We start from the raw sequence: 72,089 nt of genomic DNA, 5'->3' as shown, positions 1-72,089 counted from the left end.
GTCCACTTCACGATCTGCCTGATCTCGGAAGTATTCGACCGCATCGACAGCGCTCGCTGCCAAGTCCATATATGCGTCTGCCGAACTCCACAGCCGATCCAGAGGGGCATACCGCGGATCTCCGAACTTCCTTTGCAGCAGAAAGGGCTTCCCAGCCGCAATATCCCCGGCTTCACGCAGCTCCTCCTTCTTCGCCCTCATAGCAGAGCGGGTGTCTTTGGTCGCCATCGTGGCCTTTTTAAGGTCCGCTGCCTTCACTCGGTTCTCTTCTTCAAGGAACTGGCAATGGTCGGCAGTGTCTTTTAATTTTACGACCATCCTGGCCATCTTCTCTTTGCTTTCGCAATGCGCAGCCTTCTCGGCTCTTAACTCTTTGGCCGCCTTCAAAGCAGCCGCATTACTAACTCTTGCTTGTTCCTTGGCTCGGGCAAGTTCCGCCCGAAGGGTCTCCATGGTGGCAGCTCCCTCTGCAGTCACAACATATTAAAGATACTGGCATCATGTTGCTCTTATTATGTGACATTCACCAGAAAACATTACTTACCCTGTGACTCGTCAAGCCGCTTGTTAACAAGCTCGATGTCGGCGTCTGCTCCATCCAGTTGCCGCTTTAGTTCGGCAAACTCATTAGTCCGGCTAGCCACCGGAGCTTCCACCACCTGCACATAAAGGCAGTCTGGTTATTACCTGGACTATGATCCTCTGTTCGCCGCCGTTCTCGACGACAACCAGAGTCTCAGGGGCTACTATCTACACAGGGCACACCTAACATGTGCGGTACTATCAAAAAGTATATCATTTCACGTACCTCAAAGCCCGTCAGTAGACTCATAAAGGCTTCATGTAATCCGCTTTCGGCGGACGAAATTCTTTCCATCACCGTACCCATCAACGTACGATGTTCTTCTGAGATGGCCGCTCGCTCCAGCAGCTCCCTCAGAATGTCCGACCGCATAACAGACGGTGCCAGACTCTTTTGTTTGCTCTCTTTGAGAGCCGGATGCTGGGGACTTCGGGTGACTATGGGATTATCTTCTGGCCTCACTAGATCCGGAGAGGCCCTCCGTGAAGACACTTCAAGGTCGCCCGCTTCTTGAGCGGGGGAGTCTGGGGGAGGCGTTTCGCTCTCCATCATCTCCGGAAGAAGATCCCCCGAAGACGAGCTCAGCTGAGAAGGGCTAAGATCCGAACTGCAAGATATATGCTTCGGTTATTTTCCTCAGAGGAAAGGTAGTATATCTTCACTATTAAAGTATTTTTGATCACTTACGGCTCGTTAGAGGGCTGATCCCCGCGGGACTTTGTGCGGCAAGAGCACCCCCCGAGGCAGGACCCTCTGTTGGAGACTTCTTCTCCCGTTTGGAAGCTTCGGTTTCCGGATCCTCAGAGGCAGTCCTCTTCCTCCCCCGTAGCGAGAGAAGGTCAGAATCTTCTCCATGTTTATCCTCCCTTATGGAGGCGCTCATTCCCTCAGTTGGAACTGGCAGCGATGGGGGGCCCGCTTTCGCCCACATTATTCCCCCCTGTATCTTCCTTCGAGGGCTCCGGGCAAGGTGCGAGCTCGAGCATCTTTTCCAGTACCGGATTTTCCAAACCCTCAGGGAGGGGGGCCGAACACCGAATCATCTTCGCCTTTGTTAGCCAGTCCTGGTCAAAGGGCGATTTCTCAGAAATGACGTCATGGTAAATAAAAGACGGTGTGTTCGGCTAGAGGATTACTTACTTGGTCGGTGGCGCGGTTGCTACTCAGGCCCACGTCCTCGGTAGTATCCGGACACTCTGCTTGAGGTCCGAAGAATGACTTGTACATCTCCTCATGCGTCAGGCCGAGGAAACTTTGAATAGCGCGCGGTCCTTCTTGGTTGAATTCCCATAAGCGAAGGGGCCGGCATTTGCAAGGCTGGACTCGACGAACCAGCATGACTTGCATTACCATAACCAAATTAAAATCTCCCTCGAAGAGATCTTGAATACGGATTTGCAGTATAGGCACGTCCTTGGCTGGACCCCAGCTCAGCCCTCTGCTAATCCATGTCATCAGTTGTGGTGGGGGGCCCGAGCGGAAAGCAGGGGCGGCCACCCAGTTGGCACTTCTGGGGGCTGTGATGTAAAACCACTCCCGCTGCCATAATCCGGACACCTCTGGAAAGGAACCTTTTGGCCACGGAGCTCCTGCAATCTTGCTTATTAATGCTCCTCCGCACGCTGCGTGCCATCCCTCGATTGTCTTCGGCTTCACATCAAAGGTCTTGAGCCACAAGCCGAAGTGAGGGGTAGTGCGGAGGGAGGCCTCACACACGACAATAAATGCCGAGATAGGGAGAAAGGAGTCCGGGGCTAGATCGTGGAAGTCTAGCCCGTAATAGAACATCAAACCCCTTACGAAGGGATCCAGAGCGAGGCCTAGACCTCGGAGGAAGTGGGAGATGAACACGACGTCTTCGTTGGGTTCAGGAGTAGGGACGACCTGCCCTCGGGCAGGCAGCCGATGCGAAACCTCGGCGGTCAGGTATCTGGCCTCCCTCAACTTCTTGATGTCTTCTTCTGTAATGGAGGAGGGCATCCATCGTCCTTGAAGGCTGGATCCGGACATGATTGAAGGTCCGGAGCCCTGACCTGGGCTTTGGGTGTTAGAACTCGAGGCGGGGGAAGGATTCGATTGAGCACGGGAGGGAAAAAAAGTAAAAGCCTTGGCCCTTTATAAAGAGGGTGAATATCAAGCGTCCTCTCCATGGCCGTTTGGGACTTGCCTATAATCTAGGAGTCCTAGACACGGTTGGGTTACCCACGCCCGTATTGATGAGAATCCCGTGATAAGGGGACACAATCTTTGGTTTGACGAGACATGTCAAAAAACTGCCTTGCGTTATGTGCGGGGCTAGTTAAGGAAACGGTTCGAATAATCGCCGGGCCATGGCATAATGTCGTGTTGCAAAACAAGTCAGCAAATTGGATTTGTGGAAATATTATTCTCTCTATGGTGGTATGTGGAACCTATTTTGCAGGTTCGAGCACTATCCTTGTATTCAAATTCTTCCGTGGTGTATTCGGAGGAGGAACCCGCCTTGCAATGCCGAAGACAATACTGCGCGCCGGACTCATCGTCATTGAAAGCCTGGTTCAGGGGCTACTGAGGGAGTCCTGGATTAGGGAGTCTCCGGACAGCCGGACTATATCCTTTGGCCGGACTGTTGGACTATGAAGATACAAGATTGAAGACTTCGTCTCGTGTCCGGATGGGACTCTACTTGGCATGGAAGGCAAGCTAGGCAGTACGGATATATGCATCTCCTCCTTTGTAACCGACCTTGTGTAACCCTAACCCTCTCCGGTGTCTATATAAACCGGAGGGTTTTAGTCCATAGGACAACATACAATCATACCATAGGCTAGCTTCTAGGGTTTAGCCTCTCCGATCTCATGGTAGATCTACTCTTGTACTACCCATATCATCAATATTACTCAAGCAGGACGTAGGGTTTTACCTCCATCAAGAGGGCCCGAACCTGGGTAAAACATCGTGTCCCCTGCCTCCTGTTACCATCCGCCTTAGACGCACAGTTCGAGACCCCCTACCCGAGATCTGCCGGTTTTGACACCGACAGTTATGTTCTGGATGAAGAATCTGCTAGAGCTATTCTTGCTTGTAATAATAGAAGTGATCTTAAGAAATTATTAGCTAAATGGAAGCAGCAATCTCTTAATGCTAGAATGAAACCTGACCCTACTTTTGCTACTTCACCTATCTGTGTTACTGATAAGGATTATGAATTCTCTGTTGATCCTGATATAATTACTTTGGTTGAATCTGATCCTTTTCATGGCTATGAATCTGAAACTGTTGTGGCACATCTTACTAAATTAAATGATATAGCCACCCTGTTCACTAATGATGAGATGACTTGCTACTTTTATATCCTTAAAATATTTCCATTCTCATTAAAGGGTGATGCTAAGATATGGTTTAATTCTCTTGATCCTAGTTGTGTGCATAGTCCCCAGGATATGCTTTATTACTTCTCTGCTAAATATTTCCCTGCTCATAAGAAACAAGCTGCTTTAAGGGATATATATAATTTTGTGCAACTTGAAGAAGAGAGTCTCCCACAAGCTTGGGGGAGGCTTCTCCAATTACTTAATGCTTTGCCTGATCATCCTCTTAAGAAAAATGAAATACTTGATATCTTTTATAATGGACTAACCGATGCTTCTAGAGATTGCCCGGATAGTTGTGCTGGTTCTGTTTTCAGGGAAAGAACACCGGATGAAGCTGAAATTCTATTGAATAATATGTTGACAAATGAAAATAATTGGACACTTCCCGAGCCTATTCCTAAACCAACTCCGAAGAAGAGAGGTGTTCTATTTCTCAGTCCTGAAGATATGCAAGAGGCAAAGAAATCTATGAAGGAAAAAGGTATTAAAGCTGAAGATGTTAAGAATTTACCTCCTATTGAAGAAATACACGGTCTTAATTTACCGCCTGTTGAAGAAACATATGATCTTAATACATTACCTATTTAAGAAATTCATGGTCTTGATAACCCGACACAGGTAGTAAAGGTAAATTCTCTCTATAGATATGATAAAGCTGAAATCCCATTTACTAAGTTTGCTAGCCCATGCTTAGATGAGTTTGATAAATTTATGGTTAACCAAGAAGACTTCAATGCTTATTTTGGTAGACAATTGAGATACAATTCAAATATGCTTGAACACTTGGGTGATTATATGGATAATGTTAAAGGTGAACTTAAACTTATTAGTAAACATGCTTCTATGGTTACTGAGGGAGTCCTGGATTAGGGGGTCTCCGGACAGCCGGACTATATCCTTTGGCCGGACTGTTGGACTATGAAGATACAAGATTGAAGACTTCGTCCCGTGTCCGGATGGGACTCTCCTTGGCATGGAAGGCAAGCTTGGCAATATGGATATGTAGATCTCCTCCCTTGTAACCGACTCTGTGTAACCCTAGCCCCCTCCGGTGTCTATATAAACCGGAGGGCTTAGTCCGTAGGACAACATACAATCATACCATAGGCTAGCTTCTAGGGTTTAGCCTCTACGATCTCGTGGTAGATCAACTCTTGTAATACTCATATCATCAAGATCAATCAAGCAGGAAGTAGGGTATTACCTCCTTCGAGAGGGCCCGAACCTGGGTAAACATCGTGTCCCCCGCCTCCTGTTACCATCCGCCTTAGACACACAGTTCGGGACCCCCTACCCGAGATCCGCCGGTTTTGACACTGACATTGGTGCTTTCATTGAGAGTTCCACTTTGTCGTCATCATAAGGAGGGATGGCTCGTCTCGTTGTCAAGAACAACATCATCTCTGGGGAAGCCCTGGCTGTAGGCCAAACTCTCCGACTAGGCGGCTTCGTCATGACTGCCCGCTCGGCCGCTGCGCCGATGATGACTTCTCGGGTCATCGAAAATAGCCTCCACATCGGCTCGTAATTCACCGAGTAGATAGATCCAATGGAGCTCTCCTCTTTGAATGAGCTCTTGGATCGCATCGCCGCTCTGGGAGTCGCTACGAACTACGATCGGATTGGGCTTAAACCCGACCACAGGGAGATTAACTCTCCACCGGTCACCCATCAGATAGCGGTGGTGGAGGAGCAATGCGGCGATTCTTCCTCTATCTTGAGGACGAACTATGTCCGGATTCCCGAGCTCTCCGAGCCGGATACCCGTCCACGAGAGGACATCACCGTAACCCTAAACCTAGAATCAGGCAGCATGCCGAACCTGCGGGGCAACATCCTGGAGCCCGAACTTCCAAGATCGGAAACTCCCCCGCCCCTGGGTCTCAGATTGGGTCAAGGTCTGGACTTAAATCCACCCACCCACCCAGATATAAACGATATTTCCCACATTAGGTAAGAGCCCCAAGAGACAATACATCACTATTGGTCCAGATTCCTCCTTGTAATGAACAAGGTCAAGGACTGTCGCGAGGAAGACGCAATTTCGTTCTTTTGCAACAATTGCACGAACAAGGGAATCCTCAACGCCATAAGTCGCCGTGACATAGCACACTTCACTGACTTGGCGGCCATAGTACGGAAGTACTGTGCGATGGAAAGCGCCTGGAAAACCCAAACAAAATTTTGGGTAATCTGGCTCTGACAAAACCCCCAGTCCGAACTAAAAGGGTGCACTCTCATAAGTCACCCGACTCAAGTACAAAGAAGCAAAAGCCCACTATTGGGAGTGGAACCGTATTGGAGGGATGGCTTAACGGGCCCTGCAAAATTCATTGTACAGCGGATACCATACCAACACACAACCTTAGAGCATGTTGGGTACTCCGGCAGGTGGCCAAGAGCGGTGAGGATCTCCTCATTCAAAACACCGCAGAGCACCATCCCGTGGATAACAATATAGTATTGACAGTCTTCAAGACCTTCGCCTCAAATAATAGGCGTAAGCGAGAACTCCGTAGCCTTGTCGAAGTCTGCCACGTGGCAACAATAAATCCATGGAGCGACACGGCTATCACCTTCAATGCCAATGACGAACCTAAATTCCGAACAGCCCGAGCACTAGCCGCCTTGGTCCTCAGTCCAATTGTGGACGGCTTTCGGCTTACTAAAGTGCTGATGGATGGCGGCATCGGATTAAACCTCATTTATGAGGAGACTCTTCAAAAAATGGAAATAGACAGAAACCGTATTGAGCAAAGCAGCACGACCTTCTGAGGAATCATCCCCAGTCGAGAGGCACATTGCACTGGGAAAATCACACTAGATGTGGTATTCAGCACTCAGGAGAATTACAGGTCCGAAGAAATTACATTCCAAGTGGCCCCATTCAGTAGCGGATATCGCGCCCTTCTAGGACGGGAGGCATTCACGATCTTCCAAGCCATACCCCATTACGGGTACATGAAGCTCAAAATGCCCGGGCCCAATGGAATCATCACTCTAGCTAGTGATCCGGACATAGCACTCCGCACCGAGAACAAAACAGCCGCACTGGCCCTCGAGGCATTATCCGAAGCCCTTGCGACGGAGGAATTAACTGCGCTGCGCTCCACAGTGGACAGGGACGACGTGATACTTGACAAAAGATCCAAGTCCACCTCCTTCAAACCAGCGGATGAAATAGTCAAATACCAAGTCCATCCAATAGACCCCACAAAAACAACATCCATCAGGGCACAGTTAAACCCCGCTGTAGATGCTGCACTATGGGGGTTCCTGTGCGAGAATTGGGACATATTCGCCTGGCATCCTTTAGACATGCCAGGAATCCCACGCAGGCTGGCCGAGCATAGCCTTAACATTCTAAAGGGATTCAAGCCGGTCAAGCAGACTCTTCGGCGTTTCTCCGAACCTAAGTGACAAGCCATGGGAGAGGAGCTAGCCAAGTTACTGGAGGCCGGATTCATTAGAGAAATAAAACATCCGGACTGGCTAGCAAACCTGGTAATGGTACCAAAGAAGGACAAATCCTGGCGCCTATGCATCGACTTCAAGGACCTTAATAAGGTTTACCCAAAGGATCCCTTCCCCACTCCCTCGCATCGATCAAATCATCGACGCCACCGTAGGACACGACTCATTGTGCTTCCTCGACGCATACTCCGGTTACCACCAAATTAAGATGGTGGAGTCCGATCAAGCCGCAACGACCCCTTCTGTTAAGGCACGGCCCCTTCTGTTTTAACACAATGCCCTTCGGGCTCAAAAGCACCGGCGCAACGTATCAACGCATGATTCAGACATGTCTGGAAAAGCAGATCGGCAAAATAGTGGAGGCATACGTAGACGATGTGGTCGTTAAAACCAGACACATCGACTCCTTAATAGATGACTTGAGGCTCATGTTCGACAATCTCCGAACATACGACATTAAGCTCAATCCGGAAAAATGCGTTTTCGGCGTACCCACCGGAAAGCTCCTGGGCTTCATCGTCTCCAGTAGAGGAATTGAAGCAAATCCGGCTAAAATCCGAGCTCTGTCGCAGTTGGCTATCCCAACTGACCTCAAGCAAATCCAGAAGTTAACTGGATGTGTGGCGGCCTTAAGCCACTTTATCTCCCGATTAGGAGAAAAGGCACCCCCCTTTATCGCCTTCTTCGGCGCACCGAACACTTCGAGTGGACGGTCGCAACCATGACCGGATTGGAAGAAATAAAAGCCATCCTGGCCACCAACCCAATCTTGGCCGCACCAAATGTCGGCGAGCCAATGCTGTTATATATAGCGGCAACTCACCAAGTTGTAAGCGCAGTGCTCGTCGTCGAACGAGAGACGGACGGACATAAATTCCCACTTCAAAAGCTGGTATATTATGTATCCACTGTCCTCACTCCATGCAAATCACGTTACCTACATTATCAAAAGATAGCATACGCGGTATTCATGGCATCCCGGAAATTACGACACTACTTTCAAGAGTGTTCAATTACGGTGGCCTCAGAAGTACCACTCAACGACATAATAAACAACCGCGATGCCACGGGCCGGATTGCCAAATGGGCTATCGAGCTCCTCCCGTTCGACATAACATGTACACCACGGCGAGCCATTAAGTCGCAAGTACTGGCCGATTTCGTCGCCGAGTGGACAGAAGCCGAACTCCCTAAAGAGTACGATGCGTACTCCAATTGGATCATGCACTTTGACGGCTCTAAAATGCTGGCTGGTCTGGGGGCTGGTGTCGTCCTGACGTCCCCCATCGGATATACAGTCCAATACGTACTCCAAATACTATACACAGACTCCAACAACGCAGCCGAATACGAGGCCCTATTACATGGTCTCCGAATGGCAGTTTCCATGGGCATTCAACACCTCCAGGTGCGTGGGGACTCGAACCTCGCAATATCTCAAATAAATGGAGACTTCGATGCCAAGGATCCGAAAATGGCGGCATATCGCAACGCCATCCTCAAAATGTCAGCTCGGTTCGTGGGGCTTGAATTCCACCATGTGGCTCGGGAAAACAATCGGGCGACGGATATCCTCACCCGTATCGGCGCTAAGCGCAATCCTGTCCCACCTAACTTCTTCTTGGAAAGGTTGTTTAAGCCATCCATACTATGGGAAGGGAACACCGATAAACATAGTCCGGACCCGGCCACAACACCAGATACCGAACACTCTGACACAATCGGAGGCTCTGCCATCAAAATAACACCTTCAGCCCACGTGATAATGGCCGTCATCGCCCCGTGGATAGAACCATTCCTGGCCTACCTAACCAGGCAGGATCTACCCAAGGACCAAAACGAGGCACGCTGCATAGTGGGGCGATCTAAAGCCTACAAGGTCCACGAGGGAGAGCTTTATATGAAAAGCACTACCAGAGTCCTTCAAAGGTGCATCTCTGAAGAGGAAGGGCGGAAGCTTTTGGAAGAAATCCATGCTGGACTCGGTGGCCACCACGCCGCAGCCCGGGCCCTTGTAATCAAGGCCTTCCGTATAGGTTTCTATTGGCCGACGGCCCGAGCAGATGCACATGATCTGGTCCAACGTTGCGTCGGTTGCCAGCTTTTTGCAAACCAAAGCCATATGCCGCCTACCGCTCTCCAAACAATCCCCATTACTTGGCCCTTTGCGGTCTGGGGGCTTGATATGGTCGGACCCCTCAAAGGGGGAACCCATAAGAAAAAAAATACTTACTGGTCATGGTGGATAAATTCACCAAATGGATAGAAGCCAAACCCGTTAAAACGGCTGAATCCGGACCGGTGATAGACTTCATATATGGGGTTGTACACTGTTATGGCATCCCCCACAGCATCACCACTGACAACGGCACGAACTTTACAGCTGTCGAGGTAAAACTTTGGTGTAGCAACATGGGCATCAAGCTCGATTATGCTTTTGTCTATCACCTGGAAACTAACGGTCAAGTCGAGCGAGCAAATGGTCTTATCATGAGCGGCATCAAACCCAGATTAGTGCGGTCCTTAAATAAATCAAACACACACTGGGTAGAGGAGCTTGACTCCGTACTATGGGGGCTGCGGACCACGCCGAATCGCACTACCGGATACACACTGTTTTTTATGGTGTAGGGCACAGAGGTGGTTCTGCTTTGCGACATAATTCATGACTCACCTCGAGTGCGCATGTACGAAGAAAAAGAGGCCGAGCTCAATCTGTAGGATAGTTTGGACGCCCTGGAGGAGGAGCGTGATGTGGCAAAAGCCCGTTCCGCATTCTATCAGCAATAGGCGCGAAAGTATCAAAGCAGAGAAGTACGGGCCAAAACCTATAATGTTGGCGAACTAGTTCTACGCCTGCCGGAGAAGAAAAAGAATAAGCTCAAGCCCAAATGGGAAGGTCCCTTCATTATTGACCAGGTTCTGACTGGTGGAGCGTACCGTCTGCGGGATGCATCGGACAATCGACTCGAGCCAAACTCATGGAACGTAGCCAGACTCCAAAGATTCTACGCCTAGTGCCGGACTCTATGTTCGTCTCCTTACCCCCGTCAATTTTTTGCATATCCATTATCTGTCTTTTCTCTCTTTCTCTTCTTTTTTCTTCTCCCCAAGGTCTTAAAAGGCTAACTTGTGTCTTGACTACACAATCTTGATGCGCTAACCGCGCTCATTATACCTGGGGGCTTCTTATACAGAAGCTTAATATAACTATTTTTCTGGGCTTTATGCCCCACACATGTGTTATTCTTCCACATGTACCTTTTTTCGCCATTATATGCATCGATATGACTTAAGTTTTGTCCAAGCTAGGTTGCCTGGATCTTGTATTTATGCCCTACGTTCCCGTTAATTCGACTAGGGCATAAGGGGAGCACCTCTACGATTGTTATTGCCGGGTCAGCCGGATGTGTACCTCAGACTAGGTGAAGCCGAAAGCTAGCGTTCTTAAGGGAATATTCGGTCGGTGAACAAAAGATGATTTTTATTTATTTTGATACATGCCCCCAGATGTTTATAGTCCGCGTCTCTTTTCGCAGTTCGGACATGCACATTAGGGCATGCGTACCCAGGTAAAGGAACCCTTAACAGAACTATTCTCCCTGGAAGATGTTTCTTACTATCCATGTAATATAACATAGCTAGTTGGGTACTTGTCTGTTCAAGCACTTATGACCCCTACGCCTGGTTTCCACGCATACCCTGGTTTTTTACATAACCGAGCGGGTATTCGGATACACTCCGGACTGTCGGGTCCAGAGGTCGAAGCGAAAAGGTCCGCCATGACAAATGATTTACAATCCGGCTAGGGACATTATATATGTCACTTAAAGTACACAGTCACTAAGACTGACTAAATTCTTCTTCTATACCATCCAACAGGCTGTCTAGTCTACAATCCTGTTGGGAATACTTTGCTGCTAATTCTACTTGGTCATACACCATACTGACAGGGATCTCTTTCCCATCGGGCCCCACAGGTCTGACCTCGGCCATGTGGTTTGGGTCAGCTTTGGTATATCGCGTCTTCACCATGGCCCAGGCTTCCCTTGCACCTTTTCAGCAGGCTGATATCTTCCATAATCGGAAGCGCCGCCGCGCTCCCTTGAGCTTCTCTATAAGCTCCCCCATGCCTCCTGGCGGGGAGGCGGATGGCCATAAGGCTTGGGCAATACCCTGCATCACCTGCCGAACTTGTTCGTGCAGTTGTGAGAGCTCTGGTAGTAGATCACCCGCAGACCCGGGCATCTCCTCTGCGGGATGACCCGTCAACATACCTGCAGACATAACTCTGTTAGCCAGCTTCTTCGCCAAACTCTCTCAAAAGTTTGTTCAAGCACTTACTGAAAATGCCGCGTCGAAGCCGCTTATTCTCCTGCACGGAGTCCGCAAGCTGGGCTCAGACATCTTTCAGTTCCACGCCCAACTAGATATTGGCGTCCTGGAGATTATTTTTCTCCTGCCTGACCCGCATAAGCACACACTCGCTAGCATTTAGCCCTCGATTACCACGTTGCGCATTCTCCGGCACGGCCTCCGGATTCACTCCGGAGTCATCTGCAACATCTATTATTAGATTTGCATGCGTGCCACATACTATCTGGTGCCTGTCATTCTTTGCAATGGAAACAAGTGTTACCAGAGGGGGCCTTCTCGAACTCCTTGAACGCGGCAATCGCGGCCCGTAGCTGGGCTTTGCACTCTTTCAGCTCTTGAGACAATTCGGTATTCTTCTCTGTAAGAACCTACACAAATAATGATCCTTAAATCAGTTGTGTCAACTGTTTCAAGTCTCAGGGGCTACTGATATATATATAATCATGAGATTTTCTTACCCGTATATCCTTTACATACTGGTCCATGGCTCTGGCAAGACCGTTTTGAGCAGCACAGATGTACGCGTCTCCTGAGTTGAAAGCATCGAACGCCTCTTGGGAGAAACAAGCGTCACAGAGTACGGCCCAGTGACGCCTGTGATTCATGGTGCTCTCCACTTTGGAATTTGTCGCAGATAGTCTATCCGCATCCTCTGTAGGAGGAGCATCCGATGTTCGCCACGTGTTAGCTTCCGCCTCTATGTCCGGCCCTCGAGCCCGACTGGTGGAGGCATGATCGGCAACCTCTTCAGATATAGTCCGGCGAGCGTTTTTCCTACTAGGAAACATGGATGTCATTACCTCTACGCCGGCGTTTTTCCACGGAGCGAGGTTCTATATCATACCTCTACGCCGACATTTTTCCATGGAGCGAGGTTCTGTATCATACCTCTGCGGCGGCATCTCAGTCCTGACCGCCTTCCTTTTTAGCCTACCCGGCTTGGGTGTCCCTTATTGGCGAGTCACTGCAGTTTCGGCATGGCATCCCGAGGGCCTTACCTATAAAACACCATACATGTACCGTAGGTGAAGTGCATAAAAGGGGATCCTTCTCGGAAGTTCGGACTCCGATTTTTCTTACATGCGATGCAGGGAGTACCCCAGGATAGTCGGCTATGATGGACACCATGGCATCATCGCAGCTCAATTGATAGAATGTCCTGTCGATCAGCTCCACAAATATGTCTGGATCCTCTTCGAGTTTGGGATCAAGGGCCCGGTCAGGGTCCTCCGGTTGTGGAGGTGGGCTGTTGACCTCCCTTATAGCTTTTCACAGTTCCTACCATGAAATGACAAGGTGAGTATTTATGACGAAGAATGTGGGAAGGTTGGGAGTAAAAAGTGACAGCTCACCCAGCTTGGAGGGTTGTACATGGAGAATCCATCCCGTGGCTTAATACGGATGAACTCCTCTTCCTCTCCCTTGAACAAATCAGACATAATTTTTGCTAGAGCAGCAGTTGAGTCCAGTCCCTTACGCCCGCAGCGGGTGGCATCATCTTCCCCGTTAAAGCGCCACATGGGGTGCCCTCGATATTGAAGTGGCTGCACCCCCCGCATTATACATATTGACATAACCTCGATTATTGTCAGCCCTGATTGAGCCAGCACTTTTATCCGGCCCATCAGGTAAAGGACTTCTCCGTTATCTTCTTCCTGAGGGCTCCGTGGGCGCCAGCTTTGGCGTTTCTTCAAAGGGGCATTGTCGAACTCGGGAAGACCCATCCGAATAGGATCTGGAAGGGGGACGTCCTCCATGTAAAACCACTCCGAAGGCCAGTCTTCGAACGTCTTCTTCGGGGTATCGGACATGTATCCGGTCCCGGCGATGCGCCATATTTCGGCTCCGCCCACTTGATATATTGACCCCTTCTATGTACGAGGCACCAGGCAGAATAGCCTCTTCCACAGCTTGAAATGAGCTTCACAGCCCAGAAACAGCTCACAAAGGGCAACATAACCAGCGATGTGTAATATGGAAGCGAGGGTGAAATTATGCAACTGGAGGCCAAAAAACTCCAGGAGCCCGCGGAGGAACGGATGGATTGGAAATCCAAGTCCCCTTAGTAAATAAGGGACAAGGCATACCCGCTCCCCCTTGGAGGGATTGGGGAAGCTCTCCACTTGCTCCTCGCCATTATAGGGGGCGAGCCCGACTCGAACGGGGACCATATACGCTGGAGGGAGAAATCCCTGGGTCTGTAACTCTACTAATTGGCTGTGCGGGACGAAACACTTCTCCCAATCACCGGGCTTAGGGCTATGGGAGCGGGAGGAGGAGTTGCGATGGCCGGCCATGTTGGAATGGATTTTTCCGAGTGCGCTCCGATGGATACTCTCCATGGGAGGATGGTGTGGTCTGGATCTAAGAATCCCTGTCTCTTTAATAGACAGTTTACTTACATGGCTAGGGTGGCGAATGTAAAAATGCCCTGGATCCTCGCATTCGCTCGACACGTGGAAGATAGCCCTTATTGGGCGTGGAAGCCAAGAAGTGCAACATTTATGGGGAGCCGAACACTACTCAGCAGATATTCAGAATTTGGAGAAGAACTCGCCTTGGAATGCCGAAGACAATCTGCGCGCCGGACTCATCATCATTGAAGCCCGGTTCGGGGGCTACTGAGGGAGTCTTGGATTAGGGGGTCTTCGGACAACCGGACTATATCCTTTGGCCGGACTATTTGACTATGAAGATACAAGATTGAAGACTTCGTCCCGTGTCCGGATGGGACTCTCCTTGGCGTGGAAGGCAAGCTTGGCAATACAGATATGTAGATGTCCTCCCTTGTAACCGACTCTGTGTAACCCTAGCCCCCTCCGGTGTCTATATAAACCGGAGGGTTTAGTCCGTAGGACAACATACAATCATACCATAGGCTAGCATCTAGGGTTTAGCCTCTACGATCTCGTGGTAGATCAACTCTTGTAATACTCATATCATCAAGATCAATCAAGCAGGAAGTAGGGTATTACCTCCATCGAGAGGGCCCGGACCTGGGTAAACATCGTGTCCCCCGCCTCCTGTTACCATCCGCCTTAGACGCACAGTTCGGGACCCCCTACCCGTGATCCGCCGGTTTTGACGCCGACAGTTACCACTGAAGTAGAACAAGTACTTAAAGCTCAAAATGATTTGCTCACTGAATTGAATTGTAAGAATAATGATTATGCTGTTAGAGTGGGTACTAGAACTGGTAGAATGACTCAGGAACCTTTGTATCCTAAAGGCCACCCTAAGAGAATCGAGCAAGATTCTCAGAGAAATAATATAGATGCACCTAGTCCTTCTAAAAGGAAGAAAAAGAAAAATGATAGGACTTTGCATGCTTCTAGTGAACCTATTACTGAAACACCTGAGAATCCAAATGATATTTCTATTTTTGATGTTGAAACACAATCTGGCAATGAACCTGGAACTAGTGATAATGTTAATAAAAATGTTCATGATGATGCTCAACCTAGTAATGATAATGATGTAGAAATTGAACCTGCTATTGATCTTGATAACCCACAATCAAAGAATCAACATTATGATAAGAAAGACTTTGTTGCTAGGAAACACGCAAAGGAAAGAGAGCCTTGGGTTCAGAAACCCATGCCTTTTCCTCCAAAACCATCCAAGAAAAAGGATGATGAGGATTTTGAGCGCTTTGCTGAAATGATTAGACCTATCTTTTTGCGCATGCGATTAACTGATATGCTCAAAATGAATCCTTATGCTAAGTACATGCAAGAAATTGTCACTAATAAAAGAAAGACACCGGAAGCTGAAATTTCCACCATGCTTGCTAATTATACTTTTAAGGGTGGAATACCAAAGAAACTTGGAGATCCAGGAGTACCCACTATACCATGCTCCATTAAAAGAAACTATGTTAAAACTGCTTTATGTGATCTTGGAGCCGGTGTTAGTGTTATGCCTCTCTCTTTATATCGTAGACTTGATTTGAATAAGTTGACACCTACTGAAATATCTTTGCAAATGGCTGATAAATCAACTGCTATACCTGTCGGTATTTGTGAGGATGTGTCCATTGTGGTTGCAAACGTCACTATTTTAACAGACTTTGTTATTCTTGATATCCCCGAGGACGATAATATGCCTATTATTCTTGGAAGACCCTTTTTGAGTACTGCAGGGGCTGTTATTGATTGCACCAAAGGCAATGTCACTTTTCATGTTAGTGGTAATGAGCATACGGTACACTTTCCAACGAAACAACCTCAAGCTCATAGTATCAACTCTATTGGAAAAATTCCATCGATTATATTTGGAGGTTTTGAATTTCCTCTTCCTACTTTCAAGAAGAAATATGATATTCTTATTATTGGGGATGTGCATATCCCCGTTGAGGTAACATAGTGTTATTCGAAATTTCTCCGGCTCCATGTTATTCGGAATGAGTTCGTTAACAAGACTTGATCAACCTTGTTAGTGGATTCCTTTTGATGAGCATGAGATGGATGAAACTAGAAGGCACAACCTTCTATACCCTACTTTTACTTTCTGTTATTTATTTTAAATAAAATAAAAATAGTATTTTCTGTCTGTTATCTGAATTATCCGTGCAATATAAAAATACACCGAAAATAAAAGTTCTCCAAATGCCCTGAAATTTAAATATGTTTTTTATGGAATATTTGAGAATATTTGGCACTGAGAACACAGCAGGAGGAGCTGGCACCTGGCCACGAGGGTCAGGGGCGCGCCCTACCCCCCTAGGCGCGCCCCCTGCCTCGTGGGCCCATGGTGGCCCTCCTCCACTTATCCTTGCACCCACATACTCCTTCTTCCTCCCACAAACACGAATATCTAGCTCAAACCCAAGTACAAGCTAATTTTGCTGCCATTTTCGATCTCCTTGCTCAAAGCACCTCTCACAAAACTGCTTGGGGAGATTGTTCCTTGGTATGCGACTCCTCCATTGGTACAATTAGTTTTTGTTCTAGTGCTTTATTCATTGCAAATTTGTGCTGCCTAGGTGACCATGTTCTTGAGCTTGCATGTCAAATTTATATGGTTCCAAGTAGTTTTGATGCCTGATATAGGCTCTATGCACTTGTAGGAGTAGTTGCTATCAATATTACTGAGTTTGGTTCACTTTTATTTTGAAGTTACTAAAAATTTCAGAATTTTTCGGAGGAAGAAATATGCTTAGGAAAATGTACCAAGGTGGTTCTTCAAGGAAGCAAGGGCCCAGGCTTGCAATGCGTGATGCTGATGAAGAGCCACCAAGAGACGCTACAGTGCGTCCTTGTGAATGGCCTTCGGAAAACTTTATGGATCGAGCGGGAATTAAGGAAGAATTTAACCATATTTGCGTAACGCTGATCTTGTGAGCTTCGAGGAAGAAAAGTGCTGCCAGTATCACTATCTCACCAGTACCTTTGTGAGGAGGTTTGAATTTTCATCTTCATGTAATTCTCCAACTGTCCTATTTGATCTCTATGAGAAATCTTATACTATGGACTTGGAGGATTTTACCACTACATGCAAACTTCCACAATGGGGTAGTGCTAGTGAACCCCGCAAATCTGAATTTGAAGATTTTCTTGCTAGCATAACTGTGGGGGAATCTAGAGATATAACACAAGCTACCATAGGGAGCATTCACTTTCCTGCTATACATTATTTTGCTCTCTTCATAGGTAGGTGCATAAATGGTAAAGATGAAGCATGTCACATGTGTGCCCCTAACCTTAGTATTCTTAGGAGTGCTGTGTTAGGAGATAAATCTTATAATTTGGGAGCCATTGTTGCACGTAGGTTGCATAATAATAGATTTAATGGAGATTTCTTCGGTGGAATTTATGCAACCCGCTTAGCTGATTTTCTCGGTGTAACCATACGTGAGGATGATATTGAATTTCCTCCTGCTTACCCAGATTTTAATGCTATGGTTCACCACCAGTTTGTTGAGAGGAGTGAATCACCTCTCCAGTATCGACTAATCTTTGACAGACGGCGTGCTGTCCGTATTACTCTCCCTGCTCCTGCCATCTTTGATTATCTGGCAAAAGGAAGATATGTTATTACCAGAGAGGAGGCAGATGAGTACGAGAGGAGGGCGGAGGCCGCTCGTCGCCACGCTGCAGCTCAGGAGGCGATAGCCGCTGCATCTCGGTACGACCCCAACTATTATTATGGATATCCGCCAGGCCGGCCGTGGCCATAAACCAACTTAGGCCAAAAGCCTAAGCTTGGGGGAGTACGTATTTCTCACCGACATTACATTTATGTTCACACACTCATTGCTAGATGTCGGTGCTCATACTTTTTCATTGTATCATCCATGGTAGTTTATTTTCTTTTTATGCTTTCTTCTTGTGTGTTTAATAAACCTTAAGAAAAACCAAAAAAATAGTTGTAGCTTTTAGCTAGTTTTAATTTCCATGCTTGTAGTAGTAATTAAAAAGAAAACCCAAAAAGATTTCCTATTCTTCTTTTGCTTGTTGGGAGCTTTCCCGTGTAAATAGTTTTATTTATTTTCTTTTCTTTGGGGGTCGATAGGATAAGACCATGATTAAATTGTTGAAGTGACTCTTATATGCATTATTGTTGATCTGACAAAAGAGCCCATATTGCCTTGTCTTCTCCTGTTTATTGAATGCTTGCAGATTCCAGCTTAGTCCAATGCACGCGCACGATTATTATTATTCACATCATTCGGTCATGCAAGTGAAAGGCAATTATGACGATATATGATGGACTGACTGAGATGAGAAAAGCTGGTATGAACTCGACCTCTCTTGTTTTTGTAAATATGATTAGTTCATCGCTCCTGATTCAGCCTATTATGAATAAACATGTTTGCAATGACAACTAGAGATCATAGTTTCTTGTGCCAAGCTTGATTAGCTAGGAGCTTATAATGGTTTACCTTGCATGCCAACATGCTATTAAAATGGTTGTGATGTGGTATGATAGGGTGGTATCCTCCTCTGAATGATTTAAGTGACTTGACTTGGCGCATGTTCACGCATGTAGTTGAAACAAAATCAACATAGCCTTCACGATATTTATGTTCATGGTGGATTATATCCTACTCATGCTTGCATTCGGTGTTGATTAATTTTAATGCATGTTCATGACTATTGTCGCTCTCTAGCTGGTCGCTTCCCAGTCTTTTTCTAGCCTTCACCTGTACTAAGCGGGAATACTGCTTGTGCATCCAACTCCATAAACCCCAAAGTTATTCCATATGAGTCCACCATACCTACCTATATACGGTATCTACCTACCGTTCCAAGTAAATTTGCATGTGCCAAACTCTAAACCTTGAAATAAATATCCTGTTTTGTATGCTCTAATAACTCATGTATCAACTAGGGCTGTCCGTATCTTCCATGTTAGGTAGGTTATTCTCAAGAGAAGTGGACTCCGCTCCTCACTCACGAGAAAAGGGCTGGTCACCGGGATGCCCAGTCCCATGCTTTATGCAAATCAAATCAAAATAATTGCAAACAAAACTCACCTGAGACTCTTGTTAGTTGGAGGCACTCGTTGTTTCGAGCAAGCCATGGATTGATGCTTGTTGGTGGAGGGGGAGTATAAACTTTACCATTCTGTTTGGGAACCGCCTATAATGTGTGTAGCATGGAAGATATCGCCATCTCTTGGTTGTTATGTTGACAATGAAAGTATACCGCTCTAAATATAATTCACCTCTATTTCAAAACTGAGCTCTGGCACCTCTACAAATCCTTGCTTCCCTCTACGAAGGTCCTATCTATTTACTTTCATGTTGAGCCATCATCCTCTTATTAAAAAGCACCAGTTGGAGAGCACCGCTGTCATTTGCATTCATTACTGTTAGTCTACATTGAGTATGACTTGACTGGATCTCTTTTACCATGAATTACAATGTCTAGTCAGTCCTTGATCTTTAAAGGTGCTCTGAATTTATATTTTGCGGTCTCAGAAAGGGCTAGCGAGATACCATCTTGTTATATCATATTATGATTGTTTTGAGAAAGTGTTGTCATCCGAGATTTATTATTATTGCTCGCTAGTTGATTATGCCATTGATATGAGTAAACATGAGACCTATGGGTTATTGTGAATATGGTTAGTTCATAATCTTTGCTGAAAACTTGAATGCTGGCTTTACATATTTACAACAACAAGAGCAAACAGAGTTTGTAAAAGTTTTTCTTTATCATTTTCAGTTTGTCAACTGAATTGCTTGAGGACAAGCAAAGGTTTAAGCTTGGGGGAGTTGATACGTCTCCGTCGTATCTACTTTTCCAAACACTTTTGCCCTTGTTTTGGACTCTAACTTGCATGATTTGTATGGAACTAACCCGGACTGACGCTGTTTTCAGCAGAATTACCATGGTGTTATTTATGTGCAGAAACAAAAGTTCTCGGAATGACCTGAAACTTCACGGAACATCTTTTCGGAAATAACAAAAAAATACTTTGTTGCAGATATTGTTACAATCACTACCAAATACCAAAAACATTGTTCTTCGCTTATTTACTTTTCCGTTGCTATTGTTACAATCACTACCAAATACCAAAAACATTACTTTTGCTATCATTACCTTTTTAATATCGTGAACACTACTATCATATTACTTTGCTACTAAATACTTTGTTGCATATATTAAGTTTCCAGGTGTGGTTGAATTGTCAACTTAGCTGCTAATACTTGAGAATATTCTTTGGCTCCCCTTGTGTCGAATCAATAAATTTGGGTTGAATACTCTACCCTCGAAAACTGTTGCGATCCCCTATACTTGTGGGTTATCATCTAGCGTACCAGAAAACAGAGGAAACGAACCTCCTACAGTCGAAATAGGGCCCCGTTGATTGGGAGGGGTGTGGCGTACCGCAAAATGGAGGAAACGGACTTGTGTTGGAGCGCTACGGTCGAAATGGGGGTCCTGTTCATCGGGAGAGGTGTGGCGTACCGCAAAACGGGACTCCACGGGATACTGTTCATTTCCACCGTCAACTGCCTCCATGGGCTACTGTTCATCCACCGTCGAATGCCTCCACGGGCTCCTGTTCATCCACCGTTGACCTCCTCCAGCCTCCACCTGCGACTGTTCATCCACGGACTCCTGTTCATCCAGCCTCCACTGCTCCTCCACCGGCTACTGTTCAGCCAGCCCTCTCCACGGGGTCCTGTTCAACCAGCCCTCCACGGGCTACTGTTCAACCAGCCCTCCACCGGCTACTGTTCAACCAGCCCTCCACCGGCTACTGTTCAACCAGCCCTCCACGGGGTCTTGTTCATCCACCAGCTCGATCGATCGAGGTACTGTTCATCTAGCGGCAACGTCCTCTACTACCACGGGGGCCTGTTCATCCAACCTCCCACCGGGAACTGTTCATCCAAACCTCCTCAACAACGCTCACTGTTCATCCAGGGAAGGAGGCAGCAGTGTTCAATCAGCTTTAGTTAGCAGCAGTAGCGAAGGAATCACTCGGGTTCAGTTAACAGCAAGGGATCGATCGATCACTCGGGTTCAGTAATGCATAGCCTGCAGTGCAATTGCTCGGTTCAGTTAGAGCCCAGCGCCTCGGTCGGGTTCAGTTAGAGCCCAACGCCTCGCACACACGCGCGTACATATGAGAGAAATGGGCATCGCTCGGCCCCCGACCACCCACCGTAACCGGGAACTCCCCGATATTTTCCTCGCCCTCGCTTCTACCAAGGTTTTTTCCGTCATGGACAGCCCAAAGAATGTCATGCAGCTGCGTCTTCAGCCCGCCCAGGACGAAAAGCCCATTTTCTGCCATGATTTTTTGTCATAGAAGTAGGACCCCACCACATCTATGATACTAGGTTTTGTCACAATTATTGTCATAGAAGTGTCATAAGTATGACATAATTTTTTTCCGTTCGGCCCAAAATGTCACGGATGTGTCTTTTTTTATAGTGCAAGTAGGCAACGTAACATCAAGCTAGTTGGAATGACCTATCATCTTGTAAAATATGCATCAATGAATTCTAGTAACCATGGGAACATGTTACAAATATCAATGGAATAGAGTTTGGGTCAATGCTAGCTCATTCCACATGTCAAGTCAATTGCCTTGACTCCAATGGTTCTCAATCACACACACACACATGTACCAAGTTCGTAAAATTTCTGGACATAGTTTAAGTACCACCACCCAACTTTCCATCACCATGGACACGGCTATTTGAATAGTTTGACACTCTGCAGAGGTTGCGCACTTTACCCACAAGATCCGGGAAGCTTTCGTGCCATCCACGATCCCGCAGTACCTCAAGTACTCAGGAGAAGCACCCGATCATTATCTTTCCCTAGACGACACTAGCATAGGGTCCATTCATTGGCACACGACCCTCGTGTATAAGCAAAAGATCGTGGGACTCTGCCCTTTCACATTATCACCCATACATGAAGGGACCAACGGTGTGTCCGGTGCCCTGTGAAAACAGTCATGGCCGCCTATCCGAGCACGACCCCGTCCCGAGAGTGACCTCATGTCACCCCCATCAATAGTAATGTGGGCACCATGCTAGTATCGACCTAGGTAATGAATAACGCCCCATCCCATAAGGGGTAGAGTGGTTGCGATGTTTGGTTGGGACGGTAATCACACCTAAATCTAATCCATCATTTTACTCTCACACAAAAAATGCTTTCTCGGGTACACCACTTCTTCCTCAAGTGGTGACCTTAGTTCATCATCACCCACGGGCATTAGGGGCAGCCAATGGGGTTTTCAAAAGAATGCAACCACGAGGTGATCATGGCATACATGCAACATTATGCATCAAGGATTAATCTTTTGACATAGTTCCTCCATGCACAAGGTAGATCTATGAGTATAGGCATGCATCATTTAGTGGTTCGTAACAAGTTCATCACCATCACTTTTTATTATAATGCAATCGAAAAGAGGGTACCGATGAATAAGAGGGGTGTCATGGTCAAAGGGCTGCTTGCCTGGCCCAGCAAAGTCTTCAATCCTTCTGGTTCATCTCCGAGTATCGTCTACTTCGTCAACTAATGTCGGAAACAATCACAATAAGCAACACAACAAGACAAAAATAAAAGTGCTCTAAAAATATGAAGTTGACTTTTCTGGGACTTCTCTAGTTATATGAAAAATAACCAACGTGGTTTCATTGGAATTGGATTAGTGGATATTTTTGAACATTTCAATCTGATGGAATCAAGGGATTAATGGATTTACAAGAAGTGTACAGAAACATTATTTTCAAAAATGATAAAAGGCACTCATTGCACTAGGCATAATTTTGGAAACATCTAGGATTTTGTTTCACTGGATTTAGAGTTCAAATGATTATCCTATGAATTTGCACGGTTGTCAAATATGAAGAAATAGCTCATTATTTTGTATGGCATAGAGAGTATTAAGAAAAATGTTCATAATCTAAGTTATGAACTCATATGTACCTTCAAATTTGGATCATGGCATTTGTATCAAATTTGAGCCCTATGGGATTTTCCAAAGTTTGGCTTAGAAATGAAAAGTAGGGCTTAATTAGTTATGTGTGAAGGAAACTTTTCTTGAAAAATGTGCAGGATGCACCATGAGCTAGATCAGGATTTATGGATTCACTAGGAATTTGAATCACCAAATTTTGTGTTCATTTGAATATTCTATAGATTTTACAAGTCTACAAAAAAAAGAAAAATATAAAGGATTTATCGAAATGGGCCGGATCTGGGTGGCGGCAGCGCGCACTAGGCGAGGTTTAGTGGCAGGCCGCCACTGGGCCGGCCCGGCGGCTCGGCCGCACGCGCGTAGGAGGCCACGTCGGAGGCGGCTTCCCAGAAATACGCCTTCGGGCGGGGGAGGCGGTTACAGCCGAAGCCGTCTCCACTTAAACGGGCGGGCCCGCCCACTGGGTCGCTAACGCACAGGGCCCAGCGGCAGGTTGCCTTCAACCTCCCGCGTGGCGTGACGGGAGACAGAGGTGGCAGGGCCGAGCAGCGCCGATGCTCTCCCCGGCGGCACCGACCAACTCCGTTGGCGCGCAACACACCAGCGTGCTCAGAAGAGCGTGCCGCACCTTCCGAGGTGCGCCACGATCGCAAGGGCGGTCGGACGCGAGCGCTCCATCGGCCGTGGCGGCGAGGCCGGCGGTGGTGATGGAGCTCGATGGCGCGGCCATAGGGAGGAGAGAAAGAAGTGCGGGAGGGGCTTGCGATGATGGTGGAGGTGCTCTGGTGCAGTCTAGAGGGGAGGAGGAGGAGTGGTGGGTGCGAATTTAGGCGGAGGCCGACGGCATGGCTCCGACCTTGCTGGTGGATGGAGGGCACAAGAGGAATAATGGGTTGGCCTAGGTGGTGTACGGGAGAGAGAGGGAGCAAATGGAGCAGGGAGAAGGGCCTGGAATGGTCTTAAGTAGCCGACCCATGGCTCACCGTGGACGCGGCGCACGGTGGCCGTGGCAACGGCTCAGGCGGCTAGGAGAGAGAGCGAGGGGCTATCTATGGCGTTCGTGGGAGTTTAGTGGGGCGCCAGGAAGAGAGAGGAGGAGCGGGGTGAGCTGCACACGGCCATAGGAGCTGTGCGAGCATTGGCCGAGCCGGGCGGCTCTGGGCACGTGCCGCAGGAGGTGAGAGAGAGGAAGAGACGAGGGGGACAACACGGTGGTGTGTTGCGGCCGTCGGGGCACCTCGACTGGCGTGAGGGGGAGGCCCGAGGCAGTCGGGGGACGCGACATCAACGGTCGAACGCCCTGCCAGGCGCTCCAGAGCGCCATTTTGGCCGGCACCCGCGGCTTTTCGCGCGCGCTCACGTGTCCACTTGCGTCTAGTGGCTATAAGGGGTGTGGGCAAAGGCAGTGGGGAGCCTCGGATGCCTTGAAAAGCTGAGAGGAGAGAGAGGGGCTGAGAAAGAGAGAGAGAGAGAGGGAGAATCTCTCTGTCCAGGGAAGAAAAATGGGGTTCTGGCCCCCTTCATCATTGCCCCTCTGGCAGGGAAAGATGCAGGTGGTAGAGGGTGACTATAACATGCTGTGTGAAAAATTTGGGCTCAAGGAGATTAGTGGAAATGGCCAAAACATGCATTTTAAGTTTCTACCAGAAGGTGTTTGATGTAGGTTTGGGAAAGTAAATGGACTTCCCTTGTCATGATACTTAACAGGAGCGACTGTCACCACAAAATAGCAATGTCCACAAAATTTGAGACCAAAAATATAAAGTGGACAATGCAACTTTTGTAAACCCTAGAAATGGGCAGAAATAGTTTTGGCTAGGTTTGATCATGCTGTATTGTTCTCCTTGATGCACCACTTGGTGTAGTGTCATCATTTGGGGATTACAACATTCTCACAAAAATTGGGGTCAAAAGGAGATAGTTGACAATGTAGAGTTGTTCGAATTTGGTTCTGGACAAAAAGGGTTTTGAGGCACTTTGATCAAGTTATCCTATTCTCCAACTTATGCCACTTGGCCTAGGTGAAGGATTAGGCCATCTAAGCATGTGTACAAAATTTTAGATCATTTGTACATGTTTGGTAGTGCAAAGTTGTTCAAACTTGGAAAAGGGCAGGAATGGTTTTGAGAGGGTTTCATGGGTTTATCTTGTTCTCCAAGACATGAGACTTGTCAAGGTCATCAAATATTTCATTGGTAACTTGGTAGAAATTTCTGGCATTTAATGGATAATATTTTATTTGCAAACATGTCAAAAGCTTGAAATGTCCAAAAAGGGGTTTTGAGGGATTTATCCAATAATTTGAACATGACCATGTGTTGAAACTCTTATATATGGATAATATATGTCCACTGACCTTCCGTAAATTTTCTAAAATATTTTTGAAACACCAAAATAATTTTAACCTATTAAAGACCATTTCTGGCCTGAAGGAAAAGCCTTTAAATAAAATAGTAAGACAACTTTTAAAATAATACTTTGTGGTTTATGGGAGTCCTATATCTAATAGGAATAAAATATATTTTTTCAAATATTTGTCATACCCTAAATTAAGTACTTGTAGTTCAAGTCTTAATTCAGGAATTTTTGGAAAATCTAATTTAGAAAATACTTTTTGTACAAATTATTTTTGTAATAAAATCCCATTATGTCCTATACAGATGGCATGATCATTGGGCAAAGTTTTGGATCAAGGAGGTGGAGCATAGGAGTTAGAGGATTTATTTGATTTTCCTAGAGCACTCGAAAACAACAAAAATAGAAATCCAAATCAAAGGCAAATCAACACAAAAGTTTTTGTTGGCCCAAATTTTCATGACTAATTAACTAAAATGGTGTGGTATGAAAAGCAGGTGTGACAGATAAGTCATACACTCATCTCAAATCATTTTATTTAGGCATCAATTATCTACATTTTTCTTGTGGGCCAATCGATTCCCAATGGGAAGTAGCACCCCTCGAGGCGGCAGAGCTTCTAGGCTGCCAGTTGGCTGGTGTCTAATGCAAGGGTGTGGGGGTGCAAGTTCGCCGTGGAAGCAGCGCTTAGATGGCTATCTTAGAGTTGCATGGGTTGAAGGTACTGCCGCCGCCGGATCTGGATGATGGCGAGTCTGTCTGGATTGGCCGGGGGCGGCGCAACCACGACAATACGGTGGGGAGGGGAGCGGGGTTTTGGTCGGAGCTCTCGTGGCCACGGACGGCGGAGGCACGCTGCTCTTCCAGTGGTCGCTGGCTCTTGGGGGAAGATTTTTAACAATGTCACCCGGGAGGCACAAGACGACCATCAAGCCATCCGGCGTAGATCGGACAGTACCAAAATAAAATAAAATCATGTGACCCCAATTTAGTCTTCAGTCAACAGACATGTGAACACTCTCGTACCTTACTGTTGATCTCTTAGGGCATTTCTTCAGATCAGAGATATGTGCCATTCTTAACATTATGCGTTTTCTGCATCTTCAGCCACACCGTCTTACTTTTCACCACAACTGCTCCAACGAGGGAAGCATACACCAGAAGGGAGCTATAGTCCCCACTCAACAGTTCCCTACATCGATTGCGCGTGCCCGACACATGGACAACCACAACAACTGCAGGGCCATCGACAAGTCAGCACATGATGATCACTCCTATGGATGGCGGCCAGATAGGTTGTACCCTCATATTACTTGTGTGCAACATTTATGGCTTTGTTACTCATCTAAGCATGGAAATAGATTATCACATTTCACTGTATATTCATGCTGATCTCTTATGGGTCTTGTTTAGGAGTTAACGTTGTTCCATAGTTCAGCTAAGAGACTTGTTCTTTAGGTAACCTTGTTCGATAGTTATCATCCATCAGCCAATGATATCCCACAGGCTGGTGATTATAGTATCATACCACTTCTAGTAATACCTATGTTGTTCTTTAATACTTTTGTGTGACATCTAGTTAATCTCGAGTACAAACGATACATATTCTATAGCTTTCATCTGTGTTCTCCCTTTAGTTTTTGTAACATCCCAAAATTTCAATTTGGAATGTTATACATTAGATCATCATGCATATCATATTTTATTTTGCTTTTGGTTTTGATCCTAGAAAATCCTAAGCAACTCAAGGACCCACGGAGAGAGTTGGGGATTTCGTTATTTACATATTTGAGTTTTCTCAAATTATGTAAACAGGATCATTTGATTTTATTTATTTTATCATCAATTATTTCTATTACAAAAATATGAGAGAGGGAATAAAATGACTTTCCCAAAATATAGAAATATTGAGGATTTAATAAAAAAAATCAAATAAGATTTATTTCAGAGTTTTTCGGTATTTTTATTTGAATTTAGGAAAAATGCGTGTTTTTCAAAGTTGCAGTTTGGGCCCAGATAAATGTTCACTTTATCGGGCTTGATTTTAGAAACCCGGGAAAATTTATTTCGTGATTTTTGGAGTCCGTTTAGTATTTCTTTTATTTTTCTTCCGAGCGGAATTATTAAAAAAAACGCGGAACCGACTTTGGGCCGTACTCGGCCAGGACTCCGCCTGGCCGGGGCCTATATAAGGCGCGCCCGAGGCCCGAGCCGAGCCAGCCCACCGCCGCCCTAACCGTAGCCCCAGCCCCAGCCCCAGCCGCCGCCCGCCGCCGGAGTTGCGCACCGCCCGAGGTTCGCCGCCGCCTCGTTTTCCGTGCTGTTTTTTTTTTAATTTTTTTTGTTCGTCGTTTTTCTTTTTCATCGGATTTTTCCGCGGTTATTTTCTGATCGCGATTTCTGATCCGATTTTCGTTTTAGTATAACTTTTTGCTCGTTTATCGGAATCAGGAAATTCAAGTGCCTGGAGTTTCGTCTCGAAACCCTCTTTCCGAATAATCAACTTAAACATGTTTTTGCTATTGTAAAATTTGCCCTAGATCCAGATTACTAGAACGAAGTTTTTTTCTTTCGCCGTTTGATTTCTTTTGCTTCGTTCGATTTGATTCTTTTTGCAAACCAGGGTTCTTAAGTTGAACTTTCTGGTTAGATCTTCTATTTGAGTTTTACCTGTGCATTAGATGAGTACTTATTGTATGCTTGTTGTTTGTCTGAGATAGAATACCCGGAGTGCGCCGCCTGTTACTTCGAATCTCTAGGTTTCGCGGATCATCAGCAAGGCAAGTAACACTTTAATCATACCTTTTCTACAACCCAGTTTTATTGCATTAGATCAATCCTCACACGTTGCATGATTAGGATCTAATTAAATTGTGGGATGGGAAGTAGATGAGGTAGTACCTATTACCTGTTTATTATCAAACCTTTGGGAGTTACTTCTACGTTTGCTTATTATGCCATGCTAAGCTAGTAGACGTGGATTGGGTGAGTGAAATCCATGACAGATGTGAGATTGTTAATTAATGGTTTATCTAAGGTGGCACCTAACACACATCTGGGTGGATTGAGGCACCTGGGGTTTCCAGGACTTGCCTGTTTTTCTTTTGGACCGCCACCCAGGCTCAAAGGGATCATGAGATTATTCATACTAGAAACTTCCGTGTGCAGCCACAAGCCATTATGGGCTTTGGCATAGTTGACTAAGTTGTGCGAACTCTTACAGTGGTAGACTAGCAGATGGAGGGGATGTAGGTGGAACGGTCTACCCGATCGTAAGGTGCTAGCGCTTCTGAAAGACTATGTCTCGGTCATCCGTTTCTCAAACACCCTGTAGTGCGAGAAACCAAACGGAGGCGATCGAGTCTTGTGGGGAAAAGTGCGCAAACCTCTGCAGAGTGTAACAAACTAATCATGGTTAGCCGTGTCCCCGGTTATGGACATCTTGAATATCTAGTACCTGGATTATCATGTGAATCTCAACATGTTACTCTAAATTAATTTTGTTGGGTTTTAAGGATGTTACTTAATTGGGATTGAGAATGCTGTCAACCATTCTCAATGTTTAACAACCACCATGATAGTAATTAATTTTTTCCTTTGAAGTAGGGAAAAATTGGCTTTACGCAAAAACTGTAACCATAGAGCTTTCCACCAGCCAAATATGCATATAGTATAGCTGTTGCATTCCATTACTCTCTATGTGTTACCTTGCCAGCATATTCCATGTGCTGACCCGTTTTCGGGCTGCAACGTTAATGTTGCAGACTTTTCAGACGACGATTAAGGAGTTTTAGGTCGTGGTTCTATACTCAGTGATGCCGTTGGAGTTGATGGACTCACTTATCTTCCAAGCCTTCCGCTGTTATCGTTATTAGATGGCCTTAGGCCATATTTATTGTAATAAGTTCTCTTTTGAGACACCCGATGTAATAAGTGTGTGATTGCTACTCTGATATAAATCCTTCGAGTACTGTGTGGTGTCAGCATTACTGATCCAGGGATGACACCGGAGCACAGAGATCAGACTGTTTGAGGTCTGGTCGCTACAATTTTTAGACCTGTTGCTGCTAGTTAACCCCAGTCCTATTATTTATGTCGTCTCCTACAGGCACTCATTACAAAAATATAACTACTAGTTGTCTTCCATGCATGTCAGATATAATTGCACACACTAATATATCCACAAGAACCTCACGGAGCAATGTAACAGCCAGCAAACTTGACGTCAATGATACCCAATATGATGGAACATGTAAAGGCAGTTCTTAAGAACACTTGCAGAAAGATGATGTATCCTATTCATCCCACAAGGTCCTTGCTCTAACTTGACCGGTGATATGGGTACATCATGCATATAATGTCCTGGAGTGCATCTACTCTGTTGCAATGTCATGTGCTTAGAGCATCTCCAGCCGTTGGCCCCCTAGGGGGCGTCTAAAAGCGCCGCCTGGGGGTGAGCCGACGCAAAAAATGTCCCTGGGGGCGAGTCGCTCCCCAGCCGTCGGCCCCTAGGGCCGCCCCCAGGCGCGTATTAAAATAAAAAAAAGAAGGACCGTTCGGCGAAGTTATGATAAAAGCGAGTTAAATTTCAGCCAAACATGGCAAATTTCGGTGAAATTCGCGCATTTTCATTACATTAACCTAATCTAAAAAAAAGGGGATGAAGTTGTCGCCGCCATCGCCGCCATCATCGTCGTCGGCCTTCTCCTCCTTGACGCGGGCGCCCCTGCTGGACCCCTGCCCGGCGTCGCCATGGCGAACTGGCGGCGGCGCGTCATCGTCGTCGTCGTCGCTGTCGCATAAGACGACGACCCCGTCTTCATCGCGGCCGCGTCGGCGCTCCTCGAAGCGGCGCAGGGCGGCACGCTGGCGCTCCTTCTCCTTCTCCCGGCGCACCTTCTCCATCGCAATGGAGTCCTGGCGCGCCCATTCTAGGGCCGCGTCGTCGTCGTCGAACTCCGCCTTCACCGGCGCCAGCCCCGGCTCCGTCTTCACCGGCCCCAGCCCCGGCTCCATCTTTGGCTTGATGAAGCGCGGAGGAGCCGACGAGGAGGAGGCATGCCGGCCACCCTCGTTTATGACGATGCCGACCCTGTGAGTGCGCCGACCGATTGGCGTCTCCGCCGCGGGCTCGGCCTTGACGCCGAGAAGCGCGGAGAACCGGAGGAGTGGGAATATGAGCAAGAGGAGGTAGACGAGGAGGAGGCGAACCTCCTTGGAGCTCATGCGCGTCGGTGTTGCGACGGGGCGGCCCCCGTCGCAGGATAGGTCAACGGCGGGTTGTTGCCGCCATCGAGGTACGCCAGCACGCCATCCAGCGTGCGTCCGGGGACGCCCCACCACAGGTGGCGCCCCTCGCTGTTCTTCAGGTTGCCGACCACCAGCGCGCCGTTGGTGGAGGCCAGGCACTGTTGCTGGCGACACTGGAAGTACGCCGCCGAAGCCGCGTGATTGCCGGCGGCGTACTGGGGGAGGGAGCGCTCGTCGTTGGTCAGGGAGGCGCACATGACCTCGACCTCCTCAGCGAAGTACCTGGGCTTCTCCACGGCGCCGAGTAACGGGGGAACGGGCACTCCCCCGTCGCCGAGCCACCACCCCGTCGGCCCAGCGTGCATGTCCGGCGGTGCTGGGATGTTCGCCTGGAACAGGAGCCAGGACTCCTGTTCGCGGAGCGAATGGCGGCCGAAGCCGTTTGCCGCCGCCTCGTCTCCAGGGAAGCGCTCTGCCATGGCGACGGGCTCGGCGGTGGTAGAGAGGGAGAGAGAGGGGCTGCCGGTGGCGCTCGGGAGAGGAAGACGGAGACAGAGAGAGAGGGGCTGGGTGGCGGCAAGGGGCGAGTGTGGTGTGGGCACAGGAGACTAAGAGACCGCCGGCTTTTATAGCCGCTCCGCGCCCGTGTGTACGCGTGCGAGGGAGGGGAGGCGTCGGCGCACCGTCCCGTGACGCGCCGTCTGTGAGGAATCAATGGAAAGGCTGACCGGCGGCAGCCTTACCGTTATTTCCCCGCGGGAACCGAGGCAGTTGAGGGAAGACGAGCCGCCGTGTCCTTGACGCGGCTGGCCTGCGGCTTTTTCGCGCCAAAACAGTTTGCCCCGGCGCCCCCGGGCGCCCCCCAGTGTGCCGGGTTTGGCCTGGGTCCGCCGGCGCTGTTTTCAGCCCATGCCGGCGAAAATCGGGCTCCTGGGGGCGCGACTGGGCCGTTTTTTCAGCGCCGGCGCAAAAAAACGCCTGGGGAGGCCTTCCTGGGGGCGCGGCTGGAGATGCCCTTAGCCTGCTGATCATGCATGTAAATATGTCATGCCTTCCTGTTTTTCAGTACCTATTCCATTCATGATAACTTGTTTTCAAATTCAAGTACTGTCATTCTACTCTATCGCAATGCCATCTGTTTAGTTTGGACATCATGCTTCTGAATATCTTATGCATTGTTATGCATCGGTATGTACTTCATATGTCCACCATACCATCTTTTTTTTACACTGAAGTGTTGTTCTAGTGGTCTATTGCAATGCCATCTTAGTTTCCCAATCATACACGCATATGTTGCCTTAGTGTTTTTCTGTATGTATTCTGCTAGCATACAATTTTACATTCAACTAGTGTTTTTTTACTCTGTTGTCCTGTCGTATCCCTAGCTCTTACATCAAACTCCCTCTGTCGAGATTACATGTCGCAGAAATGGAAACAAATGGATGTATCTAGAACTGAAATACGCCTACACCCATCGATTTATTTTCGGATGGAGGGAATACATGTCAATATGTCATGCCTTTCTATTCTTTAGTACCTATTCCATCTCTCTGTTGTAGCATGTTTTATAATTGAAGCACCATTCTTCTATATAAGGCATGCAAGGGGAAGACGGCTATGTTAGAATCTAAAGGGTTACAAACAAGGTCTTTGCAAAAGATCCAAACGCTAGGAGATAGTAAACCAACTCTAGTTTTCATAGATACTGGTCCAGCACAGAGAAACCCAACTCCTACTGATAAGAAGCAGATTCCAGTGGCCAAAGAACTAGTCCGCTCCAGTCCAGCAAAAATATGTCAACTCCATTCTAAGAAGCGTGTGCGTATCCTTGCATTCTGATATTTTATAGCATTCTGATCATATTTACGACATTTTTCTTACCCATCTCTCTTTTAGAAAATAAGCTTAAAGGATAGAAGACTTTCTGCACTGCAATCATATTCTAGGAAAGTATCTTGCAGGAGTTCTCTGTGCTCTAATGTTGATGTAGGTACCTGTTGTATATCACTATATTTTTACATCAGCGCGTATTTTGTTAATCGCATGAATCCAAACTTTATATAATCAAAATTTAGTTGTAGAAAAATGTATAATTAAAGGCGACAATGTTAATTTTTGTAAGGAAAACTATCTAGTAGTTTTGCATACTGAGATGCATGAGTGTACTATCTCATATCATGCACATTACTGAATTGTAGTGCTCCTCTAGTTGCCCATTCATTCATTGTATCAATGTTGCTTTCGTATTACCTTACCTGGCTGATGATAGCTGTGCCATATTGTGTTAATTTGGTGTAGGCTGGTGTGGTTTGGTTCCCAAACGTTCATTGTGTCAATGTTGCTTTCCTATTATCTGACCTGGCCAATGATACCAACGCTAGTGTGTTAATTAGGTGCAGGTTGCTCAAGATAAGAAGACAAACTCTGAAAACAGCAATGCAACCCCATTGTTTCTTTCCAATAAATCTAGGCCAGGTAATATGGCAATAACTCTTGATTAATCTGTTCAGTTCCCCTCCTAATTTATGTTATGATGCAGTGGTCGAGACACTCTCCACTATCAATAATACAAGCCTACCAAAATCTCCATCTGAATCTGTTCAGTTTCCTCTCTCTTGAATGCAACGGAAATTTTTTATGTTTGTGAACCAATTACTGGTTGAAGCAATGACGGAAATTGTGGAGGAATCAGAGGTGCACATTCTTGCGCAACAACAACTGATCAATGTTTTCAGAGACAGTGTAGAAAAGAAGGAAGAACTTGCTCACATGCTTATGGGCGTCATCCGCGCTGAGGTTGCAGATTGTGATGTTGTAGATCGTTAGGTTTTGTTCATTTATTTGCACTGGCATCAATATTTGATTGCCCAGTGGATGTAATTTCCTGTAATATATGTTGGATGTGCAACATTTTTCCTTGTATGTCGTACCTTTGCTTAGCGCGCCTTGCATTCCAGCTAACTGGTCGCTAGGAAGCTAAAAAAGCTATGAAATTATTAGTTAGCACGAACAGTCATGGGCCCTATATGAAGGAAGCAGCCCACTGCCCTTAATGGGCTTCCCTAATGGGCTTGCAGGGGCCAAAATTCTCATAGGCCTTTGATTGACCGGTTTTGGTCTTATGCATAATTGCTCATCATTATGGGCTCAAATTATCTATTTGGGCCTACAGACATGTTTGAACTTTAGTGGGCCCATCAAGTTAATGGGCCATAACCAGGCTGAAAGCTCTACTGGGTCGCTATAATTGAAACGAGCCGATAGTTAATGCTCGGCCCTGTTACCTCTCGGGTCGTTAACAGGCCGACATCAAAGCGGTCAACAGGTGGGCCCATTTGATTTCACGGGCCGTTAACACGCCGATACTAATGTCGGGCTACATATGGACCAACTATACTGTGGGCCTTTAGCAGGCCGAAAGAGAAAGCAGGCTCGTACTGGACCATGAAGAGCATGGGCCGCTAAGAGGTCGAATGTCAGGTCGTACTGTATATGGCCCAACTGTGTTGTGGGCCTTTAGCATGCCAAAAGAGAAACCAGGCTCGCATTGGACCATGAAGAGCATGGGCCATTAAAAGGCCAAAACCCATGTCCGACTGCAAATGGCCCAACTCATTTTATGGGCCGTTAACAGGCTGAAAGACACACCGGGCCAGAAATTGGCCCAACACTTAAAATGGTGCGCTAAAAGGCCGAAAGACGTACATCCTGAAAATTGGCCCATCCCTTGAATGGGTCGTTAACAGGCCAAAATCACATCAGGCCGATATTGAGCCCAAATATATAGCGGGTTGTTAACGGGCTCGAACTGACGATGGGTTGCAATGGTGTCAAATCGTTAATGGGTCGTTGACAGGCCGAATTGGCACATCTCGTATGGGCCATGGGCTTAAATGGACCTGACACAAGTAGGCCTTATGTGGGCCGACCTGCTAATTTTTACTAGGCCGACCTTTTTCACCGGAATGGGCTACTGTTGGGCCTTGCCACGTGCCGACGTATCATAGGCGCCCCTCGTACTATGAGTGGATGTCATATGTCCCAACACTGAGCCGACACATGGATCCTTCGGCAAATGAGAATTTTACACGTGGAAAATTCTCAGAACCCGATAGCTTAACGACAAGTAGACCGACAAGCTTAAATTGAGCATAGTTATGAGAATATCTAGGTATGATCATGTATATAGGCATCACATCGAAGACAAGTAGACCGACTCCTGCCTGCATCTACTACTATTACTTCACACATCGACCGCTATCCAGGATGCATCTAGAGTATTAAGTTCATAAGAACAGAGTAACGCTTTAAGCAAGATGACATGATGTAGAGGGATAAACTCATGCAATATGATGAAAACCCCATCTTGTTATCCTCGATGGCAACAATACAATACGTGCCTTGTGCTACCTCTTGAGCACTGCGTTGGATTTCCCCGAAGAGGAAGGGATGATGCAGCAAAGTAGCGTAAGTATTTCCCTCAGTTTTTGAGAACCAAGGTATCAATCTAGTAGGAGGCTACACTCGAGTCCCTCATACCTACACAAAAACAATAGCTCAACGCAACCAACGCGCTTAGGGGTTGTCAATCCCTTCACGGTCACTTACTAAATTGAGATCTGATAGAGATGATAAATAATATTCTTTTTTGGTATTTTTGGTATAAAGATGCAAAGTAAATAAATTAAAAGCAAACTAATAGCAAAGCAATAATAAAGTGATGGAAATTGATATGATGAGAAAGAGACCCAGGGGCCATAGGTTTCACTAGTGGATTCTCTCAAGAGCATAAGTATTCTACGGTGGGTGAACAAATTACTGTTGAGCAATTGACAAAATTGAGCATAGTTATGAGAATATCTAGGTATGATCATGTATATAGGCATCACGTCCGAGACAAGTAGACCGAAATGATTCTGCGTCTACTACTATTACTCCACTCATCGACCGCTATCTAGCATGCATCTAGAGTATTAAGTTAAAAACAGAGTAACACCTTAAGCAAGATGACATGATGTAGAGAGATAGTTTCATGCAATATGATAAAAACCCCATCTTGTTATCCTCGATGGCAATGATACAATACGTGCCTTGCTGCCCCTTCTGTCACTGGGAAATGACACCGCAAGATCGAACCCAAAGCTAAGCACTTCTCCCATGGCAAGAACAACCAATCTAGTAGGCCAAACCAAACTGATTATTTGAAGAGACTTGGAAAGATAACCAATCATACATAAAAGAATTCAGAGAAGATTCAAATATTATTCATAGATAGACTTGATCATAAACCCACAATTCATCGGTCTCAACAAACACACCGCAAAAAGAAGATTACATCAAATAGATCTCCACGAGAGAGGGGGAGAACATTGTATTGAGATCCAAAAAGAGAGAAGAAGCCATCTAGCTACTAGCTATGGACCCGTAGGTCTGAAGTAAAGTATTCACACTTCATCGGAGGGGCTTGGATGATGATGTAGAAGCCCTCCGTGATCGATGCCTCCTCCAGCGGAGCTCCGGAACAGGCCCCAAGATGGGATCTCGTGGATACAGAAAGTTGCGGCGGTGGAATTAGGTTTTTGGCTCCGTGCCCGATCGTTTGGGGGTACGTGGATATATATAGGAGGAAGAAGTACGTCGGTGGAGCTTCGAGGGGCCCACGAGGCAGGGGGCGCACCCTAGGGGGGGCGCCCCTACCCTCGTGACCACCTCGTGGCTTTCTTGACGGAGGGTCCAAGTCTCCTGGATCTTATCTGATGAGAAAATCATGTTTCCGTAGGTTTCATTCCGTTTGGCCTCCATTTGATATTCCTTTTCTTCGAAACCCTAAAACAGGCAAAAAACAACAATTCCCGGCCCAAAAAATGATATAAAAGTGTATAATAAAGCCCAATAATGTCTAAAACAGTAGATAATATAGCATGGAGCAATCAAAAATTATAGATACGTTGGAGACGTATCAAGCATCCCCAAGCTTAATTCCTGCTCGTCCTCGAGTAGGTAAATGATAAAAACATAATTTTTGATGCGGAGTGCTACTTGGCATAATTTCAATGTAAATCTTCTTAATTGTGGTATGAATATTCATATTCGAAAGATTCAAGACAAAAGTTCATATTGATATAAAAATAATAATACTTCAAGCATACTAACAAAGCAATCATGTCTTCTCAAAATATCATGGCCAAAGAAAGCTATCCCTACAAAATCATATAGTCTGGCTATGCTCTATCTTCATCACACAAAGTATTTAAATCATGCACAACCCTGATGACAAGCCAAGCAATTGTTTAATACTTTTGAAATTTTTCAACACTTTTTCAATCTTTATGCAATACATGAGCGTGAGCCATGGATATAGCACTATACGTGGAATAGAATGGTGGTTGTGGAGAAGACAAAAAGGGAGAAGATGGTCTCACATCAACTGGGCGTATTAACGGGCTATGGAGATGCCCATCAATAGATATCAATGTGAGTGAGTAGGGATTGCCATGCAACGGATGCACTAGAGCTATAAGTATATGAAAGCTCAAAAGAAACTAAGTGGGTGTGCATCCTACTCGCTTGCTCATGAAGACCTAGGGCATTTTGAGGAAGCCCATCATTGGAATATACAAGTCAAGTTCTATAATGAAAAATTCCCACTAGTATATGAAAGTGACATAATGAGAGACTCTCTATCATGAACATCATGGTGCTACTTTCAAGCACAAGTGTGGTAAAAGGATAGTAACATTGTCCCTTCTCTCTTTTTCTCTCATTTTTTTATTTGGGCCTTTCTCTTTTTTTATGGCCTCTTTTTTTCGTCTGGAGTCTCATCCCGACTTGTGGGGGAATCATAGTCTCCATCATCCTTTCCTCACTAGGACAATGCTCTAATAATGATGATCATCACACTTTTATTTACTTACAACTCATGAATTACAACTCGATTCTTAGAACAAAATATGACTCTATATGAATGCCTCCGGTGGTGTACCGGGATGTGCAATGACTCATGAGTGACATGTATGAAATAATTATGAACGGTGGATTGTGACACCCCAAAATTTTAACCTTGTTTTACTAATTAAAATTTTGCCAGGAAAATTAAACTTTTCATTTTTCTGGGTTTTCTTTGATTTCAGGGCCATCCTTTCTTGGATTTTTATGGAGTTTTATCCCAAATGAAAGTTTCCAAATATATTACTGGACTTGTTTTCTCCCTCGAGAAAAACATTTCTCTTAAAAGTGGATTTAATTGCATAACTAATTCTCCCTGAGATTTATTCCTTGAAATGATTTTTTAAAAAAGTTTCAGGACCCAATTTGCACTGCAACCTCTTGATATATTTATCTAAAATTCCAACAAAAATTTGGAGATGTCATGTGATATTTTTGAATCACTTTTATGGAAAAATATAATTCATTCACTTAATATTTTGAGCTCTACACCAAGTTTTAAAATCTGGTCCAGTGAGCATTTTTACACTGCAGCCTAATTAAATATTGCTTTAAAGCCTCCACCAAAATTTTGGGATGTTAATGGAAGTATATTATTATACTTTATGCAGAAACCCTTTTATGTTCTTTGAAAAATTTGAGTGAATCAACCTCTTTTGCTTTCTGGTCCTGTTTGGCTTTTCCTACTGCAACCCTAGTTAAATTTGCTCTATTACTCTTGAGCTTTCTCGTGCTTATAGCCCTTGCTACAAAACCCTTAAGTCCAGGAGAGTGGACCCATTGGAGAATTTTTAAAGCATGCAACCATGCCTTTTTCTTTCTGTCCAAAACTGATGTTTTGCAAAACTTGCACTAACAAGTTTCTGATTTTGTCAAACTAACCTCACCACCCTCTCTTTCAACTAAAGAGACCCTGATCTGGAGAATTTGGCCACCCCAAGAATTGCCTAGATGCCTTTGGCATTTTGTCAAACACCCTGTGTGCATGGCCAGATTTGGCATGATTTCAAATTTACATTGTGAACTTGAGCCCCTGACCAAACCGCCATGTCCTTTGATCCCCTTGCTAACCCTAAACTAGCCCTGTTATTTGCCAACCCCTCTCAAGCACTCTAGGCTACCCTGGCATATTGTCGAGCACGTAGCGAGCGTGCTCTGGGCGCGCCCAGAGCACGCGTTTTGCACGTGCGTGCGCTCAGGTCGCCGCGTCGTGCCCCGGCCCTTGCTCGCCTGCAGAGCCGCACCCCCCGACCTCATATGCTCACAGGAACCAGCCAAGCCCCCCTGGCGCCCAACAACGCCGTCGTCAGGTCGGCAACGACGGCTAACGGGCAACCATAGTAGCCTCTGCCGTGGACGGCGCCGCCCGAGCCACCAGTGCTCGCCAGCTGCCCCCTTGAATAGCTCAAGCTCATCCGCAGCCTTGTTCGCAAGCCCTCGTCGCCGCCACGTCGCCCTTTAGCACAGTACGGCGGTCGCCGGCGTTCTTATCCACGGCCGCAGCGAACCGACCTCGTTGCGCTATAAAAGGAGGCCCCCAAGCTCCTTCGAGCACCCAGGCAACCTCAGGCCACTCCCACAACACACCCGTCGCCCGAAATCAATGGGGGAAAGCCATCTTTTCCGTCTCCGGCCAGTTCGGTCGCCGCCACGCCCCAACACCGTCCGTCGCAGCCAGGGTCTCCCCCGCCTTTCCAACACCGCCGCTCGACTCCCCTTGACCCTGTGGAGCTGCCCAGCACCTCAAACACGGTCGGGAGCCATGGTATCCCAGAGCCCCAAACTTGCCCGAAGCTCTCTCCGCCACGGAGCTCGCCGCCGGCGATTCCCTCCGTCCCCGCCAGCCAGTCGACCACCGGGAGGACCTCTTAGGAGTGGCAGATCCATCCCTGGCCTCGGATGCCCTCGAGGAGCCCCCGTTCTCCGGCGACAATGGCCGGAGTCCCGCCCCCGCTCAGGCAGAGGAAAGGAGAGGGAGTGGAGACCAGTCAAACCTGACCAGTGGGCCCTGTGGACCCACTGTCAGTGACCCACGCACCCGTCCATGCTGGATAAGTGAAGGCGTAAAACCCCCAAGTGCGTATCCCCTGCTTCGAAAGCGTATTCTTATCTGAAACGTTTTCTTTCCTGTTTTATTTTAAAAACAGAATTTGACCAAAACTTTGACTGGCTATAACTTTTTAAATATAAGTCCAAATGAATTGATTCTTTTTCCTACCTCTCTCAAATTTCACCTAGTTTATTTTAAGATTTATTTCAAAAATAATTAGGACAACTTTTTGTACTTTTTTTGAAGTATGTGTTATTTGCCTATTTTTGAAATAGGATTTTTGGAGAGAGAGAAGAGAGCTTTCAAAAAGTATTGGAGTGCACCTCACCTCTCCACACATTGAAGGCAAGCATTTCTGAACTCAGGCATAATATTATCGTGTGTTGTTTAATACAGTTACAACACCACCGTGACATAGAGTATCCGTTATGTGTTTGTGACGATATGATCATACGCTTTGAGTGCAAAGATGAAATTTTTTGCTGTTGGCAATGGACATACTTGTGATAGAAATCACCCTCATATGCCTCTCATGCCTACCGGGAAAGATCTGGGAAAGTCTCTATCTTGGGTAGACACGAGCTTGTCCCTCGTCGAGATGGTTATGACCGGCGGGGCAGGGGGAGGTATGATGAGTGGTGGTTGTGTCTGATGGATGTGAAATATTATCCTCGAGCTAATCATGCAGGAAATATTTAAGCCTCTTGAGTCGGTCGTAGATCGAGTCTTGTACCAGTAACCCCCATACTTGTTTTGTGCTGCCACTTGTCCCTGCCGTAGGTAGGGTACGGTTCAGTAAGTTGTCAACCCCTATCTAGCACACACCATACAGAGAGACCGCTATGAGGGTTCCATGGCCCTGGATTAAAGCCAGTCATCCGGTCCGGGGGCATGGGTGTTTTCGGTTGTAGCCGAAGGGGGTAGCTCCCCCAGTTTGCGCGCGGTATAAATTTTGTGATCCCATGCTAGTCGAGGTTGTAGCCTCCCCACTTAGAGTTTTGCTTAACAGGTGTCAAGGGTGATTCCAGACACTGGTGAGTTAGGCTGGTGTGTGTGGTCATGTGTGTTTTCAATCAAAATACCGTGGACGGAATTAGTCCCGATGGACTAAAGGAATCCGTTACTAGTGGGTAAAGAGTACACCCTCTGCAGAGATATTATACCTATTCGAATAGCCGTGTCCATGGTTAAGGACTACAGTCTGGGATGGGTCAAGTGTTGGTCTTAGTGTCGGTCTTCGGAGGAGAAACTATTAAACCAGAATATTGATCATGACTTGTGATGTATGATGATTATGATTATTATTATTATGGACTAACCATTTATGTTATTTGAATTATTGGGTATCTCTGGGACGGTTCTACCTCCTGGATATTCACCGTGATTATGTGTATATATAAGCCCTTTATGTGGTGTCGCTTAGATGCCGGACTGTGGCATGCTTGTCATTTCATTTACTTATAAGCCCTTTATGTGGTGTCGCACAGACGCCCGACTGTGGCATGCTTGTTATTTTATTTACTTATAAGCCCTTTATGCGGTGTCGCACAGACGCCCGACTGTGGCATGCTTGATATTTTATCTACTTATAAGCCCATTATGTGGTGTCGCTTAGACGCCCGACTGAGGCATACTTTATATTGTTATCCTTTCGAGGCGTCGCTTCGGACACCCGATCGGTGCATTCTAATTCTACTCGCTGATTGCATATTCATATATGACATGATTAACCTACTTGCATGCATCATGAGCTTCATTTATGACTGACGAAGTAATCATGGAATCTTTCAAAGCATGATTATTAGTGGCTATATTATACCTGTGTTCTTAATGTTTGCAAGTACATTCAAAGTACTCACTGGCTTGTCCCTGGCTATTGTCTTGGCCAGATTTCTTGCGTGGAAAGGAACGTTGCGATGATAGCCCTGGAACCTACGCAATGGAGATAGCAGCCTCGCGAAGATAGGAGTTATCCTGGTCAGCTGTTCCTGTGGGAAATGGAGTCCCATAGACGCTGATGATCCACAAACCGCTTCCGCCATCAACCACTAGAAACCAATTGTTGTACCCATAGGCCAGAATGGTCTTGTACTACATATTTTGTAGTTTGCTTGGAGTTTCTGTAACAAGTTGGTGTCTCATCAGCTAACAGTAATCCTGGGGCTAGTGAGCACAAGGGCCACTTTTGGGAAATTAATATCCCGAGAAAAACCGGTCCTGACAAACTTGGTATCAGAGCCAGGCTGACAATTGGCTAATCCTATCTTAGCCAGGTCGAAAAACCTAGGTAAACCAACCCACCAGATCTTAACCAAGCCCCGACCAAGCTTCTCATGTAAGATAGCCTCAGAGTGACCCGACACCTTTTGGAAGTCGGTGCCCAACCTATCAGCCTAACCTGTCAGTCACACGCCAGTGACCGGCCCCTGAATAGTCTTTTTCGCAAGCGTGCGAAGGAAGACTCCGTCCCCTTTTTCTATAAAAGGGCACGCTAGCCTCAACCCAGCACAGGACAGCCGCTAACCCCAAACCAAGCTAAAATGCCAGGACCCATTGTTCACAATGAGACCACAGCAACCAACCTTGGAGGTTTGGTGACCGTGCTAGCAAACCTCACCCGCCGTGCCTTCGCGTTAGAAGAGCCCCCAGAATATGTTGTGTACCAAGGGTCCATGAGCGATGAGAGCCGTCAATTTTGGGTCACTGTGCATGTCTATGGTAGGGGTCTATCACCAGAACGCCCCTACAGGTTCACCAGAAGGACAACCTCCTTTGAGCCACAAGCCATCCAACTAACTGCTCGAGAAGCTATAGTTCAACTCCGGCACTTGTCGCCCAAAGTTAATTGTCGCTCCTTCTACTACTACCCTAGCCGTGATGGGTATGGTAGACCACCCAAGTTGCCAATGGAGACCACGAGGCGGACCCTGTATTATTGCATCTGGTGCGCTATGTAAGTGCACTAGAGGGACTGTTCGATCAAATCACCCTTGATCTGATCGTAGCTCGTGGAGAACTGATCCGCAGAGCCCCAGCGAGAAGAGAAGATGAGCCCGACGCCGACAACCCAGTCGTGCTGTTTGGACAACCGATCGAGACCCTAAGGTCAGCCCCAGTGTCACATCCCTAGTTCTGACAATGCCTAGTGCATGCATTAGAGTGTTGCTTCATGTTTAAATTTCATTTAAACCTGAAATGGGGATTGACTAAACCCTAGCACCAAATGAATTAAACTAGGGTCAAAATAAAATCTTTTTCATTAAACCCAAAATGCCCTCTAAAAATGTTCAACATTTCTGGTTTGAGGTGAAAGCATCTTCCAAAAATGATTATATTTTTGCAGGACATATTGGGCTCTGAATTAAACCATATTGTATTTGACTTTGGGCATTTAAATACTATAAATAATTTAAATGTTCAAATAAATGTTGGAAAATTGTTAGGGGTCACTGAAATAATTCAGAAAACACCCATAACTGTTTCCAGGATTTTATAAAATGATTTGATATTTAAATCAAATCAAAAACAAATTGCAGAAAATAGAAAAGATAAAACAGAACAGAATTATAAAAGAGAGAGAGAAACATTACCTGCAGCCACCTGGGCCACTTACCTGGCCCATCTCCCCCGGCCGGCCCAGCCCACCTCCTCCCCTTTGTCTTCTTCCTCCCCTCGCACCGAAGCAGCTCGGTGGCGAGCGCCGATGCCGCCTCGGCCACCTCCTGCCTCCCTGCTTGCCTCCGCTACTCCCTGGAGACGCCACGCGGCTCCCTCAGGCCTCTCTCAACTCCCTCCCGTGCTCATCCCCTTCTCCTGCTCTCCCTCTCGCTCCGCACCTCGGACCCGAACGGAGCCGTCGCCACCGACGCCGTTCGCCGCGGCCACCATCCCCCTCTCGCCTCCCCGACGCCTCCCAGAGCTCCGCAGTGCCTCCCTCGACCTCCTCGACGTCTCACGCGACCAGAAGGGCCCCGAGCAACCGCCATCGTCATCATCCCCAAGCTTCGGCCCCGGCGCCGTTCTCCGTCGAATTCGGCCACTCCGGCGCGCCCCCGAGCTCGCTGACCCTCCCTGCACGATCCCCGTGAGTCCCTGCTCCGTTTCCCCCTAACCCCAAGTTCGATTTCGAGCTCTAGCCGCCCCCTCTACCGGAGCCGAGACGCTCCGCCGCACGGACTCGTCGCCGGCGAAGCCCCGGTGACCAAATGGCCCCGCGCGTGCGTCCGTTGCACTCGCAACGACCCGTGGAGCAACGCTAGCGTGGCAGCTAGCTTGTTTGCAAGCCGCAGCACTAACCCCGCACCCACCCGAGCTCCGGCCGCCGCCTCGGGCTCCATTCCGGCGAACCCCGGCCACCCCCGCACCTCCCGTTGGCCCCCCTAGATGCGCACGAGCACGGGCTACGCCCCGGTGGTCTCCGCGAGTCCAGCCGCCGCCTGTAGCTCAAGTCCGGCGAGCTCCCGCCGCAGTTTTGGTCGTCGCCGGCCGAACTCCGGCGAAGTCGACGTGTCACTTAATTAGCGCTAATGACCCCACTAACTAACCCCCCCCCCTCTCACTGACTACTGGGCCCACGCCCCTAACTAACACTAGTTTAAATTCTGTTTAATATTATCTAATCACTGTGGACCCACACGTCAGAATTGACCATGATGACGTGGATGTTGACCTGACCCCACCTGTCAGCGAGCTAAACAGCCCTGGGTCACTGACCAGTGGACCCCACTGGTCAGGTTTGACCTGGAGGCGCCCTGTTGACCTGCTGACGTCATGATGATGTCAGGCTGACGCAATAAGTATTTTCTGGAATTTAAATAATCTTAAATGATTTAATAATCTCAGAAAATAGCTAAAACTTCAATAAATCATAGAAAATTAACCGTAACTCCAAATTAAATAAATTATATATGAAAAATTATCAGAAAAATTCAAGGAATCCATCTGTACCATTTTCATGCATGTTAGAACAACTTATAGCTGCTGTTTAGCACAAATCAATTAAAGGGCATTTAAATAATCACATATGGAGTTTGAATTTGAATCTTGTATTCAAACCAACTTCATTTAATCTGTTGCTAGTTGCATTAGCTCAAAACACATTCATTTTGCCATGTCATGATCATGCATCATATTGTGCATTGCATTGATTGTGTTCCCTTCTGTGTTGCCGGTATTTGTCCCCTCTCGATAGACGTGATACCGATGATGTGATCGTTGACACTGATGAAGACTCAATGTTATCTTCAGAAGTGCCAGGCAAGCAAAACCCCCTTGTTCATTCCGATACAATCCTACTCTCTCGCTCCTGCTCTCTTTTACTGCATTAGGACAACAACGATTCAACTGTTACTTGCTGCGGTAGCTGAACCCCTTTATCCTTTGCATGACCTGTCATTGCCACAGTAAATAGATGAAACCCACTAGCATGAGTAGGAGTTGTTTGAGCCCTGTTGTGCCTACTCATTCATGCTTGTTTGTCATGCCTGCTACTGCTTAGAGTTGAGTCAGGTCTGATTCATCGGGGATGAATCAGAGGCGTGTGAACATGTCCTACTGTGTGTGAGCTAAGTGTGTGAACACGATTTGGTAAAGGTAGCGGTGAGAGGCCATGTAGGAGTACATGGTGGGTTGTCTCATTGCAGCCGTCCTCAGGAACTGAGTTCTGTGTTTGTGATCCATGATCAGTTACTACCACACATTGGGCTCCGGGCGCTCCAAGCTCTCTCGACTTATTAATCAACTTGATCTCTGTCCAGGAGTTGCAACTAGTTTCTGGTGTTTGTAGGTAGTGTTAGTAGTCTACCAAGTGGCACCCGGTACAGGTGGGCTTGGGACAGACTAGGCACAGTGGCCCGGTGTACCAAGTGGCACCCGGTTGGTGGGCTTGGGAACCCTGCTCACATCGTTTGGGGCCGTGAGCGACACCCCGGCCGGATCTCCTTGCGGATGGAACCCGAATAGGCGATAAACCTGGACGAGAGACTTGTTCGGTTAGTCAGGTCGTGGCCGACTCCCTCGCCCGGCTTCCGCTTGAAGGTTGCCGAGGTACAAGACGTGTACAGGGCGGTAAGTGGCGAGAGCGTGTGTGAAGAAGTACACCCCTGCAGGGTTATCATTATCTATTCGAATAGCCGGATTCCTCGGATATGGAAACGTGGACCCCTTGTACAGTTCATAGACAAGTGAAAGTGGATACTCTAAAATACGCAAGATAAGCGTGAGTGCTATGGATGGCGTTCTCGTAGGGAGACGGGAGCGGATCCATAGTGGTGTATTGATATGGTGAATATGTGGACTCGTGTGCGCCACCTCAAAGAGTTGCATTGCAGTCGTAGTTCAGGTTAGCCACCGAGTCAAAGCTGGCTTGCTGCAGTCAAACTCCACCACCCCCTTTGCTGATAATGATGCATATGTAGATAGATCTGATGTAAGTCTTGCTGGGTACATTTGTACTCACGTTTGCCTATTTTATGTTTTGCAGAGAGACTTCAGTCTCACTAGTAGTTCCGCTTGGACTTCGACGTTTAGCTTGTTACCTCAGCTACGATCTTGTGCCCTCGGCAGGATCTGGTAGATAGTCAGGCTTCTCAGCCTTTTTCATTTATAGATGTCTGTACTCAGACATGATAGCTTCCGCTTGTGCTTTGACTTGTATGCTCTGATTGTTGGGTCATGAGACCCATGTTTGTAATATCTCGCTCCTCGGAGCTTATTGAATAAACTACTTGAGTCGTAGAGTCATTTTGTGATGCCATGTTGTATTGCACATATCGAGCATATTGTGTGTATGTTATTGAAATGCTTGGTATGTGTGGGATCTGACTATCTAGTTGTTTATCTTTAGTAGCCTCTCTTACCGGGAAATGTCTCCTAGTGTTTCCACCGAGCCATGGTAGCTTGCTACTGCTCCGGAACACTTAGGCTGGCCGGCATGTGTCCTTCTTCGTTCCTGTGTCTGTCCCTTCGGGGAAATGTCACGCGATGAATACCGGAGTCCTGCTAGCCCAGTGCTACAGCCTGGATTCACTCGCTGATGACCGACACGTTCGATGCTGGGTCATGGATGCCTGTCCCTGTAAGTCTGTGCCACTTTGGGTTTACGACTAGCCATGTCAGCCCGGGCTCCTTATCATATGGATGCTAGCGACACTGTCATATACGTGTGCCAAAAGGCGCAAACGGTCCCGGGCAAAGGTAAGGCGACACCCGTGGGAATACCGTGCGTGAGGCCGCAAAGTGATATGAGGTGTTACATGCTAGATCGATGTGGCATTGAGTCGGGGTCCTGACAGCGTTGGTATCAGAGCTTGACTGCCTGTAGGATTACCAAGCCAAACTGGTCGAAGTTGAGTCTAGAAATTCTTTAGTTATATAAGGGAATTGATTGTGGGATGGAACGTAAGGCTCTTTTTACTCCTTATACCTCATGGCCTTCTGATCTGAGTCATCATCTTCTCTTCTACGGGGATTAAGAACTAGGCTATCTCTTCTTTCCATCAGGATCACGTGTTACTAATCCGTAGACTTATAGATTGTTGGACTTAAGCCTCGTTTCAATTCCTACTACTTTTGTATGATTATTGTTGATCTCGAAACCTTGATATTGTGCTTCTGAGTGGTTATGCCACCATTTTTGTGAATGTCTCAAATCTTTTCTGAGCATTTACAGCCGTTATGCTGTCCGAGTCATCCAAGGTTTCTAAGTAGCCTGATGCATTTGCAAATCCTTTCTTCCCGTTTCAATGTTCCCATGGGCCAGCTCAATCACACTAATTGTTGAGTTGAGGTATTCTATTGCCTTGACATTATGTTGAAGTTACTATTATGACCTTAGGTGTCTCAGGGGATCATCTAGTAGCCTAGCCATGATTTATGCTCCAGTGTGATGACTCTGGCCGTCATTATCGAAAGCATCCCGTGATGCCATTTAGTAGTAGGTATTCTATCCCTGGGTTTTGAACCCGAGATTCACCCTACTTGCTTCATGTTGATAGTTTTGCTTGTTCCTTTAGGTCATTAGTAACCTTTGCATTAGTCCTCGATGTTCGTGGTATTCATTTCTTCCAAATACTATGAACCGCTTATGGCAGATGTTCCTCGCTGATCGAAAGATCACAATCAGAGTGCTCTCGATGGGTTCTCGATTCTACATTGTGACTCTGCCAGTTCTACCTTTCTGCATGGGTTTTCCGGAAGAAATCGGTGGAATTCGTTCGACATGCTAAACCATGCAACCACAACTCAGAAAATTATATGTTCCTTTGAGTTGTCCCTCTTTAGTTGTCTTCTGACCCTCGTCTATCAATTGATAGTCAAGATTATGTGTGCATTCGTTCATCGATGCCTATTACTCTTGTGGTCCGTCAAGCCATTCTATCGCGGAATGACTAGGAGAAACAAACTCCAGTACCTCTTCCATATCTAGGATTGGGTCAAAGCAATTGTGCTCCGCAGATCAAAATGCCAGCCCAGCTTTTGATTCTGTTCTACCCTGAAGTATTACCGTCTTTATGTCAGGATTTTCATGAGAATTGCACCGGCTCTTGTGAATTCTTGATGTAGTGATACTTCTCGCCATTATTATTCATCCCTCGGTTCCGTGTTGTCGCAACCGGGATGCCGACAAGTGAATCGTGATGTGTGAATTCAATACTCCTAGCAACCTTGTTGCTTGGTAGTTAATGGGAAATAATTTCATTCTTAGCGTGCTGGTTTTGAATCATCATTCTAAGGTTGATCATGCTACCTAGTCCTTGTTCTCGGTGCACTCCTCGATCGATGAGTTAGGATTATTCAAATCTTCGCTCTATTGATCATATCGTCTTGCCTCAAAAAGCAAGATTGTTCTCGAGCTTAACAACATATCGGTGGTTCGTGATTTTCCGAAGATCTTCTCAGAAGTATTACCAAGTTGTCACCTGACCGCTATGTTGAGTTCGTGATCAAGTTGGTTTATTCCTGTAAACCACCCTTTCTCCAAGAATCCGTGTTGGATACCCTGAGCTAGTTGAGTAAGCTAAACAACAACTTGGAGAGTTGGAAGATAAAAGCTTGTCCGACTTAGTTCGTTCCAAAGGGATATTCTTGTGTAGTGTGTGTTGAAGAAAGATGATATCTTCATCGATTGGTCCCTGTGGTCAGTTGCTGGACCTATTGTCTTATCAATCCTTTGATTTGAGTGTTGGCTATCGTCAAATCAAATCAGTACCAACGATGCTCGTAATGTTGTCTTATTCGTGGTTGATCCCTCGAGCATACACCATTACATCTTTGGTCTGACCAATACTATCACCTTGTTCACATAGTTATGGAATTCCATCTCCACGGGAAGCTGGAAGAATTGTTGTTGAGCCCATTGACAACATCCTTATCTCCTCCATGATTTGTGAACATTAAGCTAGTGTTGGAAACTTTGAAAGCATTTCCTCATGCTAGCTCATGAAGTATTTGTTTGATGAAAGGAGTGACTTCCTCTTATACACGTGCATTTGGTGAAAGTTGCCGCCGTGAATTTGAGAAAGATTGTTTTGTTTCCTTTGGAATCATCCCAAATCAGTCATGCACACGTGCGAAGTATTCTGTAGTCTGGAGACTTGCAACCTTCATTCTATATGTGTCCCTAGCACACTAAGCCACTGATTGACTTGTTCAAGGAAAAGAAGTCTATGCTTGGGATCTAATCCATGGACTTGCGTAAAGACTTCGATATCCTCGATGATGGTTCCCCACCTGAACTCGGTAGTGTTTAATTATAAGACTACTACATGGCCATGCTTGTCTGGGACAACGTGTTTCACATGTTTGTAGCAGAACCAGCTCATGTTTTGGAGCTTGCTATCGTAGTTCATTTCCTGAGAATCTCGCAACGTCATCTCGTCGATTTGTGTTGCAAACTTTCATTTTTCTTCCTAGACTCGATGAGTCTGGAATATCCTGACACCAACCAGATCTGAGTCTCAGGCAAATATGATGGTTGGAATATTTCCCAAGAACTATAATATTGGTTCCTCGATAACCGGTAAAGTGGATGTCGTGGCCAACACACCCAGCCGGAAGACTTATTATTGTAGTATCTTGTTTGAGGAAGTTGGCCACCTTCCCATAAGGATTTCGTAGGATTTACCTCTGTAACTGTTCCTTATGGATTCTATTGCTCCCGAAGTCCGACCTTTACTTGATGTTCTAGTTATCAAACCATATCTATGAATAGGTTACACTAGCACGTCAAGGAGAACATTAGAAGCGGAGTGCTAAATGTCTCTCGGTCGATCATCCAGATTTTGTTTCCTTGGCCTCGCTAGGGTGAAACCTGAGTTGATGTTATCTTCCTTTGCATCTGCATCTTCCATCACCATTCATCATGGTAGTAAGTTGTGTTACTGGACCCTTGACACGGATGTTGGTAAAACCTTGATGATTATGGAATTGCTCAAGTTCTTGAGAGCACGCACAAGCGCTACGTGTTATCATCGGCACTAACCGGGATTGCTTCTAGTCTCGTCGGTTATGCTATGACCTATTCAAACAGTGAATTCACTCTCTATTGTTGGGTTCTTCCCTAGTTACCAGAATCATTCCCATCGTTTGCATTTTATTCCCAGATTGCACCGCCAATGTGCCATTCTACCATGGGTCTCTTCCATTTCCGTTGATGAGCAAACTCATCCATTACGTTGTCTTCAACAAGGTAATCCACATCATCCAAGTCCGAGTATGCCATTCTACCGACCCCCTCCAAACGATCGCTCGAGAATTGTCTTAGGCTGGCTTAAAGAGTTTCAATGATCTCTGAATCAAAAGTAATTCTTTTTGCCACTTAAGGAAATATCTCTACGAGTCACCTTCCCTAAGGTGTATCGTTATGGTATTAAGGCAACTCAACTCCTCGCTACGTGGACAATCGTTCACACCTTCTTAGGTGTGGAATTGTTGTCTACCTAGTGAACCTTCGTCATCTGCCTCACTCCATTCTTATGGATGTGTGCTTCGTCCCTCAGCTCGAGAGATGTTGCTATGTCTCATTCCGTGAGATAATCCTGAGTTGTTCGACCTCCGAGAAGAACGATTCTTTTAGGGTCTTTCCTTTCCTCTCGTTGTCATGTTAGTTGGAGTTCTCAGAGCAAGACTTCGAGAAAATGATGGTGAACAAATCAACGTTCAGTTGAAGTGCAACCTGGATCGTGAAGATTATACTAGTTGCGTTTACCTTTCACCTTACCCTACGCTTGAATCTCGAGACGAGATTCTTGTTTAGTGGGGGTGAGTTGTCACATCCCTAGTTCTGACAATGCCTAGTGCATGCATTAGAGTGTTGCTTCATGTTTAAATTTCATTTAAACCTGAAATGGGGATTGACTAAACCCTAGCACCAAATGAATTCAACTAGGGTCAAAATAAAATCTTTTTCATTAAACCCAAAATGCCCTCTAAAAATGTTCAACATTTCTGGTTTGAGGTGAAAGCATCTTCCAAAAATGATTATATTTTTGCAGGACATATTGGGCTCTGAATTAAACCATATTGTATTTGACTTTGGGCATTTAAATACTATAAATAATTTAAATGTTCAAATAAATGTTGGAAAATTGTTAGGGGTCACTGAAATAATTCAGAAAACACCCATAACTGTTTCCAGGATTTTATAAAATGATTTGATATTTAAATCAAATCAAAAACAAATTGCAGAAAATAGAAAAGATAAAACAGAACAGAATTATAAAAGAGAGAGAGAGAAACATTACCTGCAGCCACCTGGGCCACTTACCTGGCCCATCTCCCCCGGCCGGCCCAGCCCACCTCCTCCCCTTTGTCTTCTTCCTCCCCTCGCACCGAAGCAGCTCGGTGGCGAGCGCCGATGCCGCCTCGGCCACCTCCTGCCTCCCTGCTTGCCTCCGCTACTCCCTGGAGACGCCACGCGGCTCCCTCAGGCCTCTCTCAACTCCCTCCCGTGCTCATCCCCTTCTCCTGCTCTCCCTCTCGCTCCGCACCTCGGACCCGAACGGAGCCGTCGCCACCGACGCCGTTCGCCGCGGCCACCATCCCCCTCTCGCCTCCCCGACGCCTCCCAGAGCTCCGCAGTGCCTCCCTCGACCTCCTCGACGTCTCACGCGACCAGAAGGGCCCCGAGCAACCGCCATCGTCATCATCCCCAAGCTTCGGCCCCGGCGCCGTTCTCCGTCGAATTCGGCCACTCCGGCGCGCCCCCGAGCTCGCTGACCCTCCCTGCACGATCCCCGTGAGTCCCTGCTCCGTTTCCCCCTAACCCCAAGTTCGATTTCGAGCTCTAGCCGCCCCCTCTACCGGAGCCGAGACGCTCCGCCGCACGGACTCGTCGCCGGCGAAGCCCCGGTGACCAAATGGCCCCGTGCGTGCGTCCGTTGCACTCGCAACGACCCGTGGAGCAACGCTAGCGTGGCAGCTAGCTTGTTTGCAAGCCGCAGCACTAACCCCGCACCCACCCGAGCTCCGGCCGCCGCCTCGGGCTCCATTCCGGCGAACCCCGGCCACCCCCGCACCTCCCGTTGCCCCCCCTAGATGCACACGAGCACGGGCTACGCCCCGGTGGTCTCCGCGAGTCCAGCCGCCGCCTGTAGCTCAAGTCCGGCGAGCTCCCGCCGCAGTTTTGGTCGTCGCTGGCCGAACTCCGGCGAAGTCGACGTGTCACTTAATTAGCGCTAATGACCCCACTAACTAACCCCCCCCTCTCACTGACTACTGGGCCCACGCCCCTAACTAACACTAGTTTAAATTCTGTTTAATATTATCTAATCACTGTGGACCCACACGTCAGAATTGACCATGATGACGTGGATGTTGACCTGACCCCACCTGTCAGCGAGCTAAACAGCCCTGGGTCACTGACCAGTGGACCCCACTGGTCAGGTTTGACCTGGAGGCGCCCTGTTGACCTGCTGACGTCATGATGATGTCAGGCTGACGCAATAAGTATTTTCTGGAATTTAAATAATCTTAAATGATTTAATAATCTCAGAAAATAGCTAAAACTTCAATAAATCATAGAAAATTAACCGTAACTCCAAATTAAATAAATTATATATGAAAAATTATCAGAAAAATTCAAGGAATCCATCTGTACCATTTTCATGCATGTTAGAACAACTTATAGCTGCTGTTTAGCACAAATCAATTAAAGGGCATTTAAATAATCACATATGGAGTTTGAATTTGAATCTTGTATTCAAACCAACTTCATTTAATCTGTTGCTAGTTGCATTAGCTCAAAACACATTCATTTTGCCATGTCATGATCATGCATCATATTGTGCATTGCATTGATTGTGTTCCCTTCTGTGTTGCCGGTATTTGTCCCCTCTCGATAGACGTGATACCGATGATGTGATCGTTGACACTGATGAAGACTCAATGTTATCTTCAGAAGTGCCAGGCAAGCAAAACCCCCTTGTTCATTCCGATACAATCCTACTCTCTCGCTCCTGCTCTCTTTTACTGCATTAGGACAACAACGATTCAACTGTTACTTGCTGCGGTAGCTGAACCCCTTTATCCTTTGCATGACCTGTCATTGCCACAGTAAATAGATGAAACCCACTAGCATGAGTAGGAGTTGTTTGAGCCCTGTTGTGCCTACTCATTCATGCTTGTTTGTCATGCCTGCTACTGCTTAGAGTTGAGTCAGGTCTGATTCATCGGGGATGAATCAGAGGCGTGTGAACATGTCCTACTGTGTGTGAGCTAAGTGTGTGAACACGATTTGGTAAAGGTAGCGGTGAGAGGCCATGTAGGAGTACATGGTGGGTTGTCTCATTGCAGCCGTCCTCAGGAACTGAGTTCTGTGTTTGTGATCCATGATCAGTTACTACCACACATTGGGCTCCGGGCGCTCCAAGCTCTCTCGACTTATTAATCAACTTGATCTCTGTCCAGGAGTTGCAACTAGTTTCTGGTGTTTGTAGGTAGTGTTAGTAGTCTACCAAGTGGCACCCGGTATAGGTGGGCTTGGGACAGACTAGGCACAGTGGCCCGGTGTACCAAGTGGCACCCGGTTGGTGGGCTTGGGAACCCTGCTCACATTGTTTGGGGCCGTGAGCGACACCCCGGCCGGATCTCCTTGCGGATGGAACCCGAATAGGCGATAAACCTGGACGAGAGACTTGTTCGGTTAGTCAGGTCGTGGACGACTCCCTCGCCCGGCTTCCGCTTGAAGGTTGCCGAGGTACAAGACGTGTACAGGGCGGTAAGTGGCGAGAGCGTGTGTGAAGAAGTACACCCCTGCAGGGTTATCATTATCTATTCGAATAGCCGGATTCCTCGGATATGGAAACGTGGACCCCTTGTACAGTTCATAGACAAGTGAAAGTGGATACTCTAAAATACGCAAGATAAGCGTGAGTGCTATGGATGGCGTTCTCGTAGGGAGACGGGAGCGGATCCATAGTGGTGTATTGATATGGTGAATATGTGGACTCGTGTGCGCCACCTCAAAGAGTTGCATTGCAGTCGTAGTTCAGGTTAGCCACCGAGTCAAAGCTGGCTTGCTGCAGTCAAACTCCACCACCCCCTTTGCTGATAATGATGCATATGTAGATAGATCTGATGTAAGTCTTGCTGGGTACATTTGTACTCACGTTTGCCTATTTTATGTTTTGCAGAGAGACTTCAGTCTCACTAGTAGTTCCGCTTGGACTTCGACGTTTAGCTTGTTACCTCAGCTACGATCTTGTGCCCTCGGCAGGATCTGGTAGATAGTCAGGCTTCTCAGCCTTTTTCATTTATAGATGTCTGTACTCAGACATGATAGCTTCCGCTTGTGCTTTGACTTGTATGCTCTGATTGTTGGGTCATGAGACCCATGTTTGTAATATCTCGCTCCTCGGAGCTTATTGAATAAACTACTTGAGTCGTAGAGTCATTTTGTGATGCCATGTTGTATTGCACATATCGAGCATATTGTGTGTATGTTATTGAAATGCTTGGTATGTGTGGGATCTGACTATCTAGTTGTTTATCTTTAGTAGCCTCTCTTACCGGGAAATGTCTCCTAGTGTTTCCACCGAGCCATGGTAGCTTGCTACTGCTCCGGAACACTTAGGCTGGCCGGCATGTGTCCTTCTTCGTTCCTGTGTCTGTCCCTTCGGGGAAATGTCACGCGATGAATACCGGAGTCCTGCTAGCCCAGTGCTACAGCCTGGATTCACTCGCTGATGACCGACACGTTCGATGCTGGGTCATGGATGCCTGTCCCTGTAAGTCTGTGCCACTTTGGGTTTACGACTAGCCATGTCAGCCCGGGCTCCTTATCATATGGATGCTAGCGACACTGTCATATACGTGTGCCAAAAGGCGCAAACGGTCCCGGGCAAAGGTAAGGCGACACCCGTGGGAATACCGTGCGTGAGGCCGCAAAGTGATATGAGGTGTTACATGCTAGATCGATGTGGCATTGAGTCGGGGTCCTGACACCCAGCCATCAACCAAGGTGCCTTGATGACCCCAGAAGTGCTTTGTCGCCTTTTGGGAACACACTCCAACGGGATTGTGGCCAACAATCCCCGCGATGGTCATCATCGCTACCCCGACCCCGCATTTCCTCAACCCCCTCCAGCCAATCCCGACGGTGAGCCAATGGAGAAGCCTCGACATCCGCAAGGCACGCCCGCTTAGATATAAACAAGGTGGACTAAGCCACTCGAGTAGTACGAAGTCTTAGTATACCCCCACGCCCTGTAATTATGTGATCATGTATAGCCATATTGCAGGGCTACCTGCTTGTGCATCCCCATTTTGAATAGTGGCCATGCATGAGTGCGTTGGTGCACGACTGCATTTTAATTTCGGGTGTAGCTGCCAAAACCAACCCCGACGGCACCCACAGTAACACGTCACTTTTGGGAGATGTGTGTATCTATGGCTTTGACCCCGACCCCCATGAGAGAAGAACCGACAAAACAGTTGCCCCTCACCGTGGTAAATAACCCAGCCTGGAGGCTATATAAATAACCACCTTGTGACCTTGCCGAGTACCCCTCATCTTGTGCGCAACCCTCACAACAATTTCTTGCCATGCCGAGCCCTAGCATTTATCTGAGAACCCCAGATGCAACCCCGGGTAGTTTTGTTAAAATATTGTGGGACTTTACCTGCTGTACCATGGGTTCTACCCAGCCACCCCAGTACGAGCTGCTCAAATCGAGGATCACCTCTTCCACCTTGAAATACTGGGCAGTAGTACACATCCCTCCTGTAAACTCAAATCAGGACCCAACGGAAGTCTCCTTCCTAGGGAAATCTATGCCGACTCCGCAGATGGCCATAGAAGCGGCTGCACACGAAGCGATTGTTCGCCTTTGATTCGCGGTACCCTATGCCAGTGAACGAGGGTATTATTACTTTCCGAGCCGTGCAACACCCGGGGAAGTGACATCTTTTCCCGGTGTACGAATTGAGAGAGACCCAGTACTGGCCAATCTTGTCCAGTACATCATCGCCCAAGAGCATTTGACCCAGCAAGTAATGGGTTATCTCCAGAGCCTCGCTGATTTAAATCCTCAGATTGCCATCAGCAGACCACTAAGGCCTGACCAGGAAAGACGCGTTCATCGACTAATCAATCCGCTTCCTCCGATAGAAGAAGAGTGTGCCCCAATACCAGAGACATTTTCTCGGAACCCCGTCCAGTTGCCGTTTTCATTCTAGATGTCACCACTATGTTCTTTTATCCCTGCATTTAGTTAAGTGTTGTAACTCATGCATGTTATTTTTTTCTTATGCGTTGAGATAAATATTTGGTTTCAATTGTGGTGAGTAGCTTTTGTTGCTATAAATTTTGATTAACTAATTTTCTCTCGCGAAAAATCCTGGAGTGAGATTTCTTTTCCCTGAGTTACTACGGCATATATCTCCTCACGACAAGGATCTTTATTCACGCAGCACCACGGCAACAGACTCACAACCACACCCACTCGAACACATACACTACTTGCAACACCACGTAACCGTGTTGCATCTGGCTAATCATCCCCCTAACCCACCACAGTCTCTGAAGGAGAGATTAGTGGATATTCATCCGGGTACAAGTTACCTCTCGCACACCGACGACCGTTAGCACCCGACACCACACCTACTCCTCGTGATCATCGCCACCGCAGAGAGCCAGCACTCGAGCGGCAGCATCACGACGATCATCGAGGATCATCACACACAGGAGCACGGAGAGCCCCAACAATGCCGCCAGCCCTCCGCACACCAGGATCACGTACCAGTCCGGCATCGCCTCCGCCATTAGAGCCTCAACCGAGCTTCTATAAACAGAAATGGAGGAGGAAGAAGGAGAAGCGAGGCCAGGTGTGAGGAAGAAGAGAGAAGCACCTCGGCCATTTTATAGCTCGAGCTCGGTGTACGGTGGGCGAAGTCCACCAGCGCCGCTCGTCACCCGATCGCCGGTGTTCGGAGGCGAATCCGCGAGCAGTGCCGACAGCACGCTGGACCGCGAGGTGAGTGCATGCTGCACCGGCAGCTAGCACACCGCGCACTACCGCAGGTACGACCTAGATGCCCTACGCTCTAAACGTCACCGGTGGAGAAAGCACAGGAAAGTGCACGAGAGAGAGGAAGAAGAGAGAGCCAGAGGAAGAAGAAGAGGCTGACAGTGGCCCCGGGTCCACCTATCAGCCGGAGAGAGCACTGTGCTCTCGGGTACGACTAGCGTATTTTAAATTTAGGATTTATTCTAAATTTACTGTATCCAACGTAGAAATCTCTCATTTTCCCCCTAACCGTAGATTTTTCCACGCAGTGCCAGTGTTCCACACTGTGGTTTTACACCCCTTATTGCCCTCTCACTGTAGCCACATTTTATTGCATATATTTTCTTAAAACAGCTTTTAACAAATCTCGAGGACGAGATTTTTCTTAAGGGGGGTAGTGTTGTGACACCCAAAATTTTAACCTTGTTTTACTAATTAAAATTTTGCCAGGAAAATTAAACTTTTCATTTTTCTGGGTTTTCTTTGATTTCAGTGCCATCCTTTCTTGGATTTTTATGGAGTTTAATCCCAAATGAAAGTTTCCAAATATATTACTGGACTTGTTTTCTCCCTCGAGAAAAACATTTCTCTTAAAAGTGGATTTAATTGCATAACTAATTCTCCCTGAGATTTATTCCTTGAAATGATTTTTTTTAAAAAGTTTCAGGACCCAATTTGCACTGCAACCTCTTGATATATTTATCTAAAATTCCAACCAAAATTTGGAGATGTCATGTGATGTTTTTGAATCACTTTTATGGAAAAATATAATTCATTCACTTAATATTTTGAGCTCTACACCAAGTTTTAAAATCTGGTCCAGTGAGCATTTTTACACTGCAACCTAATTAAATATTGCTTTAAAGCCTCCACCAAAATTTTGGGATGTTAATGGAAGTATATTATTATACTTTATGCAGAAACCCTTTTATGTTCTTTGAAAAATTTGAGTGAATCAACGTCTTTTGCTTTCTGGTCCAGTTTGGCTTTTCCTACTGCAACCCTAGTTAAATTTGCTCTATTACTCTTGAGCTTTCTCCTGCTTATAGCCCTTGCTACAAAACCCTTAAGTCCAGGAGAGTGGACCCATTGGAGAATTTTTAGTGCATGCAACCATGCCTTTTTCTTTCTGTCCAAAACTGATGTTTTGCAAAACTTGCACTAACAAGTTTCTGATTTTGTCAAACTAACCTCACCACCCTCTCTTTCAACTAAAGAGACCCTGATCTGGAGAATTTGGCCATCCCAAGAATTGCCTAGATGCCTTTGGCATTTTGTCAAACACCCTGTGTGCATGGCCAGATTTGGCATGATTTCAAGTTTACATTGTGAACTTGAGCCCCTGACCAAACCGCCATGTCCTTTGATCCCCTTGCTAACCCTAAACTAGCCCTGTTATTTGCCAACCCCTCTCAAGCACTCTAGGCTACCCTGACATATTGTCGAGCACGTAGCGAGCGTGCTCTGGGCGCGCCCAGAGCATGCGTTTTGCACGTGCGTGCGCTCGGGTCGCCGTGTCGCGCCCCGGCCCTTGCTCGCCTGCAGAGCCGCACCCCCCGACCTCATCCGCTCGCAGGAACCAGCCAAGCCCCCTAGCGCCCAACAGCGCCGCCGTCAGGTCGGCAACGACGGCTAGCGGGCGGCCATAGCAGCCTCTGCCGTGGACGGCACTGCCCGAGCCACCAGTGCTCGCCAGCTGCCCCCTTGAACAGCTCAAGCTCATCCGCAGCCTTGTCCGCAAGGCCTCGTCGCTGCCACGTCGCCCTGCAGCACAGTACGGTGGTCGCCGGCGTTCTCATCCACGGCCGCAGCGAACCGACCTCGTTGCGCTATAAAAGGAGGCCCCCGAGCTCCTCCGAGCACCCAGGCAACCTCAGGCCACTCCCACAACACACCCGCCGCCCGAAATCAATGGTGGAAAGCCATCTTTTCCGTCTCCGGCCAGTTCGGTCGCCGCCACGCCCCAACACCGTCCGTCGCAGCCAGGGCCTCCCCCACCTTTCCAACACCGCCGCTCGACTCCCCTTGACTCTGCGGAGCTGCCCAGCACCTCAAACACGGTCGGGAGCCATGGTATCCCAGAGCCACAAACTTGCCCGAAGCTCTCTCCGCCACGGAGCTCGCCGCCGGCGATTCCCTCCGTCCCCGCCAGCCATTCGACCACTGGGAGGACCGCCTAGGAGTGGCGGATCCATCCCTGGCCTCGGACACCGTCGAGGAGCCCCCGTTCGCTGGCGACGATCGCTGGAGTCTCGCCCCCGCTCAGGCAGAGGAAAGGAGAGGGAGTGGAGACCAGTCAAACCTGACCAGTGGGTCCCGTGGACCCACTGTCAGTGACCCACGCGCCCGTCCATGCTGGATAAGTGAAGGCGTAAAACCCCCAAGTGCGTATCCCCTGCTTCGAAAGCGTATTCTTATCTGAAACGTTTTCTTTTCTGTTTTATTAAAAAAACAGAATTTGACCAAAACTTTGACTAGCTATAACTTTTTAAATATAAGTCCAAATGAATTGATTCTTTTTCCTACCTCTCTCAAATTTCACCTAGTTTATTTTAAGATTTATTTCAAAAATAATTAGGAAAACCTTTTGTACTGTTTTTAAAGTATGTGTTATTTGCCTATTTTTGAAATAGGATTTTTTGAGAGAGAGAAGAGAGCTTTCAAAAAGTATTGGAGTGCACCTCACCTCTCCACACCTTGAAGGCAAGCATTTCTGAACTCAGGCATAATATTATCATGTGTTGTTTAATACAGTTACAACACCATCGTGACACGGAGTATCCGTTATGTGTTTGTGACTATATGATCATACGCTTTGAGTGCAAAGATGAAATTTTTTGCTGTTGGCAATGGACATACTTGTGATAGCAATCACCCTCATATGCCTCTCATGACTACCGGGAAAGATCCGGGAAAGTCTCTGTCTTGGGTAGACACGAGCTTGTCCCTCGTCGAGACGGTTATGACCGGCGGGGCAGGGGGAGGTATGATGAGTGGTGGTTGTGTATGATGGATGTGAAATATTATCCTCGAGCTAATCATGCAGGAAATACTTAAGCCTCCTGAGTCGGCCGTAGATCGAGTCTTGTTCCAGTAACCCCCATACTTGTTTCGTGCTGCCACTTGTCCCTGCCGTGGTAGGGTACTGTTCAGTAAGTTGTCAACCCCTGTCTAGCACACACCCTACAGAGAGACCGCGATGAGGGTTCCATGGCCCTGGATTAAAGCCAATCATCCGGTCCGGGGGCATGGGTGTTTTTGGTTGTAGCCGAAGGGGGTAGCTCCCCCAGTTTGCGCGCGGTATAAATTTTGTGATCCCATGCTAGTCGAGGTTGTAGCCTCCCCACTTAGAGTTTTGCTTAATAGGTGTCAAGGGTGATTCCAGACACTGGTGAGTTAGGCTGGTGTGTTTGGTCAGGTGTGTTTTCAATCAAAAGACCATGGACGGAATTAGTCCCGATGGACTAAAGGAATCCATTGCTTGTGGGTAAAGAGTACACCCTCTACAGAGATATTATACCTATTTGAATAGCCGTGTCCATGGTTAAGGACTACAGTCTGGGATGGGTCAAGTGTTGGTCTTAGTGTCGGTCTTTGAAGGAGAAACTATTAAACCAGAATATTGATCATGACTTGTGATGTATGATGATTATGATTATTATTATTATGGACTAACCATTTATGTTATTTGAATTATTGGGTATCTTTGGGACGGTTCTACCTCCTGGATATTCACCATGATTATGTGTATATATAAGCCCTTTATGTGGTGTCGCTTAGACGCCCGACTGTGGCATGCTTGTCATTTCATTTACTTATAAGCCCTTTATGTGGTGTCGCACAGACGCCCGACTGTGGCATGCTTGTTATTTTATTTACTTATAAGCCCTTTATGCAGTGTCGCACAGACGCCCGACTGTGGCATGCTTGATATTTTATCTACTTATAAGCCCTTTATGTGGTGTCGCTTAGACGCCCGACTGAGGCATACTTTATATTGTTATCCTTTCGAGGCATCGCTTCGGACACCCGATCAGTGCATTCTAATTCTACTCGCTGATTGCATATTCATATATGACATGATTAACCTACTTGCATGCATCATGAGCTTCATTTATGACTGACGAAGTAATCATGGAATCTTTCAAAGCATGATTATCAGTGGCTATATTATACCTGTGTTCTTAATGTTTGCGAGTACATTCAAAGTACTCACTGGCTTGTCCCTGGCTATTGTCTTGGCCAGATTTCTTGCGTGGAAAGGAACGTTGCGATGACAGCCCCGGAACCTACGCAATGGAGATAGCAGCCTCGCGAAGATAGGAGTTATCCTGGTCAGCTGTTCCTGTGGGAAATGGAGTCCCATAGACGCTGGTGATCCGCAAACCGCTTCCGCCATCAACCACTAGAAACCAATTGTTGTACCCATAGGCCAGAATGGTCTTGTACTATATATTTTGTAGTTTGCTTGGAGTTTCTGTAACAAGTTGGTGTCTCCTCAGCTAACAGTAATCCTGGGGCTGGTGAGCACAAGGGCCTCTTTTGGGAAATTAATATCCCGAAAAAAACCGGTCCTGACATGGATTTGCCACAAATACGATGTCAACTATATGATCATGCTAGCAATATGACAATGATGGAGCGTGTCATAATGAATGGAATAGTGGAAAGTTGCATGGCAATATATCTCGGAATGGCTATGGAAATACCATGATAGGTAGGTATGGTGGCTGTTTTGAGGAAGGTATTTGGTGGGTGTATGATACCGGCGAAAAGTGCGCGGTATTAGAGAGGCTAGCAATGGTGGAAGGAAGGAAAGTGCGTATAATCCATGGACTCAACATTAGTCGTAAAGAACTCATATAGTTGTTGCAAAAATCTAGAAGTTAACAAAGCAAAGTATTACGCGCATGCTCCTAGGGGGATAGATTGGTAGGAAAAGACCATCACTCGTCCCCGACCGCCACTCATAAGGAAGACAATCAATAAATAAATCATGCTCCGACTTCATCACATAACGGTTCACCATACGTGCATGCTACGGGAATCACAAACTTTAACACAAGCATTTCTTAAATTCACAACTACTCAACTAGCATGACTCTAATATCACCATCCTCATATCTCAAAACAATTATCAAGCATCAATTTCTTCTTAGTATTCAACACACTCATATGAAGGTTTTATTATTAATCTTGCATACCAAGCATATTAGGATTTAAAGCAAATTACCATGCTATTAAGACTCTCAAAATAATCTAAGTGAAGCATGAGAGATCAATAGTTTCTATAAAACAAATCCACCACCGTGCTCTAAAAGATATAAGTGAAGCACTAGAGCAAAATTATAAAGCTCAAAAGATATAAGTGGAGTACATAGAGTATTCTATCAAATTCCAAATCATGTATGGATCTCTAAAAAGGTCTGTACAGCAAGGATGATTGTGGTAAGCTAATAAGCACAGACTGAAATCATAAAAGATGCTCCAAGCAAAACACATATCATGTGGTGAATAAAAATATAGCTCCAAGTAAAGTTACTGATAGAAGTAGACGAAAGAGGGGATGCCTTCCGGGGCATCCCCAAGATTTGGCTTTTTGGTGTCCATAGATTATCTTGGGGGTGCCATAGGCATCCCCAAGCTTAGGCTCTTGCCACTTCTTTTTCCATAATCCATCAAATCTTTACCCAAAACTTGAAAACTTCACAACACAAAACTTAAAGTAGAAAACTCGTGAGCTCCGTTAGCGAAAGCAAACAAAAGATCACTTCAAGGTACTGTAATGAACTCATTATTTATTTATATGGGTGTTAAACCTACTGTATTCCAACTTCCCTATGGATTATAAACTATTTTACTAGCCATAGATTCATCAAAATAAGCAAACAACACATGAAAAACAGAATCTGTCAAAAACAGAACAGTCTGTAGTAATATGTAGCTAGCGCAAGATCTGGAACCCCGAAAATTATAAAATAAATTTCTGGACGTGAGGATTTATCTATTAATCATCTGCAAAAATAATTAACTAAATATCACTTTCCAAATAAAAATGACAGCAGTTCTCGTGAGCGCTAAAGTTTCTGTTTTTTACAGCAAGTTCAACAAGATTTTCCCCAAGTCTTCCCAACGGTTATACTTGGCACAAACACTAATTAAACACAAAAAACACACAAAAAAAGAGGCTAAATAATTTATTTATTACTAAAAAGGATCAAAAATGAATGAATAAAAATAAAATTGGGTTGCCTCCCAACAAGCGCTATCGTTTAATGCCCCTAGCTAGGCATAACAAGCAAGAATAGATCTAGGTATTGCCATCTTTGGTAGGCAATCCATAAGTGGCTCTCATTATAGATTCATATGGTAATTTTATTTCATTTGTAGGGAAGTGTTTCATGCCCTTTTTTAATGGAAATTGAAATCTAATATTCCCTTCCTTCATATCAATAATTGCACCAACCGTTCTAAGGAAAGGTCTACCGAGAATAATAGGGCAAGAAGGATTGCAATCTATATCAAGGACGATAAAATCTACGGGCACATAATTCCTATTAGCAACAATAAGAACATCATTAATTCTTCCCATAGGTTTCTTAATAGTGGAATCCGCAAGATGCAAGTTTAGAGAGCAATCATCAAAATCATGGAAATCTTGTAAATCACACAAAGTTTTGGGAATAGTAGAGACACTAGCACCCAAATCACACAAAGAATAAAACTCATAATTTTTAATTTTAATTTTAATAGTAGGTTCCCACTCATCATAAAGTTTTCTAGGGATAGAAACTTCCAATTTAAGTTTTTCTTCATAAGATTGCATCAAGGCATCAACGATATGTTTAGTAAACGCTTTATTTTGACTATAAGTGTGAGGAGATTTTAGCACGGATTGCAACAAGGAAATACAATCAATAAAAGAGCAATTTTCATAGTTAAATTCCTTGAAATCCATAATAGTGGGTTTAGCAACATCTAGGGTTTTAATTTCTTCAATCCCACTTTTATCAAATTTAGCATCAAGATCAACAAATTGCGAATTCTTAGAACGCCTTCTAGGTAAAGGTGGATCATATTCAGTCCCATCATTATCAAGATTCATATTGCAAGACAAAGATTTAATAGGGGACACATCAATAACTTTTAGATCTTCATCATTATTTTCATAGGAACTAGAAGAACACGCCTTTATAAAGGCATCTTTCTTAGCACGCATCCTAGCGGTTCTTTCTTTCCACTCGCCAATTGAAATTCTCATGGCTTTGATAGACTCATTGATATCATGCTTAGGTGGAATAGATCTAAGTTTCAAAGAATCAACATCAAGAGAAATTCTATCAACGTTCCTAGCCAAATCATCAATCTTAAGCAATTTTTCTTCAATCATAGCATTAAAATTCTTTTGTGAAGAAATAAATTCTTTAATATTAGATTCAAAATCAGAGGGCATCTTATTATAATTTCCATAATAATTGTTGTAGGAATTACCATAATTATTAGAGGGATCACTAGGATAAGGCCTAGGATTGAAATTTCCTCTATATGCGTTGTTACCAAAATTGTTCCTACCAACAAAATTCACATCCATAGATTCATTATTATTCTCAATCAAAGTAGACAAGGGCACACCATTAGGATCAGAAGAAACACTCTTATTAGCAAATAATTTCATAAGTTCATCCATCTTTCCACTCAAAACATTAATTTCTTATATCGCATGCAACTTTTTAGTAGATCTTTCAGTATGCCATTGAGAATAATTAACCATAATATTATCTAGGAGTTTAGTAGCTTCTCCTAAAGTGATATCCGTAAAAGTGCCTCCCGCGGCCGAATCTAAAAGATTTCTAGAAGCAAAATTCGATCCGGCATAATTTTTTTGTAGAATCATCCACAAATTCAAACCATGAGTAGGGCAATTACGTATCATTAATTTCATTCTCTCCCAAGCTTATGCAACATGTTCATGATCAATTTGTTTAAAATTCATAATATCATTTCTAAGAGAGATGATCTTAGCGGGAGGAAAATACTTAGAGATAAAAGCATCTTTGCACTTGTTCCATGAATCAATACTATTTTTAGGCAAAGACGAAAACCAAGTTTTAGAACGATCTCTAAGCGAAAAAGGAAATAGCTTCAATTTAACAATATCATTATTGACATCATTTTTCTTTTGCATGTCACACAAATCAATGAAGCTATTAAGATGTGTGGCGGCATCTTCACTAGGAAGGCCGGAGAACGGATCTTTCATGACAAGATTCAACAAAGCAGTATTAATTTCACAAGATTTAGCATCGGTAAGAGGAGCAGTCGGAGTGCTAAGGAAATCATTATTATTGGTATTGGTGAAGTCACACAATTTAGTATTATCTTGAGCCATCGCGACAAACAAGCAAACTAACACACGAGCAAACAAAGAGCAAACGGGCAAGAGAGGCAAATAGAGAGGGAGGATAGAGAGAGAGGGCGAATAAAACGACAAGGGTGAAGTGGGGGAGAGGAAAACGAGAGGCAAATGGCAAATAATGTAATGCGAGAGATAGGGATTGTGATGGGTACTTAGTATGTTGACTTTTGCGCAGAATCCCCGGCAACGACGCCAGAAATTCTTCTTGCTACCTCTTGAGCACTGCGTTGAATTTCCCTGAAGAGGAAGGGATGATGCAGCAAAGTAGCATAAGTATTTCCCTCAGTTTTTGAGAACCAAGGTATCAATCCAGTAGGATGCTACGCTCGAGTCCCTCGTACCTACACAAAAACAATAGCTCAACGCAACCAACGCGCTTAGGGGTTGTCAATCCCTTCACGGTCACTTACGAAAGTGAGATCTGATAGAGATGATAAATAATATTCTTTTTTGGTATTTTTGGTATAGAGATGCAAAGTAAATAAAGTAAAAGCAAAGTAATAGCAAAGCAATAATAAAGTGATGGAAATTGATATGATGAGAAAGAGACCCGGGGGCCATAGGTTTCATTAGTGGCTTCTCTCAAGAGCATAAGTATTCTACGGTGGGTGAACAAATTACTGTTGGGCAATTGACAGAATTGAGCATAGTTATGAGAATATCTAGGTATGATCATGTATATAGGCATCACGTCCGAGATAAGTAGACCGAAATGATTCTGCATCTACTACTATTACTCCACTCATCGACCGCTATCCAACATGCATCTAGAGTATTAAGTTAAAAACAGAGTAACGCCTTAAGCAAGATGACATGATGTAGATGGATAGTTTCATGCAATATGATAAAAACCCCATCTTGTTATCCTTGATGGCAACGATACAATACGTGCCTTGCTGCCCCTTCTGTCACTGGGAAAGGACACCGCAAGATCGAACCCAAAGCTAAGCACTTCTCCCATGGCAAGAACAACCAATCTAGTAGGCCAAACCAAACTGATAATTAGAAGAGACTTGCAAAGATAACCAATCATACATAAAAGAATTCAGAAAAAATTCAAATATTATTCATAGATAGACTTGATCATAAACCCACAATTCATCGGTCTCAACAAACACACCGTAAAAAGAAGATTACATCGAATAGATCTCCACGAGAGAGGGGGAGAACATTGTATTGAGATCCAAAAAGAGAGAAGAATACATCTAGCTACTAGCTATGGACCCGTAGGTCTGAAGTAAACTACTCACACTTCATCGGAGGGGCTTGGATGATGATGTAGAAGCCCTCCGTGATTGATGCCTCCTCTGGCGGATCTCCAGAATAGGCCCCAAGATGGGATCTCGTGGATACAGAAAGTTGCGGCGGTGGAATTAGGTTTTTGGCTGCGTCCCCGATCGTTTGGGGGTACGTGGATATATATAGGAGGAAGAAGTACGTCGGTGGAGCTTCGAGGGGCCCACGAGGCAGGGGGCGCACCCCAGGGGGAACCCCTACCCTCGTGACCACCTCGTGGCTTTCTTGACGGAGGGTCCAAGTCTCCTGGATCTTATCTGATGATTGTCGCGCTGGATACACCAAAGGTAAATCCAGCCGGGCCGCATACAGCAGACAAGACTCATATGAACTGTGTCGTGATATAGCTCGGCATAGAGGCGCCGCACACCCCCTATGCTTCACTGATGAAGTTATGGATCACGAATTCCTGGAGGGTTTTAAACCCGTAAATATCGAATCATATGATTGTACAACAGATCCCGCTGTATGGATTGAGGATTTCCTCCTCCACATCCACATGGCTCGCGGTGATGATCTACATGCTATCAAGTACCTCCCACTAAAACTCAAAGGACCAGCTTGGCATTGGATGAATAGCTTGCCAGCAGACCCCGTCGGTAGTTGGGAGGATCTAGAAGACGCATTCCTTGACAACTTCCAGGGCACTTATGTGCGACCACCGAATGCTGATGACTTGAGCTATATAACTCAGCAGCTAGGAGAATCGGCCAGACAATTCTGGACACGGTTCCTGACTAAGAAAAACCAAATTGTCGACTATTCGGATGCAGAGGCCTTAGCGGCATTCAAGCATAACATCCGCGATGAGTGGCTCGCCCGGCACCTCGGCCAGGAGAAGCCGAAGTCTATGGCAGCCCTCACGATACTCATGACCCGCTTTTGCGCGAGCGAGGATAGCTGGCTGGCTCGCAGCAACAACACATCCAGGAATCCGGGCACTCCGGATAACAAAGATGCCAACGGCAAACCACGACGCAACAAACACAAGGGCTGCAAATATGGTGATAAAACCACTAATATGGCAGTTAATGCCGGGTTCGGGGTCTCAAAGCCCGGTCAGCGGAAAGGGCCGCCCAAAAATACAAATCTGGGTCCATCCAGTCTGGACCGCATACTCGCTCGCCAATGCCAAATTGATGGCACCCCAGAAACGCCAGCCACCCATACCAACAGAGAATGTCGGCTCTTCAAACAAGCCGGCAAGGCAGGCGCCAAACACGAAGAGGGGTCTCAAAGCGGTGATAGCAACGAAGAGCCCAGATTTCCTAACACAGGAGGACAAATACATCACTGCCTTAGCAGCAGGAACACCGAGCAGCACCTTGCAGCCGAACCTCGAGTCGACACCTAGGCTCCCGGGCGCCGTCAAGGGGCTCCGAACTACTTCGTGGAAGGATACTTCGGCTCGTCCAGGGTTCAATTTAACACTCCGGCGAAGGCCACGACAGGCCGAACTCAGCGGCTCAACCGCCCTCCGGCACACAAACATTTCTTATATTTCCCTCGCAGGCTCACCTCTGCACCGACCAGGATGGACTCCACAGAGGCAGCTCGAACGCGTCTGGGGATCCTTAGACATTCCTCGCAGCGAACGTCTGGCTACAATACGAACCCGCACTCAACCTCTTCCCCCTGGTCGCAGCAGGTTCTGCTATCACAACTCCTTTTTTTATCACATTACTTGTACCATACGCATGTACGTATTATTTATACAACATGTGGATTCATATGATGTTTACCTGCCGGTTATTTCTTATCGAAATCATTTCGTCAAATGGCATCCGTACACAGCGGTATGCCCTAAATATGCCAGGGGCTTCGTCTTCCCCGTAACACGGCAATAAAAGTCCGAACACCTTCACGGAAGTTCGGCACCCCGAACTTATAGCATTATATGCATCAGCTCCGAATCATGTCTTGGCTCAAATAGTTGGGTTTCCCCGGCTCCTATGTTTTGGTACCTTACGTTCCGCTATATCGGCTAAGGTAGCACTGGGAGAACTACTGCGATTGTGTCCCGGTTCTTCCGGACGAGCACCTTAGTAGAGAAAGCCGAAAACTGACTGTCATGATACGGCGAGAGCTGGTCAGCTGTTCGAGCGGTCACAAAATCTTTAAGGATTTCTCCCGCATAATGCCATAACCAATGCAGCGTGCGATGGATCGGTTTTTTCGATCAGGCGCTTATAGAGCCCCTAGTACGGTCTTCTGAACACACGGGGCTGCACCGACCATACTAAACTCCTCTGGCTAAGTGAGAGTGATAAAGCCCTATAGTCCGATTGCTTGGTTCGTTGTGCCGAGCACCTCCCTCGGAGGACCAAAAACTGGGATAAAGAGTGCTCAGGTTTATCCCGAACACCCCCGTACTCCTTACGTGGGGGTAGAAGCCGACGACTGGCCAACTCTCAGCCTTAATATACAAACGTCTGCACAGGAGGGTAAACTTTTATATAACAGGCGACATATCAACGACCTTGTTTAAACATTACAACGGAGAACATGATCCACATTCAGGGAAATATAATGTCCTTGGTACATAGCTCCACCGCAAGGTAGGATCCTTTTAGGACACTCTTATAATATGATTCGGGCTTGCGGTGCTCCTTCCCCTCCGGCGGTCCTTCGTTCACCAGCTTTTCGGCATCCATCTTCCCCCAGTGCACCTTTGCAAGGGCGATGGCCATTCGCGCTCCTTCTATACAGACTGACCGCTTGATGACGTCAAGTCGAGGGCAAGCGCTTATAAGCCGCCTTACGAGCCCGAAGTAGCTGCTTGGAATCGGTTCGGTAGGCCATAGCCGGATAACCACATCTTTCATGGCTAGTTCCGCCGCCTTATGCAGATCGATCAGCTATTTCAGTTGATCGGCAAAAGGCACCGGATAATTCGGTGCCAAATACTAAGACCAAAAAAGCTTATCGGTGGTGTTCCTCCCTTCGGCTCGGTAGAAGTGTGCGACATCTGATATACTGTGCGGTAGCTCGGCAAATACACCTGAGAAGTCCGGATTCACAATCAGAAACATAGTTTTCCCTTCAAATATTTTCTTTGCATGGGAAAAGCTTACCCGCCGCGATCTTCCTCGCCTCTTGGATCCCCTGCAGCACGCTTTGGGTTTCCCCCTGGGCGTCGCTCGTGGCTTGGCGTGCCTTGGTGAGTTCGGACTCTTTCTCCGTTAAACTCTGCTCCAAGGCCTCGCAGTTACTTACGGCCTCTCGCAGCTCCTGCTCAGCTTTAATAACTCTAGCTTCGTGTTTCTCACGAAGAGCCCGCTCCGTGGCCGCCTTTTCTCGGCCTCAGCAATGACCCTTTTGAGGGCCTCGACTTCGGTCACAACTCCTAGCACAAATTATGCGGCTTACTTCATACTGAACATTTATCTCACAATAAATGCACATAATACTAGGGCATACCTTGTTTATCCCTCAACTGCGTTTGCAATCGGCCAATTTCTTCTCTGGCCCGCTCCAGACTTTGATTAAGTCCGGCGATCTCCAAAGTGTGAGAGGCAGCAGCCGCTACAGGTATCTGCTTGAAACAGGAGAGAAATCAATGTCATTTAGTGAGTCTTCCTGAGATCATGAATTCGATCCCCTATCCGGTTCTTTCTTTCACTGAACAGTGTATCAGGGGCTACTATCTATACTATGACACTCTTCGATAACTCATAAAACATACCTCAAAGCCTTTTATAAGACTGATACAGGCTTCGTTCAGTCCACTCTCGGTCGACTGAATTTTCTCAATCACTGCGCCCATCAGGGCACGATGTTCATCAACGATGGAGGCATCTCGTAGCGCCACCAACAAAGCATCCAACACTTTTGGATGGACAGAGGTTGCCGGCGGAATCTTTTTCCCCACGTCTCCAGCCCCTGCGGTTAGACCTCCAGGCACTGCCTTCACGGTTTTTTCCTTTTCTCCTTGGCCGGGGTTCTTTTGGGACGAGGCCTTGGTGTTTGGCACCTGCTTGGGGGAAGGGTCCTTTGGGGGCGTCCCGCTCTCCACAGCGTTTGAGCTCAGCAGGTCCTCCGATGAGGATTGTTCGGTATGGGACCTCGCCGGACTATAAGAAATATATGACTTAGGTTAAAATACTAAGCCACGATGAGTCCGGATGCTTAAACGTATTCGGATTTTATATACTCACGAGTTCACCAGGGGGTGGGCCCTGGGATCCCATGCCGGGCCGCTGTCGGCGGCGGCAGGAGACTCCTCTTGACGAGGAATTTTTCCTCTTTCGGGTAGTTCGGCCTCCAAGGATGCGGAGGCCGTCCTCTTCCTTCTTCCCTCCGCAGGGGATTCATCTCCCTCCTCCTTTTCGTCCTCTTTGAAGGTGGAATGGGCATCAGAGCCTTCGGGTATTGTGCCTGAAGTGCCGCGATGACGAAGGCCGCCCTGGATCTTTTTAGCCTCCTTCTCGGTCGTCTTCTTCGGCACCTTGTAAGGCGCCGGGACCAGCATCTTCGTCAGAAGTGGGATGGCCGGGTCTTCGGGCAGCGGGGCCGGAAAATAGATCCGCTCCGCCTTCTTCGTCCAGCTCTGTGAAAGTTGAATGAACACGCGGCAAGCGCTTCCTTTGGGTCATGTGGATGGAAAAGTTTGATAAACTCACCGAACTTGCAGGGCGGGACAGTTGGTACCCGCGGTCTTCGGCGGAGTCCGACCATGATTTGCTGGACGTAAAAAGCACCTTCCAAATGTCCTCATGCGACGAGCCGAAGAGCCTTTGCAAGGTTTGGTCCCTGGCTGGATCAAACTCCCATAGATTGCAAGTCCGGTGTTGACAAGGCAGTATCCGGCGGACTAACATCACCTGGACTACGTCGACGAGTTCAGTGTTCTTTTCTCCCATATCTTTAACGCGCGTCTGGAGCACCGACAGTTCGTCGGACAAGGACCAATCTAGTCCTTTCTTGACCCAGGACGTAAGCCGCAGAGGGGCGCCGGATCGAAACACGGGAGAAGCGGCCCGTTCCTTACCGCTTGGCTCAGTGATGTATATAAAACCACTGTTGTTGCCACTCCTTGACATAATCATTAAAGGTTCCCGTTGGCCATATGACATTGGGCATCTTG

The sequence above is a fragment of the Triticum aestivum genome, chromosome 1A (assembly GCF_018294505.1).
Source record: "Triticum aestivum cultivar Chinese Spring chromosome 1A, IWGSC CS RefSeq v2.1, whole genome shotgun sequence".
In the NCBI taxonomy this organism is placed as follows: domain Eukaryota; kingdom Viridiplantae; phylum Streptophyta; class Magnoliopsida; order Poales; family Poaceae; genus Triticum; species Triticum aestivum.
The sequence above is the reverse complement of the archived record's forward strand: the minus strand, read 5'-3'. Positions refer to the sequence as shown.